The sequence below is a fragment of the Podarcis pityusensis genome (assembly GCF_964106645.2).
Source record: "Podarcis pityusensis genome assembly, chromosome: Z".
Lineage (NCBI taxonomy): Eukaryota > Metazoa > Chordata > Lepidosauria > Squamata > Lacertidae > Podarcis > Podarcis pityusensis.
Genome location: NC_138044.1, coordinates 19,174,323 through 19,235,270, shown reverse-complemented (window position 1 = coordinate 19,235,270; position 60,948 = coordinate 19,174,323). Strand labels below are relative to the sequence as shown.

The following is a 60,948-nucleotide window of genomic DNA, read 5'->3' as shown; positions in this document are numbered from 1 at the left end:
AGGAAGCAACAAAATCCAAGCAAATATGATCAGCATTATCTGATTATTCCAGATTTGCCAGGCTTGTGACAAGGGTTGTCTTGAAAATGATGTTCGGCTGCATTATATGCCAAAAAGGAATGCCAAATCATATGAAAAGTGTCTGGAGGTTTTAGTCCTCACTGAAATCTCAAATTATGTGTCATTTTCCCCCACCACAGCTCTGTTCTAGAGCAAGTAGTACCAAGTGTCCAGTGTAATATTTCCCATTGTTCCAACGGCTCTTTGAGGTACCCAGATGTCAGATAAGACCTGTTCTTTTGACACAGGCATCATAACTAATATTCGGTTACATTAATTTTGGACAACTATAGTTCAGGAATATTTATCATTCCCATCAATATTAAATCCCCCAAATCTTGCACACGTGTACGTCCCCACCATAAATTAGAATACCCACCAAGTTTATTGCATCCCCTCTGGCAATTAAGTGATATAGAAGAGAACATTTTGGACATTTTCAAAGAAGGGTGATGCCATCTGTATAGTAAGAACACCCACATCGATGGCTTGATCTCAGGCACCGTTGTGCCTGGCTAATCTTGGTGCTTGAGCCTGCTTCCTCAATCCCTGTAATCGTCTTCCCAAAGAAAACGTATTTATAGCCCACTCTGTTACTCAACCAGAGTCCCCTTAACTAATAGTCTAATAGGATTCTGGCCTCAAAAATAAGCACACACTTTACACCCCCAATGAATGGAGGAGGGACCACAATGGGGTTATAAAAAGCCCCGGTGCAATAGTCAGAAGCCTTCCAGGATTGGTGCAAAGAGGTGTGTGGACCTCGAGAGACTCTCCTAATTTCAGGTAAGGCATCTTGGATGGACCTTCTTTTTCTTTTACTCCAGTGACCAGCAGAGCTCAGAGGAATTTAGGGGGTGCCTCTCTCTGAGTACCAAAAGCTAAACTAGATGAATATATCTGGCACCAGAAAATTATTTTTTTAAAAAGTTTGATTGTTTCATTTTATATTGTCTATAAACAGAGAGAATAATTGTAACGATAGATGACAAATAAAAGATTAAATGGTAAAAGTTGAGAAAGGTAAAGGACCCCTGGACAGTTAAGTCCAGTCAAAGGCGACCATGGGGTGCGGTCCTCATCTCGCTTTTCAGCTGGCATATAGGCACCAGAAGGTGATTGATTGATTCCTTGACTGATAGATAGATAAATAGATAAATAGATGATTAATAGCTAGACTAGCTGACCAATAGACCAATAGATAGAAAGTGAGACAAATAGACAGATAGACGAACAGGTGATAGATAGACTGACAAGATAGATACATAGAATGTCTGTCAAATATGTATAGACAAACAGACATGCCTAACAGACAGTAGAGATAGATGATAGATAATGATAGATGATAGATGATAGATATAGATAGATAGATAGATAGATAGATAGATAGATAGATAGATAGATAGATGATAGATAGATGATAGATAGATAGATGATAGATAGATAGATGATAGATAGATAGATGATAGATAGATAGATAGATGATAGATAGATGATAGATAGATAGATAGATAGATAGATAGATAGATAGATATAGACTGACAGATAGATGATTGATTGGGAGACCGACAGACAGCCAGACAGCCAGACAAAGGCTTATGAAAGTTTCTTTGTGAAAAGAAAATGAAAGTTCATTTGCACCTGCAAGTAGCTGACATACTTTGGTCTATATTAAAGTTAGAAATATTTTTTTAAATCATTATTACTTTAGAGTTTTAAGGTTGATAGTATCCAAGCCCCTTGTGAGAGGGTAGGACTGCCTTCTATAAAATAATGCTCACTATACCATCAATAACCGCACTGTAAGCTATTCGTTTTTTCAGAGTTCGGAATTTCAGCGCAGACTACATTGAAATGGTCAATGGCAATGCACAGCTGCTTTGCCAGTGTTGAGGGATGTCTTTGTTGTAGCTGCATAAATGGGCCCCTCGTTGTGACACCTGCTAGTAGGCTCCCAGCTTGTTAGGATTGACCTGCTTAAAGAGCTGGGCTCATCCCTGTTAATCTTGCAGAAACTCTACTGATTAAAGATATATACTTACTCTTTAATTCCCAGGTTAAAGTTGGGCACCTCAAATACAGACACAACAGTCCATGTGAAAAGGATCTCAGGGTCTTAGCAGACTACAAACTTAGCATGTGCCAACCATGTGATGTAACCGTGCTAATGCAGTTCAAGGCTACATCAGCAGAACATTCCACACTTTGGCAGGAATAACCAAATGTGCAGCCAAATGTTAAGGGGCACCCCATAGGAAGAGATGAGTAAAGGATCTAGGGGTCTGAGTAGGCAGCAAGCTTAGCTTGAGGCAACAGTGTAGTGCAGCAGCAAAAAAAGCTAATGCCATTCTAGGCAGCATCAAGAAAAGTTGAGTGTCCAAATCAAGGGAAGTAATAGACCTGCTTTGCCTTGGTCAGACCTCACATGAAGACCTGTGTCCAGTTTTGGGCACCACAATTTAAGAAGGATATTGGCCAGCTAGAGGGTGTGCAAAGGAGGGTGACCAAGATGATCAAGGGTCTGGAAACCAAACCTTGTGAGGAACGGTGGAGGGAATTGAGTATGTTTGGCCTGGAGAAGAGAAGACGGAGAGGAGATATGATACTCACCTTCAAATATCTGAAGGGCTTTCACATGGAAGATGGAGCAAGCTTGTTTCCTTTTGGTCCAGAGGGAAGGACCCAAACCAATGGCTTCGAAGGACAAGAAAAGTGATTCCGGCTAAAACTTAGGAAGAACTTTCTGGTGGTAAGAACTTTTCAACAGTGGAATGAACAACCTCTGAAGGTGGCAGACTCTTCTTCACTGGAGATTTTAAAGCAGAGGTTGGATGACCATCTCTAAGGGATTATTGAGCTGTGATTCCTGCATTGCAGTGGGTTGAACTAGATGACCCTTGGGGTCCCTTCCAACTCTACATTTATATGATTCTATAACATAGGACTTTGCGGACAGGGAAGCAGGATGCAAGTGGAGGAGGCAAATCCCATTTTTTGTCCTGTGGCACTAAAAAGGCTAAGGGCAATCCTTCCTTTGCCATACAGCTAACTTAGCCTTTCAATTTCTTCCACAGTTCTGCTTCTGCTGCTTCTGCTACACTAATTGGATATGGCTGATGGGTCAAAGTAAGTCAACTTTTGCCTGCTAGATGTGAAAAGACCAAGCTCATTTGGGCTCATTTTCACCCCATCAGACTCACCTTGGACCCAGTAGGATGGTGGAGGGGGTGCCCCAACTTGGATCTCACCTATGTTTAGCTTTTCACCCAGGAGAAGATCCCAGGCTCAGTCCCTACCGGCATTTCCAGGTGGGGCTAGGAGAGACTACCCCCCCGAAGCCCTGAATTGCTCCTGCCAGTCAATGTAGACAACACTAAGGTACATGTAGCGATGGGTCTTACAGAAAGAAAGCAGCTTCTGATGTTGCTCTTTCAGTCAGGCCTTTTACACAGAGCCACAAGGACTGGAATCCTATGGCACTTTGAAGGAGAGGACTGTCGCTCAGTGGGAAAGAGAAACCCCAGGCAGGCCTAGGAAAATCCTTGGCCTGAAACTTTGGAGAGCCATTGTTGCCAGTCAGTGCAGACAATACTGAACCGGGTGGAGCAATAGTCTGAATCACTATAAGTCAGCTTCCCAGGGGCCCTTGCATGCAGAATGCCTGGAGGTTCAATCCCTGAAGGCATCTCCAGGGAGGGTTGGGATAGAGCCCTGCCTGAAACCCTGGAGAGGAGCTGCCGGTCAGTGTAGACAATAGTGAGCTAGATGGACCAACGGTGTAAGGCAGCGCCCTATGTTCTTTTTCCAAACAAAAAAACAACAACCATTAATTAATTATGCTATTCATCTTGAGCAAACATTTCTCAAGAAATCCCATGCAAACATACACACGCATACACGCTCAGAGTATGTATTTCGGCAGCCTCCAAACAAAAGCACCCTATTGCACTTGCTCACATTCTTCTGGCCACAGAACCTTAGGGTTGCAAGGACTCCAGAGGGCCGTCTAGTCCAACCTCTGTTTGCTAGGTTTCATTTAAAATCAGGCAGACAAAAATGGTGTTGCAGGGGGGTTGAGCTAGATGACCCCTTCGAACTCTATATTTCTAGGACTTCTAGAACTGTTGTTCTACCAAAGAAGTTGGTCTTCTGCTGTCTCCTTTCTGTTCATTAGCCTTAGCCTGAATATCTTGATTAGAGAAATATATACAGCACAGTACTTAATGGAATACTTTATTTTTTTAAAAAATGGTTTGAGTTCATTGCCTTCCCTATACTTTTGTTGGCAGAGTGTACAAGAAGACCTGCCCCAATGGAAAGGTAAGACCACAATGTAAATATGTATTATTTTATTCTTGCATTGCAGGGGGTTGGGTCTTTTCCAACCAGGGGTGCCGACTTGAATAAAATATTGTGGGGGCCCAGGTGAGCCCCACCCCACACTGCATAATCGATCATATGACACAGTGCCCACACACCATTTGAATGGGAATGCCCATCAACTTTGCGGGAGCCTGGCCCTCTCAAATATTTTATAGTGGGGGCTGACACCCCCATGGCCCCTAGGCGTTGGCTCCTATGCTTCCAACTCTCTGATTCACTGATTCTGAAATCGATGTGCCATAAACAAATGTTTGAGCTTTGGAAGTCTTGGTAGGGGCCCTCTTGGTAGCATCTCCACCCTCAGAGGCTGGGGGGGGGGGCCCTTCTCTGTGTAGCCCCTGAGTCCCCCTCCCCCCATCAGGCATCTTCATTGCACAGCTTCTGGAGGATGCTAAAGACACACTTCATTGCCGCTGGGGTGTATGTTTTTAGGACCTGCCTTATTTTGATGGCTGTAAGATGCCATAAGACTAAATTTGCTAGCAGATCAAACACTTTCCCCCCTCCTCCTGCCCATCTAGCTATCCATCTACCTGGGGAAAAGAGATTTTGTGGACCATGTGGATTCTGTGGAACCTGTCGGTGAGTGGTTTTCTTTCTATCCCCTTGAGTCATCTGGATTTCAGCTGGAAAGATGGTGGTGGTTGATGACATTGCCTGTCTACCTGATGACTTGCGGGGGCCATTAAGCTCCAGCTTGAGTACCCATCTGTCAGGGCTTTTTAAGCTGTGATTCCTGCATTGCAGGCATGTACATGGCCCTTGGTTCCCTTCCCAATCTACAATTCTATTGCCTGTAGATCATCGAATTCTTGCCTTGTACAAGGTTGGGCTAAGGGACATGGGGGGCGCTGTGGGTTAAACCACAGAGCCTAGGACTTGTCGATCAGAAGGTTGGCAGTTTGAATCCCCGCGACAGGGTGAGCTCCCATTGCTTGGTCCCTGCTCCTGCCAACCTAGCAGTTCGAAAGCACGTCAAAGTGCAAGTAGATAAATACGTACCACTCCGGCGGGAAGGTAAACAGTGTTTCCGTGCGCTGCTCTGGTTCGCCAGAAGCAGCTCCCTCGGCCAATAAAGCGAGATGAGTGCCACAACCCTAGAGTCAGCCACGACTGGACCTAATGGTCAGGGGTCTCTTTACCTTTACCTTTACAAGGTTGGGCTAGACAACCCCTGGGGTCCCTTCCAACTCTACAATTCTATGATTCTATGAGTCTACAATCTACCTCTCCCTCCTTGTTGATCCGATTCTCTTTTACATGTATTTGCAGATGGGATTGTCCTGGTTGACCCAGAGTACCTGAAAGACCGGAAAGGTAATTTTCTCATTGTCTTGTTTTTCCAGTTTTATTTGCTTGTGATGGAGACAAAAATTTTGTAACAATTTTCATTGCAAACACATGAATATTTGGGAGAGACTTTATCCCAGAAATCGCTGGCTTAATTCAAGGCAACTCTGCTCAGCCATGAAACCACCTCTTCCTCCCTCCCACGCTTATTGCCTCTGGTGCTATTTAGAAGCTTAAAGTGGGCAAAATGATACAACTATCAGGCTTGTTGTCTGCTGCTCCAGTAGGGAGGACCCAAATCAATAGCTTCAAGTGCCAGGAAAGGAGATTCCAACTAAACATCAGGAAAAGCTTTCTGACAGTAAGAGCCATTTGACAGTGGAACAGACTCCCCTGTATGGTAGTGGACTCTCCCTTCATTTGAGGTTTTAAACTGAGGTTGGATGCCCATTGGACGCCAGGGATTCTTGTAGCTCTGATTCCTGCATTGCATGAGGTTGGACTAGATGACTCTCGGGGTTCCTTCCAACTCTACAATTCTGTGGTTCTTCCTTTGTTAGATTGTATGGTTAATCTTCAAACGAAAACACACACACACATAGCACATTAGACCTGCTCCTGTACGAATCCTGTTCTAGATTTAATTTACAATCTGAATTCAGAAACGTTCTCCAAACTAACCATCATCTCTCTTCCCCCTGCCACTGCTGTCCTTTCTCAACTCCCATCTCCCCACGTCCTCCTTCTCTTTTCCTCTCCCCATCCTGCTGCCCCCTCCTCCACAGTGTATGTAACACTGACCTGTGCATTCCGCTATGGCCGCGACGACCTGGATGTTATTGGGCTCACCTTCCGGAAGGACATCTATGTCCTCACTGCCCAGATGTACCCCCCTGTGCCTGACCAGGCCCCCAAGACGCTTACTCCTTTGCAGGAAAAGCTGATGAAAAAGCTGGGGGAACATGCTTACCCCTTCACCTTTGAGGTACACCTTTGACGCATCTTCCTCTTCCCTGTGCAAGACCCCCATCTTTTCCCCCTCAATGGAGTCATTGTTTTTATATCCTAAAAACATGATTATATGTATACATAAATACATAAGAAGAGCACTGCTGGATCAGGCCATAAGAGTCCCACCTGGTCTATCAACCTGTTCTTACATTGGCCTCTTTTGGGAAATCAGCACTGCCTCTTAGGCTAACAAACCTCACCTCACAGGGTTGTTGTGAGAAAGGCGGAGAGCCATATATGCCAACATGGGTTGCTTGGGAGGAAAGGTGAATGTGGGAAGAGCCCTGCTGGGTCAGGCCAGGGGCCCAGCTAGACTCCAGCCTCCTCTTCTCACAGTGGCCAACCAGGTGCCCCAAAGGGAATACCTCAAGCAGGATTTGAGCACAAGAGCCCTCTCCCCTCCTAGGGTTTCCAGCAACTGGCATTCAGAAGCATTGCTGCCTCCAACTGTGGTGGCAGAGCAGAGCCATCGTGGCTAATTGCCATCAATAGCGCTCCATGAATTTGTCCAATCCAGGTTGGTGGCCATTGCTGTCACCTGCAGGAGGAAATTCCTTCCTTTAATCTGTCCTGAAACTTCCAACATTCAGCTTCATTGGATGCTCATGACGTCTAGCATTATGAGAGAGGGAGAAGAACTTTTCTCCATCCACTTTCTCCATGTCATGTACCAGTTTATAAACTTCAATTATGTCCCCTCTTACTTGCCTTTTCTCCAAACTGAAAGATCCCAAATGCTGCACCCTTTCCTCATAGGAGAGTCACTCCACCCTCTTGATAAGCTGAGTTACCCTCTTTTGCACCTTTTTAAACTCTACAACCTCCTTTTTGAGGAGAGGCAACCAGGGTTGTACACAGTATATTCCAAATGTGGACTGTAATCCTCATACTGCCTCCTGTCCTGGCCAGCCCAACAAGTCATTTGGGACAAGCAGCTCCAGAAGAAAAACTGCTTTTTAGAAAAGCGTAGACATTAAAAGGGAATAAAATATTATTTATTTTCTCTCTAGATGGCAACCAACCTCCCCTGTTCTGTCACTCTCCAGCCAGGACCAGATGATGCTGGAAAGGTGAGCTGTGTGCGAAAGCATCCAAGAAACCTGGAAAGCAAATGGAAATTAAAGCATATCTTAATTTAGCTGTGATACCTGCACTTCAGGGGGTTGAACTAGATGACCCTCAGGGATCCCTTCCAACAGTACGATCCTATGGTTCTATGAACCCTTTTCTATGAACCCCGATGGGATGGCTTTCTGTCCTCAAAACCACGAGCCTTTAAAGGCACTTCAGAACTTGGTTGTGTTTGTATCAAGAATTGCAATTAGTAGTCCAGAGGCATGACCCACCCTTAATCTCTAACCAACTTTCTTCTGCATTTTCTTCAGTCTTGTGGGGTCGACTTTGAGGTCAAAGGATTCTGTGCTGAAAACCTGGAGGAGAAAATTCATAAGAGGTAACCCCTCTAGTTTGCTCTTCAGCTGAAAATAAATTATTCAAAGAACAGAATGATTGGCTGGAGGGCCATTTAGCTGGGGGTTCCTGCATTGCAGGCAGCCAGATAAGAGGACCCTTGGTGTCCCTTTCAACATTGCAGTTCTATGATTCTAGGAAAAGGCTCTGAGATCCACTTATGTAAAACCAACAAGGAAAATAAGACAGTTTGCAATCTATTATTGCAATCTGTTATTATTATTCATTGCATTTATATCCCAAATTTTTCTCCAAGGAGCTCAAGGTTACGTCCGTAGTTCTCCTCCCCACTTTTTTGCTCACAACAACCCTATGAGGTAGATGAAGCTGAAAGACAGTGGCTGACTCCCAAGGTCACCCAGTGAGCTTCCTGGCCAAGTGGTGGGGGATTTGAACCCGGCTCTCCCAGGTACTTATCCAACACACTAACCACTCCACCACGCTGATTCTCTAGCAATATAGATTATATATATTTATATGTTTTATGGGCAGGGACGCGGGTGGTGCTGTGGGTTAAACCACAGAGCCTAGGACTTGCTGATCAAAAGGTCGGCGGTTCAAATCCCCGCGACTGGGTGAGCTCCCGTTGCTCGGTCCTTGCTCCTGCCAACCTAGCAGCTCGAAAGCATGTCAAAGTGCAAGTAGATAAATAGGTACTGCTCCGGCAGGAAGGTAAACGGCGTTTCCATGCACTGCTCCAGTTCGCCAGAAGCGGCTTAGTCATGCTGGCCACATGACCCGGAAGCTGTACACCGGCTCCCTCGGCCAATAAAGCGAGATGAGTGCCACAACCCTAGAGTCGGTCACGACTGGACCTAACGGTCAGGGGTCCCTTTACCTTTACCTTTTACATATGTTAGGAACCCTTGCTGGAAGCCACAGGAAGGGAGAATTGCTCTTGCACTTGGATCCTGTTTGGAGGCTTCCCACTGGGGCATCTGGTCAACCCCTGTGATGACAGGATACTGGGCCCCTTTTGGCCTGATCTTTGGCCTCTTCTTAATTTCTACTGAACTTGGAGGGAGGATTTCTGGAATTGATGAAAGCACCTGCCTCCCACTGGCTTCTTGGAAGAGCTGGATGCAATTTCTGCATTGCAGAGGGTTGGCTTAGGTGACCCTTGGAGTCTCTTCCAGCTCTGCAGTTCTATGGAAGAGGTAAATGCCTCTCTCAATAACACACGTCTTCTCTGTGCAGAAATTCGGTGAGGCTGGTGATTCGGAAGGTCCAGTTTGCACCTGCCCAGACAGGCCCAGCCCCAAAGTCGGAGACGACCAGGCAGTTCATGATGTCGGATAAGCCTTTGCACCTGGAGGCCTCTCTGGATAAGGAGGTGGGTGTTGCATGTTGGCCTTTTGAGGCATTCTCTCCCCTCCACCAAGTCTCTCTGCTCCGGAGTGCCCCATGCTTAGTGAGACATTATTGACCCTTTAAGTGAGCCAAAAATGTGAAGCAGCAGCAAAAACAAAACAAAACAAAACCAAAACTTAATGCAGTTCTAAGCTGCATCAACAGAAGTCTAAACCAAGGAATCAAGGGAAGTCATAGTACCTTCCACTTCTACAAGTCCATTGGTAACCACACCTTGATTTGCAGTCAGTTCATTTGGCCAAACATGTGGCCTTTCTGATCAATTTCATCATTTATTTATTTATTTCAGAAAAATTATACACCCCTGGGATGTTTTTTTAAAAACAACAACACACCCTTCAGAGCAGTTCATGAAAAAGATAAAACAATAAATCTTAATCAGTAAAAGCAACTCTGTAAAACATTCAGAAGATAAAACCAGCAATTAAATAAAAACAGATTAAAGCAGACATCAACATTCTAAACATGTGGACAGGCTTGCCTCTAAGCAAAACAGTTTTTAGCAGGTGCTGAAAAGGGTACAGTGAAGGATGCTTTCATGATGTCAACAGGCAGGGAGTTCCAGAGTTAAAGTGCTGCCACACTAAAAGACTAATGTCTTACAAATGAACAGGGATTAGGTGGCACCTCTAACGGTGCCATTTATGCAGATAGAAGCAGTTGAGTGGGCATATACATGTGGTAAAGCAGGCATCCCCAACCTTTGGCCCTCCAGATGTTTTGGACTACAATCCCCATCATCCCTGACCACTGGTCCTGTTAGCTAGGGATCATGGGAGTTGTAGGCCAAAACATCTGGAGGGCCACATGTTGGGGATGCCTGAGGTAAAGTGATATTGCAGGTAAATTGGTTCCATGCTGTTAAGGGCTTTGCACATTAATAGCAACACCTTGAACTTGGCCCCATAGCAAACAAGCAGCCAGTGCAGATCTCTGAGCACAGGGGTTATATTCTGACAAGGCCTTGCTCTCATAAGCAATTGTATTGCATCATTCCGCAGTGACTTTAGCAGTAATCCAGTCACTGCAAGATGTACCGGTAGTATGCAAAATGGCGCAGGAGATGGTTGCAGAAATAGTTGTGAGTCCAGGAAAAGATTGGGATTTCCTTCCCTTCTTTTTCTCCATCTTCAGCAACAACCCCCTGTCGTTTCAGATTTATTACCATGGTGATCCAATTGGCGTTAATGTCAACATTAACAACACCACCAACAAGATTGTGAAGAAGATCAAAATAACAGGTAAGGGCACCAATAGAACCCTGATTTGCAGGGGGTTGGAAGGGTCACCTTCCAACTCTACAATTCTATGATTCTATGTTATCACCTCAATAATTTCTTTTTCTCTCTCTGTTTAGTTGAGCAAGTCACAGATGTGGTTCTATATTCGCTGGACAAATACACCAAGGCTGTCTGTTCAGAGGAGTTCATGTAAGCACACAGATCTCTAACCAGACCAGTGTGTCTTTGCACAGATGCCTTCAACTTGTGCAAGGTCTTGGGTCTTCATGAGGAAAATCTGGATCAGTGCCCCCCCCCCAAAAAAATTGATGATGAGGCACAGAGGAAGTCAGTCTCTTCTTTTGTTTTAATTCTGCCCCAGGACCATTTTCACACCCATTGTGAAAATGCTAACTTCTCTCAGAAATGTCTGAGGAGTTCAACTTTTCCTGTGCTTAATTTGTGTACTTACACATGGATATGAGTCTAACACTTCACTCCACATAATGACGTTCCTTTTCGCTGGAGAGAGGGGTGGGGGTGGGAAGACAGATGAGCCTACCTTGCAAGAGGGTTGTACTAGAGCTGTGTGCAAAATGAGCTCTTGAAATTCTCTACCCTAATTATTATTATTTTTGTGGGGTGGTGGGGGGAGAGAAAAATTCTTCTACAACTTCTTGGGGATGGGTCTCCTTGTTCAGAATGTGGGATGGAAGGACACGCCAATTTCAATTTCCCCCAACTCTCATCTTTTTCAATCTGAAATCTGGCTTTCTGTATTTAAATACAGTGGTACCTTGGTTTAAGAACAGTCCTGTTTACGAACGATTCAGTTTACGAACTCCGCAAAACCAGAAGTAGTGTTGCAGTTTGCGAACTTTGCCTCACTCTAAGAATGGAATATGAATGGTGGAAGGGCACTGGCGGCGGGAGGCCTCATTGGGGAAAGCGTGCCTCTGTTTAAGAACGGATTCAGATTAAGAACGGACTTCCGGAAGGGATTAAGTTTGTAAACTGAGGTACCACTGTAACAACAAAAAATCCTTAGATGTGATTCCTCCATTCTCAGGGGTTGGACTAGATGAGCCTTAGGGATCCTTTCCAACTCTACAGTTCTATGATTCCATGATTCTAATATTTTTGAGGTGTGTGGTTTTAAATTGAGGCAAGGTGGGCTCCTTTAACCTCCTCCATTGCTGTCCTTCTGCAGGGAGAACGTGGCTGCCAACTCCACCTTCTCCAAAAAATACAGCATCACCCCCAGCTTGAACAACAACCGAGAGAAGCGGGGTCTGGCCCTGGATGGGAAGCTCAAGCATGAGGACACTAACCTGGCCTCCACCACCGTGTAAGTCTGGACCCTGGGGAGTATACTGGAGGCTGGAGAGGGTCAGGGAATTGAGAGAGAAACTGATTCCTTTTCTGTGTTGCCCATTCTCTGCAGTGTGAGGCTGTCACCAACCTTTTGGGGCCCAGAGAAACACTTGTGTGGTGGTTAGAATGCCTGACAAGGGCCTGGGAGAGACCGGAGTTCAAATCCTCACTTGGCCATGCAGCTCACTGGGCGTCCTTAGGGAGGAGCAGTCACTGCCTCTGAGCCCAGCTTCCCTCACAAGGTTGTTGGAGGGGGAATTAAATGAAAACGGGGAGAACTATGGCTGCCACCTTGAGTTCCTTAGAGAAAAAGGCAGAATAGAAATACAACAGATAAATAAATAAATACAAAATATTGGTCAAAAAAGGCTTCTTCCAAGCCACATTTTAGCAGACAGAGGGGCAGGGCCCTGAGACCACCTTGAAAGGCCTCTGCAGATGCACCGGTGGGTGCCACATTGACAAACCATGCTCTTGACGACCACCAACCTGCGCGGCTTCAAAAGAGGAGTGTACAAATTCATGGGAAAAGGGCTACTGATGTTACTAGCTACAATGGCTATGCTCTACCTCTATAGTTGGAGGAAGAATTTTTTCTGGATTCGAGTTGTGGGAAGCCACAGGAGGGGAGAGTTGCTCTTGTGCCCGGATCCTGCTTGTAGGTTTCCCATAGTGGGCATCTGTTCCCCACTGTGAGAAGGCAATGCTGGATTAGATGGGCCACTGGTCTGATCTTCCAGGCTCTTCTTATGTTCTGATATTCTTGTCGATGGTGACTCCTGTTTGAATGTCTCTTGTTTTTTCTCCCTTAGTCTGAGACCCGGGATGGACAAGGAGGTTCTCGGGATCCTGGTTTCCTACACAGTGAAAGTCAACCTGATGGTATCCAGAGGAGGGTGAGGATGTTTTCTATGGGAGGAACTATAATTTCTGGGTTATGTTGCCTTGTTATTCTGTCCTGCTCAGTCTTGGCCTAGCCTGGTCAGGGTGAATTTTTTTTGGAAATTATTTGATTTCCTCTTTCCCTTTGGGAATGTTGCATTTCTGAAGAGATATGAGGATGCACCCTATAAAGGACACATTTTATTGGCTCAACCCTGTAAGGAAAGGCTGCAGCATTTGGGGCTTACTAGTTTATAGATAATGTGAGTGAGAGGCAATATGATGTAAGTTTATAGAAATATGTCTAGCATGGAGAAAGCAGAGAGAGAGAAAGGTTTTTGTCCTTTTCTCAAAGCACCAGAACTCGTGGACATCCAGTGAAGCCAAATGCTGCAAGATTCAGGACAGACAAAATAAAGTTTTTCTTAGTTAAACTCCCACAGGAGGCAATGCTGGCCACCAACTTGGATGGCTTTAAAAGACGATTAGACAAATTCATGGCGGAAGAAAAGGGCTATTGATGGCTACTGGTCATAATGGCTATGCTCTTCCTCTACAGCTGGAAACAGCAATGCAGTGGCAGATCTTGGGGTCTCAAATTTCAGCAGTGCCCTGTACAATGCCTAAATTCAGTACCCCTCCCCTTTTCGCACTCCATCATAAATAATAGGTGTGGGACCCCTGAGGCTCTACACCCAGTGCAACCTAACCACCACTCACACTCCCTTAAATCTGCTTCTGCAGCAATGCTTCTGAATGTGAGTTGCTGGAAACCACAAGAGGGAAGAAGGCCCTTGTGTTCAGATCCTGTTTGCAGGTTGCTCATTTGGGCATCCGGTTGACCACTGCGAGAAGAGGATGCTCTTTTGTGTCTCTTGAAGTCTATATAGGTCCAAACAATAGGTCCAGGCTCTGCCTTTGGTCTGTGAGTTCACATGAAGCCCTAAGCGGTGGAAAACTGGAAGCCCAAGGGGCTCCCAACAGACCCTCTGAATTGGCCTGGGTGCCCTCACACTGGGATGGGAGGGATAGCCTTCCCAATGAAAGTTTCCACCTTTGTGCAGTCCTCCACCTTGAATCTCCTCTTCTCTTTGCAGCATCCTGGGTGATCTCACATCAAGGTAAGCCCCAATTTATTGACCATCGGCATCACCTCATCTGTGTGCCACTTTTCCACACTGTGCTCAAAGCGTCTCACAGCATACAAAACGAACAACAATAATTATAACGATTTAAGGGAGGGAAACGTATTATGAACAATTAGAAATAATCACAGTGTGAACAAATAGCTGTGATTCCTGCACTGCCGGGCATTGCACTGAATGTCCTTGGATGCCCCTAGAATTCTCTGATTCTAAGCTTCTGTTTGTTCTCTGAGGCGTCTCCCATTCAGTCCTCTGTCCTCATCTCTTTTTCAGCGATGTTGGTGTGGAGATGCCTGTGGTCCTGATGCATCCCAAACCTGATGATTGTGAGTAAAAGGCTTTGTGCAGGAGATTTGTGGGAGATATAAAACCATCCCCACGGCTTTGTCACCATTCAGAAAGACTTCTCTAAGAGTCTTTCTGAATGGAAGCGCTAAGGACCTATTCCCTGACCTTCCTCCTTCTCCCTAGAATTCTGTTAGGCAGGCTGTGTACACATGACCATCTTGAAACACAGCTGGGTTGTCCTTTTTCTTAATCCAGATTGAAGCTGGCTTTGGAGGCAACTGCATTAAAATGCATTATTTTTTATGAAACCACTGAATGGCTAATGTTGCGTGTGAACATCTGGGTTCCCTTCCAACTCTACAGTTCTATGATTCCCAGCCCAGCACACTGGTTGCTGAGTAAATGGAAGTGTGCACACAGCCACACATTTTGCACCCATTTCTATTTCAGGTTCTTTAGGAACAACAATAACAATGTGACTAATCAGTGTACACCTCTCTTTTTTTCTTCCCTCCCTCTGATGTGTGAATCGTCAACAGCTACACCAAGGTAAGGAAAAATTACGGTAAACATTCCAGGGAGTGCCTGTTCAAGAGATATGAAATATCCACGAGTTCTCATTTATGTGTGCCTGCAGTTCTTGACTACTGCTAAATGTATTTTGGCTGTGATTTCTGCATTGCAGTGGGTTGGAATAGATGATCCTTGGGGGGCCGTTCCAATGCCATGATTCTATGATTCAACCACTGGCGTGAATAGTTGCTGTCCTCCTTCTGCATGCACTGAACCTCAACTGACTGCACAAACTGCATTTCACTGCCACTGAAGTGTTCACTGTAAATTTGATGTCTCTGAAGATGCCCCAAGACACTTTCTTAGGCTTTGCATGTGGAGGATCTGAAAACTGATGGTTTGCTTTTTCCTTCTTTCCCCTCCCTCTTCTACCCTGCAAATGGCTCATCCTGGATATCTGCACTTACGTGTTCTGCTCTTCCAAGGAGGTAACTAGCTGTTCTTCTTTTCTTCTTTGTGGGGTCACTTAAAGCCAGATCCACCTGAAATGTCACCTCCTTCCCTAAAGACCCTCTTGGGTGCTGAAATCGGCAGAGGGGGCCTTCTTGATAGTTCCCTCCTCCATCAGAGATGGGGGAGTGGCCTGGCAGGTGGAGGGCCTTCTCTGTGGCAGCCCCTAAGTGAGAAACTCCCTCCCTACAGAGGCGCATCTGGCATCTTCATTGCACAGTTTCCAGAGGATGCTAGAGATGCACCTCTTTGCCTTAGCTCTTGACACTCAAGCTGCATATTTTTAGGACACTCCTTATATTGTTATTGGAAGTTGCTTTAAACACTTTTCAACAATGTGTTTTGATTTTAGGATTTTAGGATGGGCAATAAAATAAAAATATTAATATCTATCATTATTTATTATCAATATTAATATTCTTAACAATACTTTTTTATATTACTAAATACAATAATATATTAATAATAATATATAATAAAGTAATATAAACTAATAACAGCAACAACAAAAGCTGATTGAGAGAGCCTCTGGGGAACATTAGATGGGGGCTGAGGACCATAGGTGGAATAACAGATCACCACAATTGCAGGGGGCGGGGTGGACTAGATGGCCCTTGGAGGTACCTTCCAAGCTACAATTCTATGTCCTCAAAGGCAATGGGGGTGGGGAGACAAGGGCACCAACCTCTGCTCCCATTGGAAGCTTCACCTTTTTCTGGATGCAGCAATGCTTCTGCATCTCAGTTGCTGGAAACCACGGGGGTATCGTGGTGTCTGTGTGTGCTGAGATCCTGCTTGGTGGATTCCACCAAAGAGTTATCTGGTTGGCTACTTTGAGAACAGGTTGACTGGACTAAGATGGGTCATTGGCCTGATTCAGGAAGGCTCTTCCTACATTGTTTCATTCTCTCATTTCTTCCAGTGAGGAAGATATTGTGATCGAGGAATTTGCTCGCCAAAAGCTCAAAGGGGAGAAGGACGATGAGGAAGAGAAGGAAGAAGAAGACAAAGAGAGCTAAGGGCACGGCCCACCAGACCAGTGCAAGAAACCTTAGACAGCCTTCCCATGTGTCTTCCCCACCATCCCTGCAGAAACATGTTTTCTCTCTAGAGTACGTATTGCATTTGTGATGTGGTAGTTTTTGCTGAGCTTGCTGCTCTCACCTTTCAAAACAAAACCCCCAAACTGCTGTGGCACTGAGTCCTCAGTCTTGCTGCTCATCCACACTTTCGCTTGACCTGCATTTTGATCATGTCGTGTACTTGAAGTCCTTCTTTATGCAGGGCATAGTTAACCTGTGGAACTCTCTTCCACAGAAGGCAGTGATAGCCACTAACTTGGATGGCTTCAAAAGAGGATCGAACAAATTCATTGGGGGAGAATATGGCTGTTAATAACTACTAGCCATGACAACTATGCTCTGCCTCCACAGCTGGAGGCAGATATGGTTCTGAATACCAGTTGCCGGAAACCACAGGGCTCTTGTGCTTGGATCCTGCTTGCTGCTTTCCCATTGGGGAATCTGGTTGGCCACTGTGAGGACAGGATAGTGGACTAGGTCGGCCATTGGCCTGATCTAGCAGGCTGTTCTGATATTCTTCTGATGATATCATGTACCAGTTTATTCTCTCAGATCCAAGAGCTTTTTTCATCATTCTGGCCTTACAAAACCCCAAGCTGACCTGCTGAACCAGATCTTCTGTAGACAAGCTGAAGAGAAGCTTTGCTTAATTCAGCAACAATTGGGTTTTTGCAAGGCCCAGACTAACAAGGCCCATAATTAACTTTTACACAATTAAAGGATTCCTACATTGCATGGCTTTGGAGTAGATGACTCCTGGAGGTCCCTTTTAGCTCTACAATTCTCCTAGCCTATGATTCTACAATCAGAATGCAGGTCAAATGAAAGTGTAGCCAAGCCCTCAGACTGCCCTTGAAGGATGGAGGTTCCCGGTTTACCCATTGCAACTATTTGTTCTCTTTGTTTGTTTTTTTAAAACAATCAAGCAGTGTATAAATTTTGTGAAATTAAAATAAACACATAAATAAATAAGCTATGTGTGTGGACATGTTTCTTTGTTGTCTAGAGAGCAGGACTGAAACACGTGGGTTGAGATTGCAGCGGTGCCTGATTTTTGACTAAGTCAATCCTTCACAAATCACAACCACGAAAACATTTAACACTTTATCCTGGTACCCACACGATTTTTTTTAAGGAAACAAATTCTAAAGCACATGTAAAGTATCAAGACATTTGGGCCTCTCCCTAGAATTGATAGGAACTGTAGAGTTGGAAGGGTCCCCAAGGGTCATCCAATCCAACCCCCTGCACTGGAGGAATCACAGTGAAAAAATATCTGACCTGGGGCCATCCAACCTCTGCTTAAAAACCTGCAACGAAAGGGAGTCCACAACCTCCTGAGGTCATAGAGTCAAAGGACTGGAGGGTTGGAAGTGAGCTCTAAGATGGACTATATGGAATTGGCGGAAATGACTGGTAGAATCCGTGACCAGGGAGAAGAGTCGATGGAGGAAGACTGGAAGAAATTCAAAGACTATCTTCAGAAACATTGCAAAATTAAGGAATGTTAAAGGGATGTTGGACTGAAAGTAAGTGGTTTCCAGCTGCACAGGTTAAAGTTAATGATAGATTAAGATTAAAGATCAAGATTAAAGATGTTTAAAGAAATGGAAATTTGATACTAAAAGGGAAAATTTTATGATGGAAAATAATATGATATTAAGATCAAGGATTAGGTTTAAAAAAGTTGAAGTTATATATTTTAACATTTTATTAAATTAAAGATTGGGATTAAAAAAGCGGAAAAGAAACTGCTGGACAAATAATGTGGATTGGAATACAAAAGAGGGAGGTATGAGGAAGTCCAGAAAATAAGTAATTTAAAATTGGAAATGGAAAAGAGTTTGTTTTTAATTGTTATGCTTTTTGTTTTTTATTGTTGAGTTTTGTATTGTTTTTTGTGTGTGTGGTTTTTTTTTCTTTTGTTGTTTAAAACTTTAATAAAAATTATTTAAAAAAAAAAAAAAAGGAAGTGAGCTCTAAGAATAATCTAGCCCAATGTCCTGCAATTCATGGCTTTAACCAGCCTCTTTTGTTTCAGTCCACAATGGAGTTTTTTCTCTACTATACCAATAGTTCAGGAACTTTTACCATTTTGTAACTAAGCAACATTTTAACTGCCTGTGCAACTTTTTCTGACTACTGTATGGAAAAGCATCTGCTTCTGACTCTTTGCAAACTAAACCATTTTATGACTTACCAAATGTGTGGCCTCTTGTCTGCTAGGGTAGTGGAAAAGGCTGGAAAGAGCTTTTAAAAGGGGACATCCTGTATTTCCATGTTTTTCCTTGCTGCATGTTTTATGTTAGATCTCTGCTGGTGTTCACTCACCATCTGAGATCTTTTAAACTGGAGATGCCATGGGAGTTTGAACCCAGGACCTTTTGCATGCCAAGAAGCGACTCTGCCACTGAGCTGCAGAGGCCCTTCTTAAAAGGATTCATCCAGCAAATGCTGCCCCGTAATTCTGTATCCCCTCAGCCAACAACAACAACAACAACAATAATAGTAATAAGAAGAATTTTATTATTTATACCCCGCCCATCTGGCTGGCTTTCTTCAACCATTCTGGGCAGCTTACAGCATATCTAAATACATAATAAAAAAACACAATAAAAGCATCAAGCATTAAAAACCTCCCGATACAGGACTGCCTTCAGATGTAATTCTTTATCAGATTAAGGCTTTCTGGGAAATGATATATAATGAACTGAAAAAGGTATTTAAATATACCTTCCTGAAGAAACCAGAGGCCTTTCTCCTAGGCATAGTCGGTCAATTGGTGCCAAAGAAGGATAGAACTTTTTTTATGTATGCCACAAGAGCAGCAAGAATACTCATCGCAATGTACTGGAAGACACAAGATTTACCCACTCTGGAAGAATGGCAGATGAAGCTGATGGACTATATGGAATTGGCAGAAATGACTGGCAGAATCCGAGACTAGGGAGAAGAGTCGGTGGAAGAAGATTGGAAGAAGTTCAAAGATTATCTACAGAAATATTGTAAAATTAATGAATGTTAGAACGATGTTGGATAGAAATTAAGTGGTTTCCAGCTGTAATGCTTTAAGGGAATATGAAAAATGGGTTGTTAAGAGATAAAAATCTAAAGTTACTATTTTAAGACCAATGATTAGGATAAATAAAGAGGGTAAGGATTTGCTGAACCAACAAACTGAACTGGAATACAAAAAAGGGAGGTATGAGGAGGTCCGGGAAACAAGCTAAGGAAAAATAAGCAATAGAAAATCTGAGTGTTTTTAATCATTTTTATTTTGTCTTTTTTGTCTTTTTCATTTTTTATTGTAATATTTTAAAAATCCTAATAAATATCTTATAAAAAAAACAACAGATGTAATTCTTTATCTCCTTGATATCTGAAGGGAGAGCGTTACACAGGGAAGAAGGCCACTACTGAGAAGGCCCTACACCTGGTTTCCTGTAATTTTGCTTCTCGTGGTGAGTGAACCAGCAGGAGACCCTCAGAGGAGGACCTCAGTGTCAGGGCTGAACAATGGAGATGGAGAGGTTCCTGCAGGTATACTGGGCCGAGGCCACTTAGGGCTTTAAAGGTCAGCACCAACACCCAGGCCCTGGGGGGCAGGGTTGCAATGCTTCATTGCTCTCCACAACTACTGCTGGACTCCCTGGGTAAAGAGAAAGGCCTTCAGCACATCACGAGCAGTCAGCTAAGGATTTCAAAAGCTCTCAAATGTCCACTAGATGGCACCAGTCATCAGTTCTGCAGAGAGAGCTGGGTAACCCTAGCATATTTCCCTAGACTACAACAGAGATGGTGATCCAGGCAGGCTTGCTGGCTTTTTTTGCCCCTGGAAAGTAACAGGAGACATTGGTGGCGAGTCTTAGTCTACAGTGGTGCCTCGCAAGACGAAATTAATCCATTCCGCGAGTCTCTTCGTCTTGCGGTTTTTTCGTCTTGCGAAGCACGGCTTTTAGCGGCTTAGCGGCTATTAGCGACTTAGCGGCTATTAACGGCTTAGCGGCTATTAACGGCTTAGCGGCTTTAAGGAAAAGGAAACAAACTCGCAAGAACTCGCAAGACGTTTCGTCTTGCGAAGCAAGCCCATAGGGAAATTCGTCTTGCGGAACGACTCAAAAAACGGAAAACTCTTTCGTCTAGCGAGTTTTTCGTCTTGCAAGGCATCACTGTACTTTTCAGCAGGAAGGAGGCATTCTCAAAAGCAGAAGGGAATAAAGTGCTACAAGCCTAGTTTGTGTGTGCCAGATCTCTTTAATCCCTGGGTCCATCAAGTGCTAAAATTTAATCATACCAGATCAGCTTCCTGGCAAGGGTGATGACCTATGCCAGTGGTTTTCAGCCAGTGTGCCGTGGCACCATAGGGTACCTTGAATGATGGTCAGGGGTGCCGCAGGCAACACTGGTCTCTGTCCCTATTTCCTTCCCTCCCTCCTCTGATGACCTCTCATGTCTCTGCCTCCCAAAGGCTTGCACAGCTGTTTTGTTGCAGCAGCCCTGGCCACATGCTCCCCAGGAGAATGGTGCCTCTGGGGCTGGCCAGGGGTGCTTCCCAGGTCCCTGTGAGGAGGCACCTCTCTTTGGGGCAGGGGGCGCAGAGACCAGGGGCAGCAGCTGCGGCTGCCCAGAGGACTCCCAAGGAGAGGAGGCCGAGGGAACACTCCACAAGGGAGGGTGAGGGGCTGCCGGCTCTGCAGGCAAGGGGTGACATAATGGCTCCTGAGCCTCATAGCGGTGCTGCAGAAAGAATATAGTTGTCCAAGGGAGCTGTGGACTCAAAAAGGTTGAAAACCTCTGGCGACGTGTAAGAAGAACTAAAAAAGGGCTCTGCGAGAGATGGCAAATCTCCACCCCTGGCTGCTGACATTGGGAAAGGAAAGCGCTGGAACAGCCTCGGCAATTGACTGCCTAGCCCAGGGGTCAGCAACCTTTTTCAGCTGTGGGACAGTCCACTGTCCCTCAGACCATAAGGTGGGCTGGACTATATTTTGAAGGGGAAAAAATGAACGAATTCCTGTGCCCCACAAATAACCCAGAGATGCATTTTAAATAAAAGCACACATTCTACTCATGTAAAAACAAGCTGATTCCCGGAACGTCCGCAGGCCAGATTTAGAAGGTGTTTGGGCCGCATCCAGCCTCCGGGCCGTAGGTTGCCTACCCCTGTGGCCTAGCCTGTACTTGGATACCTGTAGTCAAGGAGAGACCAGCCTGCTTCCAAATAATTGGCTCCGTTGCTAAATTGTCCCAGGCCTCAATACATTGCAGTGTTGGACTGGAGATGTGTGAGAGCATGGCTACTGAGGCTGAAGGGAGCTGCAGTTTCACAGCAGCTAGAAGGCAGCAAGATCCCCCGTCAACAGTCTCTCTGCAATCCCACCAGGCTATGCAGGTGCTCAGGGACATGCTTCCCTGGGTGGCCAGGTGAAGCCAGGCCCCATCACTTGCAGGCAGAAACAGGACAGGCCACAGGCTCTTGTTGATGGAGCTGCACAGTAGCCCAGAAGGCAGACAGGCAAAATAGCAGGAAGTGTCTTGTTCTGAGAGGCTCAGGTCCAAGCAGCCTAGCCAGAAGAGAAGGGAGGATGAGAGCTCCCCAAAATCTATTTTCCAGGACCTGGTCCCATTCAACTGAAGGGACACTCTGCATGTGTGTATCCTCACCCCAAATATGGGATCACCCATTGGTCTCTGCTGAGAAAAGGGGTGCCACAAGCCCACAGAAGGCTGCTAACAAGGTGCACTTGAATACACTTTATTAACTTCTGTCTTTTCCTACAAAACCCGATTTTTAGCAAAAGTGATATGTTTTATTTTCCCCCACTACCCACCATACATTTTTTAAATATATTTTTTTAAATTGCTATTTATGTTACAAAAAGAGGAGGGGTTCTCTAGGGCTAATAGTACATGTCTATTTACAGGTCATCTACAGTGAAACAGCATTGCAGCACCTCAGCACAAGAACGTCCAAGGCACCTCCTCGGGTCCTGCCAAGGAAGAGCTAGCTCTGCAAGGCTTCCTCCAGCTTCCGCATGTTGATGGGGGGTATCTTGGCCACCTCAAAGAAGACCCTGTAAGGTAGTGAGAGAGAACTGTTAGGAGGCCGCACCTCACAGCAGTAGTTTCAACACTCAAAACTTGAAGTTCCAGCTTTAGAATTGAGAAGGAACTTCACCTTCCAAGTCTTTATTTTTACAGCCACATTTTTATGTTACTGAGCCAGCTCCAGTATTTCACAGCTTAGCTCACAGGCTATTTGAAAGACTGTATTCCCTCATATGAACCTGCCTGGGCTTTGAGATATTCGGGAGAGGCCCTTCTCTCCATCCCACCACCCTCCCAGGCACGCTTGGTGTGGGAGAGGGCCTTCTTGGTGGTGGCTGCTCCCAGACACCTCAGGGAGTTGTCTCCTGTCATGAGTGTGTAGTATGAATGTTAGGCCCAAAAGAAAATGGAGAATTCGCAGAGCATGATATGCCGGCAAGAGAAGCGAGAAACTAGTTTTATCAAAGAAGAATGTATGACGGTGGTGTTGTTTACTGAAAGCAAAAAGCCTCAAACAAAAACAGGGAGGAACTGGCAGTGGGCCATGGACATGAGATAACGGTCCGGAACATACTGTCTGCCTGCTCTGAAGTATGACTGAGAAGGGTTTTTTTGATGATGGTCCAGGAGAACAGGAGAAGAGCGGTGCAGACAACCCATGGACGGCAATGGGAAAGAAGACTATAAAAAGGACCCCTTTGCATGCCCTCAGTGTTGCTGGGACAATCGCTACAACCCAAAACCCACAGCTCTTGCGAAGGCATGAATAACCTAAATGAAGGGCCATGTGAGTATGGATGAATGTGTGTGTTTTTGAACCTCTTGGTACCAGGATATTCATGTATGCTTGATTATATGAAATAAACGTTACATGAAAGGTGTGTAAACCCTGATCTGGTCTCCAACGTGTTTTATTGAAAGTCCTATAGTCACTTGTCTCTCCAGATTTTAAAAGAACAAAGTCACCACAGTTTTGTGACACTCCCTCCCTAGAGAAGCCAGACTGGCTCCCTCCTTGCTCTCCTTCTACTGGCAGGTGAAGACTTCTTTGTTCCAACAGGCTTTGGGGAACTCACTGCTTTTAAGGAAAGGGCGTACATATTTTATACATCTATATAGTTTTAATCCTATTATTGTTTAGTTGTTTTCTAACAATTCCCCCTAAACACACACCTCCATGTTTTTAGCTTCTTCTTTTTTTAAGCTGCAAGATGCCTTGAGGCCCTCTCAGAAAAGGTGACGTGTACAATAACAATATTTCTACAACCTGCCTTTTCCAAGCCCATCCTCCTTCCTCCAACAGTTCTCCATCCTTGGAGACAAGGCAAAAGTGGGATAATGGCCCTGGTTGCCAGCACTGAGAGTAGCCAAGTAAGGATTCTCCTTAAGCACAGATTTTTTTTGCACCTCAGGGGGCAGAAAGAAAAAGCCCTACCGGTGGGAGTACTTGCTGTACACAGTATTGAGTCGTTCATCGTGCTTGTAGGTCAGCATGAAGTTGAGTTTCTTCACCAGAGGGTAAAGCTCTTTATCTTTGTAGCCACTGTAACGTTCTAAGGTGGGACCCTGTTGAGAGAGAGTGAATGAGTAAGGGGCCTCTTTGCCCTACCCTGATATGCCTGAGGATTCACACAACCGGAGGCTCCTCTAGCAGCTTTCTGACTTGGTTCTGGCTGCCCCACCCAAAGGGAGCCCTGCTTCGAGGGCCTCAGCCTCTTTGCCAGGTTCAGGAGCCACCAGCTGCAAGGCCCTGCCCTCCCTGCCACTGCTCCAAGGCCACCCACTCACCCAGCCCCCGAGCTCTTTCATCCTGAGTGCCAAAAAGAGGCAGGCGGAAGCCAGCTGAGAGGCGCTTTCCTGTACGAAGTCATAATCCTGTAGGGTGAGCTCGCAGATGAAGCGAGCCAGTGTCAGAGTCTCCATGTTGACCTGTGCGCACTGCAGAGATGGAGAGTGAGAAAGGAGGAAGCCATTGTGAGAAGAGGTCACAGCAGTCCATAACTGTCAAGCGTCCCTTATTTGGCAGGATAGTCCCTTATCCCAGCGCCATGTCCTGCTGCTGTCCCTTACAGATGAGGCTTTGTTTGGCTGCTGGCTGGGCTTTCTGCCTCTGGCTTGGAGGGGCTCAGAAGCTGAACATACCTGTGCCCGGAAAATACCTTATTTTGGCTGCTGATCCCTTATTTTTGAGGTTGCTGGTCCCTTATTTTCAAATCTGTAAGTTGACAGCTATGCAGCAGTCTGCATCAAAGAGTCTGCAGTGGTCAGAAGGGACTATCAAATGTGCCTTTGGTAGCTGTCACTGTTATGAGTCATGAAACAGGAAACTGCCTTATGCTGACCCTCAATCTAACACAGTGCTTACAGTGTACTGCTTACACTTACCCTACCAGATGCTAGCGGGAATTGAACCTGGGAACCTCTGCATGCAAAGCAGACACTCCACCACTGAGCTATGGCCTTTATAGCCTAGATTCACAGCAACCTGTGGGGCTTGGCCAACCCTTCATGTGCCCCCAACTAGGAGGCTGCCTGAGGTGGATCTCTCCAGCCTGTGCGCCGGAGGAACAAGACCTGCCAGCTGTAGCAGCCACAGAAGCCCAGTTCCTTTCCCTCGCAGATTCTAGCACCCTGATCAAAGACAGAAAGAAACCACCCAAGACAAACTAAGGCCATCATTATTATTTAAACTTGTCACTTTATTTTTACTTTTTAAAGAAAAGTAACTCAAAGTGACTTACCTTAAAACCAGCGTGAAGCCAACAAAACCTAAAACCCACTAATATTTTTTAAAAGGAGGGACTAAAACATCCCACCCATGGAAGGAGGGGTGATTCACCAAGGAGGCCTCAGAAGGCAGCATGGCAGACGCCATGGCAGCAGGCAGCTCCTGAAGCCAGCCAGAACCTACAACGCTACCTGGCTGGCTCCTGGGCTGCTGGAACTGTTGCTGCCAGCACCGACACCGGAGACGAACCGGGGGTGCCCAGAGCAAACCGCAGTCCCCCCCCCCAGCGACCTTGACCGAGCTGGAACCAAGAGCACCTGACCATCTGGAGCTCCGAGGTCACTGGACCTTGGAGCCAGCGCGGAAACAGGAGGGGAAGGAGAGAAATGAGCCCAGGCCCCACCACTTCTGCCTCCACCGACACCAGTGTGGAAACCGGGGGCACCCGGCGCGCCTACCGAGGGAGCCACAGCCTCCCTCCTCCCCAACAACCCAGCGGAGCTCCAAGGCTGGAGGGACCTCAGAGCCAAAGCAACAAAGGGTGGGGAGGAGGAGGAAGGGAGAGAGGAGCCCCGACCTTGCTACCACCACCACCGCCACCGAAGAAGAGGAGGAGAGGGAGGAGAGAGCCGGGAAGGCAAGGGAGGCCGTGAAGGAACACGCGGCTGAACCCAGGCCCGACTGAAGCCTATCTCCCAGGTGGCTGGTGCACTAAGAACAGGCAGGGAGCCAGAGGGAAACCACGTAAAGAGAGCGCTGCGTGGTCACCACCTTCCCGCTGAGAAAGGAAAAAATACCGTTTCTTAAAAAACACTATCATCACTTTTTAAAATCTATTTTCAAATATTTTTAATTCCCCCCTTACTATTCTCTCTCTCTCTCTCTCTCCTTTAAAAGACAACCCCCCTTTTCCTCCCCCGCTTTTTCCACCTCTCAATTTTTATTTTTACATTTATTTTTTAAAAAAACTTTATCTTTATTTCTACCTCAAACCCTTCCTTTAAAGATTAAAAATGGTGGTGCCCAGAAGACAGCCCTGATCCATCGCAGGCCGCTCCCTGGGATCGCCACTCCAACCCCTCTCTGATTTATTTTATTGATAATCTGCCCCTCTCTGATTTATTTTTCTCTATTTTCTGCATTTCGTTTTTATTTTTGTCTCACTTTCTATTTTCCACCCTCATTTCTATTTTTTGAAAAAAAGGGGTGCAGAATTTTTTTAGTCCCTTTTAATTCTTAAACCTGGACCTACTCAAAAATAGTCTCCATCCCAAAATCTCTGAAAGACAGCCTCAAAGTAGAATTATATCGCCCAATCTCATTAATAAACTAAGACTGCAAGATATTCACATCAATCTTGGGCAACCGCCTAAAAATCTTCCTACACAAGTTAATAGCTGCAGACCAGACAGGCTTTGTCCCTGGTTGCAATATAACAGACCCCATCAGGAAATTACTGAACCTGATTGAACACAGCAAGGCAACTAAACTCCCACTGACAGTTATGTCCCTTGACATCCTCAAAGCTTTTGATTGCTTAGACTTACCTAACTTAACTAACATGAAGTTTGGCCCCAACTTCCTACAAATCCTCAAACAGATATACGCCCAAGCCTCAGCAAAATGCAGGACTAACAATATGGACTCTAATACTACAGTGGTATCTCAGGTTAAGTACTTAATTTGTTCCGGAGGTCCGTTCTTAACCTGAAACTGTTCTTAACCTGAAGCACAACTTTAGCTAATGGGGCCTCCTGCTGCCGCCGCGCTGCCGGAGCACGATTTCTGTTCTCATCCTGAAGCAAGGTTCTTAACCTGAAGCACTATTTCTGGGTTAGCGGAGTCTGTAACCTGAAGCATATGTAACCTGAAGCATATGTAACCCGAGGTACCACTGTATAGCAATCCAAAGAGGCACAAAACAAGGATGCCCATGGTCTCCCTTCTTATTTATCCTGGCCCTGGAACCTTTAGTAATCTGAATCTGAGCAGCCACAGGCATCAAGGGAGTGGAAATAAAAGGCAGAATCTATAAATTAGGGCTCTTCGCAGATGACCTAATGGTCATAACACCAGACGCCATAAGCACAGCAACATCCCTAATCAGGAACTCAACACATTTGCAACAGTATCGGGCCTACAGGTAAATTTTGTCAGAAGTCAGAATCTATGTGCTTCAATACCCCTCCTCACACCCAAAAAGAACTCACCAACGCCACCAAGATAAAACCACACCAAGTTCAGAGGCCTTGGGGTACAAATAACCAGAAACCTCGATAAATTATACCTCCACAACTACAAGCCCTTGTGGCAACAATTAACAAAGAGCTAAAGAGATGGAACAACATGAACTTCACCCACTCAGACAAAATAGCCATGATCAAAATGATCACTCTCCCAAAACTAACCAACCTATTCCAAACCCTCCCAATCTGGATTCCCCCAACCCAACTCCGCAAATGGCAGACGAAAACTACACTCATTTATATTCTCACATAAAAAACCAAGAATAAGCCCCAAATAACTGCACCTCCCCTCCTCAGAAGGATGGAGAAACCCCAACATAGAAGCATATTACACTGCCAACCAAGTACGCCATATAACCCCATATATACCAGAAGATGAGACTAGAAGATGGATACACCTAGAGAGGGACACAATTGAAAATGCCTGCACCACAGCATACCCACTCCTCCCAAACAAACTAAGGAAAATTCCCACAACACTTAACAGGTACACACAGACCAGGCTCAAAGCATAGAAAGCAGAAATAGGCAAACTATCCCCAACCCCATCCCCACTAATTCCCCTGGTACGCCACCCATTATTCCACCTGCAGCACAAAACCTCCAGATAAAAACCTGGCAAACCAAAGGCTTATATCGCTTAATAGACTTCTATAAAAATAACAAACCTTTGTCAACACAAGAAATACAGGACAAACTTGAAGACACCCAAATGCCCTGGTTAACACACCACCAATTACATGTCCTCTTAAACAATCCAGTAGTAAAATCAGCAGCAACTAGGCCCCTGACAACCTTCGGAAACCTCCTCCCCTAACAACAAAGGGACACGGCAAAGGGATGGTATCCGCAATACAATGAGAAAATACTACTCCAAAATCCCATTAATTCCCCATACGCAATTAAAAAACAATGAGAGGACGACATAGGCTATGAGATTAACCCCATCCAGTGGAGCAGAATATGGTCTAACCCCCCCCCCCAATTAAATCCGTATCAACGAAAAGGAAAGAACTCACTCTGAAACTCACGCACAGGTGGTACCTTACACCAAGAAAACTAGCGCTAATATGCCCAGAAACCTCACCTAAGTGCTGGTGAGGGTGCACCTCCACAGGCACATACCTCCACATGTGGTGGGAATGCCCCCAAATCCAACTATTCTGGACAACAGCCATACAAGACATATGTAAGATAGCTAAGCAAGTATTAGAAATCATCCCAGAATTGGCCCTACTAAACATCTTCCAAGACAATAATGCCCATTTACACCCCAAAGAACTCATAACCCACCTACTTTCAGCAGCCAAAAACACCATAACCAGACACTGGAGAGACCTGTCAGGAGTAAGCACGGACCAATGGTACCAAATAGTATGGGAAACAGCCCTACTAGAAAAATTAACCAATAAACTGAAACTGACACGGGGACAAACAGAAGAAGACGCCTTTACCCCGGTATGGCTCCCCTTTAACACATACACAGCCCAACAAGACGACAAAAATCCACCAACAGCATACAAATCAATATGGCTAACCTGATCCAAAACACCTACCCACTCACACATGAAAACGAAGATCACCACAGCCAATCACAAATCAACAACCATTCCCTAGGCCAGGGGTCTGCAACCCGCGGCTCCGGAGCCGCATGTGGCTCTTTTACACCTTTGCCGCGGCTCCGGGGCGGATACTAGCGAGGGGAGGAGGCGCATTGTGTGCCCCGACACTCCCCACTGTGGCGGGCGCTGTACTGGCTGTGACGTCGCATGGGGGCGGTGCGTGCGTTAGTCACGCACCGTCCCAACGTCATCTTCCCGCCCGCTACATTGTAAGGGGCATGTACGCTGGTCACTGCATTGAAAGGGGGCATGTACGCTGGTCACTGTTTCGAAGGGGAATGAAGAACACACACACACAAAAAGGTAACTTGTTAATTTAACGTTTATTTCTATGAGGAGGAGTAATTCTGAGGGGTCAAACAAAGAAATAATAAAAAAGTGACAAAATAGTTATTTTTATAATGAGGAGTTTTGCGGCTCCCAGTTTTTTTTCCTTCGGAAACGGGTCCAAGTGGCTCTTTTTGTCTTAAAGGTTGCAGACCCCTGCCCTAGGCCAACCCCAACTTCTTTCACAACCAAGGGAACACAAGCGAATAGCAGAGAACATGCACAAGCGAAGCTGACACAAACCCACACACATACATTAAGTATAGTGGTACCTCGGGTTAAGTACTTAATTCATTCCAGAGGTCCGTACTTAACCTGAAACTGTTCTTAACCTGAAGCACCACTTTAGCTAATGGGGCCTCCTGCTGCCGCCGCGCTGCCGGAGCACGATTTCTGTTCTCATCCTGAAGCAAGGTTCTTAACCTGAAGCACTATTTCTGGGTTAGCGGAATCTGTAACCTGAAGCTTATGTAACCTGAAGCATATGTAACCCGAGGTACCACTATAAAATAGAAACATCGCCACCCGACCCCACCCCCACTCGCCTTTCCCCCCTCCACCTCCTTCTCTTTTCTTCCTAACACTAATGTCTCAACAAATGAAATTGATCGGTAAAAATGTTACTTGGAAAAGAAAAAAGGAGAGACACTGTTCATACTTTTGTAACCAAGAATTTTTAAAATAAAAATACATTGAGAAAACTATCTATCATCTATCTATCTATCTATCTATCTATCTATCTATCTATCTATCTATCTCAAAGGAGGACTCAGATCATTCAAATCCAAATGGGATCCTAACAGCAAATACACCTTTTGTGTCAGTCGCTGTTATGAGCCTCATAGAGGAAGCTGCCTTACGAGCCAGACCATTGGTCTATCTAGCTCAGTACTACCTGCACTGACTGGCAACAGCTCTCCTGGGCTTCAGGCAGGGGACATTCATACCTCTACCAGGAGATGCCACTGGGGATTGAACCTAGGATCTTCTGATGATGGCCTAGCCGAAAAGAAAAGGCCCAGGTAACGTTTCACAAACACAGGGGCCAAACCCGAGGGTTGCTACTGACCTTGGCATATTGCCGGAGGAAGCGGTAAGCAATGGGGATGTTGATGTCATACTTGAGAGCTATCAAGATACTCTTTTCAGTGCAGAGGAACACCTTCCTATCGTATGCATCATCACAGATGTACAGAAAGTCATCCACACAGGGTGGGCAGCGCTCCTGCAGGGAAGGGAGAGAGAGGAAGGATTGGGTGGGGAAGGGGTGGTTCCTGCTACATCCTTTAAACAATCATTAAAAAACAGCTAAACATTGATAGAACTACACACACACACACACACACACACACACACACTCAAAAATATATATTAAAACTCTACAAAAAACCAACACAGTGCCAGTCTTTTCCTTAAAAGCAGTCAGTTCCCCAAAGCTTGTTGGAACAAGGTCTTCACCTGCCTGTGGAAGGACAGCAAGGAAGGAGCCAGTCTGGCTTCTCTAGGGAGAGAGTTTCTAAGTTGTCTGAGAGGAGCCACCACCAAGAAGGCCCCATCCCGCATCCCCAATACGGGCTAGCTGATGTTTCCAAGCACTTTTCAAAGGCATCCCTACAGTGGGCATGCTACAGTAGTTCAGAAGGGAGGTGACTAAGGCATGCATCATGGTGGCTTGCTGCTTGGGCTAACCTCAAACTTGGAGGCAATGAGGATGGCTGTGGAGCCAATGAGCTGCAGTCTGTCTCGCATGGTGGTCTCTTTCGCCAAAAAGTGGTCCAATAGCTTGACCGCCAGGTAAAGTGTCTCATGATTGAGCTCAAAGTTCTCCTGAAGAGGGAGGCAAAATAAGCCAGGTTACACATTGCTCAAAGACTTCCTAACCCTAACTGAAGTCCTAAAGGACAGAAACTTGAGGGCTGTGTTATTTTTAAAGGCAAGCTGGTCCTGCCAGGATGTTAAGAGTCAAAAAACAAAAGCAGGCAGCTGGTCTATACCCAGCATGGCTCTTGGGCAGAAAAGGGTTTCTTTCCGTTTGGGCCCCCTGTATGTAGTAGCAGCAGCAGCAGCAGCTCTGCCCCTGAGCTGCCACCCCCTGTATAGTATTTCCCACCAGGAACAGGATTTGAACTTGCTCTCACCTTCTGCTCCACATTGCAGTGCTCCAATCCAATGACCAAGAACTTCAGGGTCAATGGGCAATGTTGCAGGAAGAGTGCCAGAGGATGCACTAGCTCCCATCCTACACTGCAGCTGTGGACAATTCCCTCCATGGAAAATCACTGAGTCCCAAACAGACCTTTTGCTATTTCCTTCATTGCTAACAGTCCACCTACAGCTTTCTTCCTTGCCCAACTAGGCTCAGTCATAAGCAGGGGGACATGAATTGTGCCGCTTGGATGGGTGGATGGATGCCACCTACATAGGCAGCATTGCAGGGGGTTGGACTAATAATAATTTATTATTTACACCCCGCCCATCTGGCTGAGTTTCCCCAGCCACTCTGGGTGGCTCCCAATCGAGTGTTAAAAACAACACGGCATTAAATATTAAAAACTTCCCTAAACTATGACTAGAGGGCTCTTGGAGAACCCTTCCAACTCTACCATTCTGACGCCCACCTGCACTTCCACCATCCAGTCCACCAAGATGGCCCGCATTTCTGTGGTGATGTCAGGCTGATCCTTCATGTAGTCTGGGAGCAAGTACCTCTCCTGCAAAGGAGGGAATAGGTGAGAAGGAGCTGTGCCAGCAAGGTGCCCCTGCCCACCCCCAGCAGCCACCCAAAACTTCCACAGGGATGAGGACTACCAAAGAACAGCCCTTGTTCTAGGACCAAGCAAAAGGCCAAAGCAATTGGCACATGGGTGGTGCCAGAATTTGCACCGACTATGGCTTCTTTTTGGATTCACAGAAACTGGAATTACGTAGAGGCACACTGCCTTTGAAGGTATAACCCCCCAATATTGGCAATTTCAACTCACACACACCCTGGTCAGCTTCCTTTGCTCCAGGGGGCTGAGGTGTGGAGTAAAGGAAGCACACCCACCACCCCAGAGCTCATCCCCACACTACCTCACGTTCCCGCATGTACATAAAGATGTCCAAGGCATATTCACAGTTGGCGTAAGGGTCGCCCAGCTGGCCATTGTTGTCGACTGGCACGACCTGCACATCAAAGTATGAGTGTATAAATATAGATACAGAGAGAGGGGGAGAGAAACACATTCCAGGCCTCAAACTGCTTTATTTTCTACTTAGAGGAAATAAAACCAGCTTCAGAGAACTTAGTTCAGCTCTACCCTTTGGATGTACACAGGAGCTCTACTCCTGAGCTACAGCCCTTCATCAGTCTTCCCCCCTAAGTGCTCATAGCAGTGTGGGACTGGTGGGCTTCTAATTGCAGTAACTTGCAGCTGGGTCTGTAGACATGGGCTTAAATGCAGGGGAAGTCCACGGGCTCTGGATGCAGGCAGAACTGCACAGAGGTGTGGAGTGCACAGAGCCACAAGGCCCATTGCATGACCTTTGTTATGTGACAAGCTTCTGAGCAGATGCCTAAAGCCATCCAGCAGACAGGAAAGGATAGCAGCTAAGGGGAAGAGCATCTGCCTGGCATGCATATGGTCCCAGGTTCAATCCCTAATGGCATCTCAGAATAGGGCTGTGAATGTCCCCTGCCTGAAACCTACGAAAGCTGCTGCCAGTCAGTGTAGAAAATACTGAGCTGAATGGACCAATGGTTGGTTTGACTCATTATAAGGCAACTTCCTGTGTTCTGATGTAGATCCATCAATGTCTGCAAGCCATGAAAGCTGCAGAGGTGGACTTCCTGGTTTCCGCAAAATGGCAACTGGACTGAGAATCTGATGGCCCCGCCAGATTTGGCTTCATAGAGCGAGGGGAAGAGCGCGAGGGTGACGCACCTCCCTCCAAAACCCCAAGAGGAGCATTGGGGTGCCTCGGGGTCCTGCAGCCTCACGGAGGCCCCGCAGATTGCCTGTTCTCTGCCTCTGTCCCAAAAGGAACGGAGAGTTGGGGGGGGGGGGAAGCCAAAGGAGCCGACGGGCTAAGCACTAGCGCAGCTCTATGGAATGCAAAACCACAGAATCCAGCCACAAGCTGCCAACATTCCAGACACTGAACTGCTTGGAAGGTGAAGAAAAATTGATTAATTTGGACAATCTAGCAAAAAACTGGAAGTGAAAAAAATAAGTCCGCTCCCATTACTGGTGCTATGGGCACGAAATATATGCAAGTGAAGTGTGGATGAAACTCATTTTGGAAGATAACTAATGAATTATTAGAACTAAAAGAATGCATGTTGCTTTTGCTTACATCAATCTCAAAGATTGGACTTATCCTCTAAACCTACGCTATCTTTGGTAAAGAAGTCTTTGAGCCCTCAGAGTGTTGAAGACATCTAACCTAACAGAATAACTGTGGATTTGTTTAAGAAAATAAAAAAGGACTGTAATATTCATTGCAAATACTGGCCTGAATTAATTTTTAGAATGAATCAGTTTTATGTATATTGGTAGTTCAAAACTATTTTGATATGAATGGATATTAAGAAGGAGATTGTTGAATCTGCTAAAATTCATTTTTGTGACTAAAGTGGAAGGCGGGGGGAGGAGGCTGAATGTACTGGGCTATTTTACTGAATCTAGTTAAATGGCCTTGACAAAGTACTGACAAAGTTAAAAGAATACTGTCCTTGGTGGGAAAGAACTTTTTGTTTTGGAATTTAATCTCGGAAAGGAAGCTGGGATAAGGGGAAAGAACTCACCCCGCCCCCCTCTTGAACCAGAAATGCCAGAAGCAAAAATTTCAATGCTGAAACTAAACAGCGTAGTTGACTTGCTTTTAGAATTTAAGAATTTAGGCAGCTTTTCAAGTTTGGGAGAATACTAAATTACTGTCAGAGGCTGTGGGACAACTTAGAGAGGTGAATGCACAAACTATTAAGGTTGGAAAGGCTGGGGTGCGAGGTTTGAAGAAAATACAAGGGAAAGTAAGGTTGGTCTATAATAAAAATGATACCTTGTGTGAATTGATTTGGGAAGTTTTGAAGGTGATGGAGATGAAGCAGGAAAGGCCGGTAAAGCGCATGAGAGGCTACCATATGTGGTGGCAATGTAAAATTATTAAGAAAGCCTGGGATGTGATATATAAGGATTTGAAGAAAATGTTGAAAATGATTTTTGTTAAAATTGAAGCTGTGATTCTGGAAGCTACAGGACTTAATGGATTTACCATGCAAAAGACATTGTTCCTGCATCTGAGAACATTAATTGAATTAAAACAGCCAGTTGGAGTTCCTGAACCCTTTTCAAAGGCAGCCCCATATAGAGTGTTACAGTAGACCAGAAGGGATATAGCTAAGGCATGTGTCACTGTGGCCAAATCAGACTTCTCCAGGAATGGGCGCAGCTGGTGCACTAGTGCAAATGCACTCCTGTCCACCCCGGACACTTGAGTCTTGGAGCACTCCCAAAGTGCAAGCCTGCATCTTCAGGGGGAGTGTGACCCCATCCAGGACAAGCTGAACCCCTATTCCCTGTTCTGCTTTCTGACTGACCAAGAGACCTCTGTCCTGAGTTTTAAGTTCCTGTTCTCAGTGGTCAACCAGTTGCCCTAAAGGCAGGACCAACCAGTTGCCCTCAGGCAGAACCAAAGCACAAGAGCAACACTCTCCCCTCCTGCAATTTCCAGAAGCTGGTATTTGGAAGTCTTGCTGCCTCCAGCCATGGACACAGAGCACAGCCATTGTGGCTAGTTGCCATTGATCAAGACACACCTCCATTGTCTCAGAGCAAGTGGGGTTCAGTGCCGACGCCATTTGATCCACTGATGTCAGGGAATGGTCTATCTCCTCTTCTTCGTCCTGAATCGCACCCTTCTTAGCAAATTGGTCAGAGTTTGGTGGTGCTTCCTCAGAGGCAGCTTTGCTTAGAGACCTGAAAGGGGACACAGGGATAGTTCAGAGTTGTAATGGGACATTAGGACTGCTTGGCTGGGGTGGAATGCCTCACCCCAAGCACCTCAGTTAACCACAAGGGACAGGCATGACTCCCAGTATTAAAAGAGCCTTCTGCATGGGCAGTGAGTGCTCTAACCACTGATCCATTCCTTACCTGGATAGGATAATGATTCCAACTGAGAAAATAGAGAGATTGTGGGGGATGGGAAATGAAACCCCAATATTTGTAGGCATCTGTGATAGAACAGGGAGGAAAGCTACTATATATTCTTCAGTAAACATAGACCAGCCTAGCAGAGGCAGAGAGAAGCCTCTCCTAAGCAGGTGGTACATGCAGCCATCAATGTGATGCATTCCCCTTGTTAGAGAGAGGCAAAAAGCCACTGAAACGCGAGAGGCTGGTGTCACAGTCTGGTTCGACGCCTGGCTAGGTGCCACTAGCTCCAGACCACTTAGTAGGGTTTTTTGTGCTTTCATGATCTCAGAAGTGGTGGGAGGGGAGATGGGGGCACCCCAACCCAACATGTGCTCAACCTCTCACTTTTTCACGACGTGTCCGTCGCTCTCTGTGACTTGCGGCAGAGCTGCTATCTCTGAGGCTTTCTTGGCCACCTCCTTCTTCCCTTGCTTCTGTAATGACGTGTGGGCCTGCAGGGGAGAGGCAGAGAGGCCGTTACCTGCACACATCCACTTTGATGGAGGCTGCAACCTCCTGGTTTTAGAAAGGCTGCCCCACATCTAATTCATTCTTAGCCCTGGACAACAGTAGGAAAGGATCCATTCTTCCCAGACAAGTTAAGAGGGGTGGAGAGGCAGGCAGGTTGCTAATGGCACCGTCACAACACAGGCAGTGGGTCACCCCAACCCTACCCCCAGGAAAAAGAGTACATACTTACATTGGTCATATCCCCAAATGCAGGACGCTTTCGGCAAGCCCCGAGGGGTTGGGGTCGCTTTGCCAGAGAGCTCAGCTCCTAAGATAAAGAGAGGTTAGCCAAAACAGGCCTGTGTTCAACAAGGGCCCTCACTTGAACTGCCTCAAACCACCCCTTCCCCTAAACCCAAAGCCTTGTCCTTGCAGACACAGACCAGGCAGGCAGGGCTGTGCCTGGAACAGAGCTAAGGGTATCAGTAGAAGGGCATCATTCCTGTGTTCCTAAGCAGATGCCCCCATAAAGTCCACAAGCCAGGCTTTGAGCCAAGAGCCTTCCCCTGCTGCCCACCAGTGGTACACTGCCTCTGAACATGGAGGTTCTACCTATCCCTTCATAACTCACAACCACTCCATGAACTTGCTTGATACTTTTTAGACCTCTGAGGTTTCCCCTCTCAACACATGGATAGCCAGCAATATGAGAATGGTTAGTGTCAGATTGGGACCAGGGTCTAGATCCTGCCTCTCAGGCTATCCTACCCTACAGGGTTGTTGTGGGGATTAAATGAGGAAGGAGAGAACCATGGACGCCACCTAGCACTCCTTGGAGAAAAATGTGAGACAGAGATGCAATTAAAACACACACACACACACACACACACACACACTGCAGAAATGGCCCAGAAGGGTGCTGCCCAGGAGCAGTCCCAGACAGACATCGCTTGACACAGCAACCTGCCCTCAAGCAAGAGGTTGGGGTGGTAGGATGTTCATCACAGGCAGAGCACCTCAGCATGGGGTGTGGGGAGAGTGGATGACGAGGCCTCTCTCCCCCTAAACTCACCTGCTCCGCTTCGGCATTATCCGCACCCGCAGTTGCTCCGTCCACTTGGGACGGCACGAAGTTGCGCGGACGTGGCATCTTCCCAACTAGAAGCCAATCTCTCCAAAGAAACCTGGGGATGCGGAAGAGTGGAGGTTGAAATGCTAACATCTTGGAGGGCAACACCCCAGAGGGGACTTCCTGCCGCCGCCGCCCCCCCCCCCCCGGTCCAGGAGCGCAGTGCCCAGCAAGGCTAGTTTTGCCCCACGGGCGCAAGGACGAGGAACAGCGGCTGAGCGACTGCTTGGCTTACAGGGCAGGGGAGTCCCGAGAGGAAAGACCTGGTAACAGCTGGGCACCCTGAAACAATGCGTGGTCAAGAAGGACGCTGAAGAGTTCAAGGGGGTTTGGCCGCAGAGCCGCAAGGGCTAGGCGTGCCTTGGGCATCCAGAGACGGCAGCGGTGGGGGCGGACTCATATCCAACTCCCAGGGTGAAAGTTGGACGGGGATCCTTGCCCCCGTAGGAATCCAGCGGGGAAAGGCTTACCTCCCGGGGGACCCAAACCAGAACACTTGGTTACGTACCTGCTTTTGCTTTTTTTGCTGCTGCTTCGCTTCTTCCACTGTACAAAAATGCGTTTTTAAACATACGACGTGGGTGGAATGGCGGCCTCCGATTGGCCCCCACAGCAGCCAATCTGAGAGCCGAAAATGCCCGCGGACGTTATCCAGAGTGGGCGGGGCGTACAGGATTATTTTAGAATTTTTTAAAAATCCGGCTCTGGCAACCAATAGGAACGAGCGGAGCTTCGTCTTCGTGGGGCGGGGATGAATGGAAACGGGGCGGGTGTGAGCTCCGCTTTCTTCCTCACTCCCTGATTGGCTGTAGGGAAGTCAGGAGCAATTTCACCTTAAAGGGATAGCGGCACGGAATTTGACGGAGAGCGAGTTTGCTCAGAGTAAGCGGGATAGGGGATCGGGGGTCAGGCGGGACAGGGCAGGGTCGAAATTATGCTTTCTGTCACCCAGGTCAAAGACCCAGTTTGGCACCCCACCCCTCCCCGGATGCGTGTTTGCGTACATATACATACAAACAAACGAACACCTTCCCCAACACATTTATTCATAAAGGGCATAAAAAGCAGGCAATATATAATTTGAATACAAAGGAATCCTAAGAAGTATTATGACTGTATGACCAAAGGGAAAATGAGCATCTCTTCCAGTAAAAGCAAATTGTTTGTCAAAAGTAGAACTGCCATGTGCAGCAATTGTCTATCTGTGGTCAGGTTTTTAATTGGATTTATTTGGTCACAGGATCATTAAAAGACTGTATTTACATAAGGTCATCCAAGACCCTCTGGTTTGCTTTTAAAATGTTTTCGCTCGCCTCTTTGAGGCTTTTTTCCATCCACCCCTTGTGCAAACCCTTTCAATGAGTTTTGACGTGTAAATTACTCCCGAGTAAGCTTCAAAAAGATTCATTTCAATTTTATTTTTGTTTTATTACGAATTTTAGGAAATGATAATTTTGTAGTCATTTTAGGTTCCATGTAAGGTGAAAGAGGGACGCGGGTGGCGCTGTGGGTTAAACCACAGAGCCTAGGACTTGCCAATCAGAATGCTGGCCACATGACCCAGAAGCTGTACGCCGGCTCCCATGTCCAATAAAGCGAGATGAGCGCCACAACCCCAGAGTCGGCCACGACTGGATGTAATAGTCAGGGGTCCTTTACCTTTCAGGTGAAATAAATGCTTTTTGCGAGTCTAAAGTAGAAAGTGCCCTTCCATTACAATCCTAATGCAGCCAGGCTGAAAAGAGCTTGCGAGGCAACTGCCTCGGGCAGGAAAAATGCTCACACACCCCTTACTTTTCTGTGTGTAGATCATGTTTTACAGTGGTACCTAGGATTAAGAACTTAATTTGTTCCGTTGGTCCGTTCTTAACCTGAAACTGTTCTTAACCTGAGGTACCACTTTAGCTAATGGGGCCTCCTGCTGCCACCGCACCGCCACCGCACGATTTCTGTTCTCATCCTGAAGCAAAGTTCTTAACCTGAGGTACTATTTCTGGGTTAGCGGAGTCTGTAACCTGAAGCGTCTGTAACCTGAAGTGTAACCTGGGGTACCACTGTATCTGTAAAATGACTCAGCCTTAGTATTTAAAACACATTCAAAGTTCTGAAGGGATCATAGAATCATAGAATTGTGGAAGGGATCCCAAGGATCATCTAGTTTAGCTGATTCTCTTCCTCAGCTTCCCGCCCCTCCATCGTCCCTCCAGAATTTCTTTCTCACATATTAGGTTGTGTGGCTCGTGGCAGGCCAGGCCCTGTGGTAAGTGCCCACTCTTGTGGTGTGGCGCCCCCTCTTCCCCCCTAACTATGCCTCTGAGGCTGAGAGCCTCCATGGTGCCCTTCTGGAGGCTTCACCCAGGGCAGAAACCCTGGCTAGACACCCCACCCCATCCCAGCTATGGCTCTGCAGAATGAGCCATGGTGTTTTCCCATTTGGATGTTTTTCCAGGAGAAAGTTGACAGAAAAAGCATTTCTCCCTATTTCTTAACACTGGAATTTGGGGACATCCAATGAAATGGAATGTTGGAAGATTCAGGACAGATCAAAGGAAGGACTTCTTTATGCAGTGCAGTGTTAAACTGTGAAACTTGCTTCCACAGGAGGCAATGACGGCCGCTAACTTGGATGGCTTGAAAAGAGCATTGGAAAAATACATGGAGGAGAGGAACTCTTTTTAATAGCTTCTAGATATCATGGTAAGTGTGTGTGTGTGTGTGTGTGTGTGTGTGTGTGTGCGCCCCTCCGACCAGCAACCACTGCCAAATAAAGCTGACTAGTGCACCTGTTCCTTTAAGTTTTAAATAGCAAATACAGTCATACCTCATGTTATGTCTGCTTCATGTTATGTTGTTTCAGGTTACGTCCCGCAGCGACCCGGAAGTACCGGAAAGGGTTACTTCCGGGTTTCGCCACTTGCGCATGCGCAGAAGCGCAAAATGACGTCACACGCATGCGCAGAAGCGGCGAATCGCAACCTATGCGTGCGCAGACGTGCCGCTGCGGGTTGCGCTCTTTTCATGTTGCGAACGGGCCTCCAGAACGGATCCCGTTCGCAACCAGAGGTACCGCTGTATAATGGGTAGAGGGTGAATCAGGACCACAACCCAGGAGTGGCTAAATCATTTCTCCTCCTGCTGATTCCCCAAAGAAAATTGATCTCCTGAGGCTATTCCTGGACACAGCACCCCTCCCTCCACTGCACCCAGTCCAAAAGCCCCTCCCCCAGACCTCTTATTTACATTTTTAATCTGAGACACCTTAGTTGCAAGTACTGTATGCAATTAACTTCATGTGCAGATTTGCCCTTTACAAGGAGCTACAAGCCCAGTGATAAGTTTCAATCAATCTATCAGTTTATTACAGTCATAGACCAGCAATGATGAGATTCCTGACACCGCAGCTCTACAGTCCTGAGGTTGCATGTTTTCTTTCCTGGCTGATTTATGTAGCAGTGGCCTGGTCCACGCTTCTGTCACTGGAGAAGCATGACTAAGGAAATACTGTATTGTAAACACAGTGAGAGGGATGACAAGGGCATCCCTCTCACTGTGTTTAAAACTCACTGTGGATGGCAATGTGACTTAGAATCATAAAATTGGAAGGTACCACCAAAGGTCATCCAGGCCAACCCCCTGCAGGAATCACAGGGAAAATCCATCACAGATGGCCAGCCTGTAAAAGATATACATTTAATGTGCATGAAGTGCTCTGTTTGTGTGCATTGTGTATGAAACTTAGTGCAGCTTTGTACTTGCAGAATGTCTGGTTGTTTTTTTTAAAATAATTTTTATTAAGGTTTCAATCAAAAATTAAACAACAACAACGAAAAAGAAACATAAAAAAAGATACACAAATACATAATACAAATCTCAGAAAAAAAATTTAAAAAAAACACAAAAAGCAAGAATCAACAGTAAAAAGACAAAAAAAAAAACATAACAATTAAAAACAATATCTCTTTTCCATTTCCGTTTTGAGTTTACTTATTTTCTGGACTTCCTCATACCTCCCTCTTTTGTATTCCAATTCAAATTGTTTGTCCAGCAATTTCTTTTCCACTTTTTTAATCCCAATCTTTAATTTTAATATAATATAATATATAACTTCAACTTCTTTAAACCTAATCTTTGATCTTAATGTAATATAATCTTGAAATTTTACCTCTTAATTACCAAATTTCCATTTCCTTAAACATCTTTAATCCTAATCCTTAATCTTAGTCTATCATTAACTTTAACCTGTACAGCTGGAAACCACTTATTTTCAGTCCAACATCACTCTAACATTCTTTAATTTTGCAATGTTTCTGAAGATAATCTTTGAATTTCTTCCAATCTTCCTCCACCAACTCTTCTCCCTGGTCACGGATTCTGCCAGTCATTTCCGCCAGTTCCATATAGTCCATCAGTTTCATCTGCCATTCCTCCAGCGTGGGAAGTTCTTGTGTCTTCCAATACTTTGCGATGAGTATTCTTGCTGCTGTTGTTGCATACATAAAGAAAGTTCTATCCTTTTTTAACACCATTTGGCCGACTATGCCCAGGAGAAAGGCCTCTGGTTTCTTAGGGAAGGTATATTTAAATACCTTTTTTAATTCATTATATATCATTTCCCAGAAAGCCTTAATCTTTGGGCACGTCCACCAAAGGTGAAAAAATGTACCTTCAGTTTCTTTACATTTCCAACATTTATTATCGGGCAAATGATAGATTTTTGCAAGCTTGACTGGGGTTATGTACCACCTGTAAATCATTTTCATAATATTCTCTCTTAAGGCATTACATGCCGTAAATTTCATACCTGTGGTCCACAACTGTTCCCAGTCAGCAAACATAATGTTATGTCCAACGTCCTGTGCCCATTTAATCATAGCCGATTTTACCGTTTCATCCTGAGTATTCCATTTCAGCAGCAAGTTATACATTCTTGACAAATTCTTAGTTTTGGGTTCTAACAATTCTGTTTCTAATTTTGATCTTTCCACCTGGAAGCCAATTTTCTTGTCCAATTTAAATACCTCCATTATCTGATAATAATGAAGCCAGTCTCGCACTTTGTTTTTTAATTTTTCAAAACTCTGCAATTTCAGTCTATCTCCGTCTTGTTCCAAAATTTCCCAATATTTCGGCCATTTGACCTCCATATTGACCTTTCTCAAGGCTTTCGCTTCCATTGGTGACAGCCACCTTGGGGTTTTGTTTTCTAGCAAATCCTTATATCTTATCCAAACGTTAAATAGCGCTTTCCTGACAATGTGGTTTCTAAATGCTTTATGTGCTTTGACCTTATCATACCACAAATATGCATGCCATCCATGCAGAATGTCTGTTTTGCAGGGAGCTGTATCAAGTGCAAAGGAAGTGGAGAAAGATAGTTGTGGAGCTTAAAGCTGTAACAAGAGTGGGATATTTGTTTCTGTGCTACTGATGTTAAATTGATGGCTTATCCCTGGTAGTCGAAAGCAGAAACATTTATATCAACAATTACATCTGTGGGTGGCTAAAAACTTGATGACTTAAAGAAGAAACATGAATCCCTTTGAATATGCTTGGTAGTGAAAGATTCTGAGTGTTTCTTTTCTTTTCTTTTTATATTTCATTCTCATTCCCGTACTTCTACCTGCTAACTTACTCTGATAAAGACTCTGGGCATATTGCCAGTACAAGAGGTTTGGGCACTCTTCCAGCATGTATATCAATCTACCACAATTCTGTTTTAATGAATTATTTTCATGGTTTTAATAGATTTTTATGTGTATACATTCAGTTTTAATTATACAGATGTCTAATTGTTTTTTTAATTATTCCCCTCCCCCACATTTTTAGCTTTCTTATTTTTATCTGTAAGCCCTGTCAGGGAAAAAGGTGGGGTATGTATGAACAAACAAACAAACAAACAAACAAACAAACAAACAAATAAATAAATAAATAAGAAAATAAATAAATGTTCTGTTTCCAGTCTGAAAGCTTGTTTTCATGCTTCCTTGCAATGTGACATTTTCCAAAGTCCCTTGTATTTATACACCCCAATTGTGGCATCACTTCCTGGGTGTGCGATGCTGGTACAGTGCCCACATTTAAAGAGGAACACATCAGAATTGTAAAAATAAACCTGGCTGCCCTTGTTCACTAGGCATGATCCCAGGGAGGGAGAAAATCAAGAGTGGAAGCTGTTCTGGCATCGTCCTTCCTGAGGGTTAAAAAGTAAACTCAGAAGTGCAGGATACAGAGGACTCGCTGTTTGTAGCTCAGCTTCTGGAAGGGATTCCGTGCAAATGAGTAAACACCTCTTTCTGTAGCCTGTTTTAAGCAACCACACATGGAATGGAATAGCTTGCTGATGCTGGAACTTGGAACATAGCAGGGAGCTTTGCTGTAACACACCAACCTTGCCATTGGTCCATCTTGCTTCATAGGTCTCCTCCCCTGATTACGGCAATAGCCCATGAAGATTTCAGGCAGGTGGTATTCTCAGCCCTGCCTGGAGATGCTGCCGGGGCGGAACCTGGGACCTTCTGCATGCAAAGCAGGTGTTCTGCCCCTGAGCTACATAGGCCCTTTCCCAGGCCCACTGAGATTGCTCTCAAGGGAAGGATGGCAGCATACAACACACAGACCTCCTCCTAGCCTCGGAGTTGCAGGAGATCGCCAGGGCAACCCCATCTCTGCTGCACCTAGGTTGGCAGGAGGGCTGGGTGCCAGAGGGCAGTGGTGTCACTTGGACTGTCGCGAGTGCAGATGCAGAAGGCTGGTGGTGACAATGATTTGCCCCTGCTGGATCAGCCCCTCTTACTCCAGTGTGTCATTCATTGGCAGAGCCAGGGGCCAGGCAGCAAAGCCATAGGGGTGTCTTTGCTAGTGGAGCCATGGGAGGGGTTGATCCCACAACGCCTTGGGCCAAGTGCCCCCATGCCCTTCAGCTCATCCTCCTCCCTTTCCACAAGTCTGCAGCAAGCACATCGTTGTGAAGATCCCTGCTCTTGCCAGGCCTCGTCTGCTGATCTGGATTTGTCCAGGAGCCCAATGGGCAGATGACACTGGCAAAGGCAGTCCTGATGGCTTGGTGGGCTTGGCACCTTCCCCGTCCCCCCCTGCTTCTGAGAAGGAGGAGCGTAGGCATCTACTCTGCCCTTGGCATTGGACAGAAGTCCCCCCTCCGGGGACAGGGGGCGGCAGTGAGAAGAGCTTAGCTGAAAATCTGATTAAAGCAGGAGTTTGAGGGCACTTCCTCTACTTTCCTTTTTTAACTCCAGCCCTTAAACTTTCTTCTTCGCCTCGGAGAGGGGAATGGCAAGCATTTGGATTAAGGGATTGCAGGGCTGTCTGCTTTAATTACAGCTGCCACCCGTGACTCTGGCGTCCTCTGCTGAACTCTTGCACAGAGTAGAAGGAAAAGGCCAGGTTTCCAAGGGTAAGTTAATGCGTGAGCCTGTTTCCTTGGTGCACCCATGTCTCCAGGCCCAGGGCTTACACATGACCAGGGGCACGGGAGCAGCTTTTCAACCGTGTATCGAGCATAACTGTCAAGTCCTTTCCCTGGGGGAGCTTAAAGCCGCCTTCTCTCTTGTTCAGGTGAGCTGAGCAAAGAGGCTCGAGGAGGCTGGATCAATGGCGTAGCGTGGGTTGTCAGCACCCGGGGCAAGGCAAGTAATTTGCGCCCCCTAACCTGTGGATTTTAGTAGGGGCAGAGAGCTGCGAGTGCGATAGCCCCCCCCAGATGTTGCGCCCGGTGCGGCCAGCCCCCCCTACACCCCCCAGGCTACGCCACTGGGCTGGATGGTCAGGATTTGTACCAGGGTGTGCAGGAGATCACAGCCCTCCAGGGTCAAGCCTGGAAGTCCCCCAGAAACTCTGAAGTTGAGAGCAGGGAAGTGCAGAGGGAAGGGAAGAAGGAAGAAGGCTTCTCTGCTCCAATGCTACTCACTCTTTGTCCTCCTGTCAACTCATACCCAGTCACCAAATTCTAAGCACAACAAACACACACCCATTATCAAAGATGGTGAAGTTTCCTCCTTTGCTGCTGTCCAGACCCCCTGAAGCTTGAGAGTCTGTGCGGAAGCTGTGTCTGCCCAGCTCCTGTCAAAGCTGCCCACCTGGACCACCTTGTGCTGCTCTGTGCACTTTTGTCTCTACTGTTGCTCTTTGTGGGCCTTACCTCTTCTGCCTCTTCTGTCCCACTTCTGCCTGCAGGTAAGCAGGCCCCCACGGTGCCCACCAGCAAAAATAGGCAATTTGGTACCAAATGCATCTCTCATTGCCCTCACCTCGACCAGCTCTTTTAACACATTCTTGGTGGAGAGAAATAAGGGCAAACGGAAGTGTGAAATATGCTTTATGAACAGCCTCCAGTAACTGAAAGTGGGGTGGGGAAGCTTTTTGCTAGGAGCTTCCTGATAAAAACAGCATCTTCCTGTCCCAGCTTTTGGGGAGCTGCAGTAACTGAGTCTCTCCACTGGGTGGCACCCTATGCCCACATTGGCTGCAAGAGCTTTTCAGGTGAAAATGTGTGTGTGGTTTTCAATGGTGCCTTAAACGAGGTTCTCTCTCTCCCTGCTCCCCACATCTCCACCCCACTGCTACCCAAACTCTCACACTACCCACCATTACTCCTTCTTCCATATCCTGGCAGGGTCTGGTTCTTGTTTTTCTCTGGAGAAACAGCAGCCAGCTTGACCAAGGGATCAGGGATGCTTGCTTCTGCTTCTGCTGCAACATCTGGAGGGTTATTGTGTTGCAGTAAGAAGAAACAAAGCAATCTGAAGCTGATGTTCAGCAGGGTTTTTAGGCAGAGGAAGGGCTGGTGTTGCCTTCCCAGAGTGAGATGCAATTACAGGGTGCTCAGGTAGCAGGCCACAGAGACGCCCCCCATGCCCTGACACATGCCTCTTTCAGGGAACCCCCAACTTTGTGCTGTTTGGCCCAGCTCTGCCCTGAGAGCTAAGAGTTGCACACAGTCTGAACTCCTGGAATTAAACTGAAAGCTTTGTGGACACTCTGTAGGTCAAGCCGACAACTCCCGCCCTCCTTGACCATGCTGGCTGATGGGGGCTGGAGTGCCCCTAAAGCGCCTTGTCTTCCAGAGAGGCACAGCCCCTGCTCCCCACAACTGGTGGGGCTGATGCAGCCCATCCCGAGTGGGTGTTCAGCATGGCCCATGTGTGCTTCCTCCTCCTCCTCCTCCAGAGAGAGAAGGGGTTGTCTCAACTAAAGATAAGGGCCTGCTACTCTTTTCTGATCGGAGGCATCACTGCCCATTTAATGACACTCAATGACGTCTGATTTCCCAGATAAAAACGTATTTGTTTATAACGGGGCTCAGGGATCAAAGCTCAGGGATCAAAGCAGAGCTGTGTTGGCTTTTGCCCTTCCTGTTGCTGGGGAGGGGAAGAGAAGGTGCCCCCTCTCACTCAGGGATCCTTTGGTTGTGTTCCCTTGAACAGTGGCAACGTGGTTGGAGCCACCCTAGGCAGCAGCTGCTTGGACTCTGCTCCTTGCTTGGAGCGGAGTGGGGAACGTGTAGAAGACCCAGAAGAGAGATGTTTAACTTGTCTGGTGTGCCACCTTGGGATTCTCCTGGATCCTCAACTGTTCCTGCAATCCCAGACAATGACCCCCATTCCAGACACTCCAGGCCAGTCTAGTGCAAAGTTCCTTGATGGAAGGGAGAGCAGGGAAGGAGAGCAGAGCAGAGAGAGAGAGAGAGAGAGAGAGAGAGAGAGAGAGAGAGATCAAGAGAGAGAGAGATCTAAAAGGCTATTCTTAGCTTAGCAGCCCAGGTGGGTGAATGTCGCCAGGTAGCTTTTGCCGCTGCCCCCTTCCTTCCACCCACCCCACCTCTTATGAGATGTTTCTGCTCTTCCACTTCATTGATCACAGCCCCTCTCTCAGCACCATCCTGTTCCCTTTTGGCATGGCTAATATTTGGCTCCAGGGACTCCAGCCAAAACACTCTGATGGGCTGATGCTGTCTATTTCCCAAAGTGGAGGGGGTGACGGTGGGCCAGAAAACAGCCCTTTCCCTCTCAGAGAGACACTCTCAGGAAGTGACCAGGGCCTTCTTGGACTCTGTTATCAGCCTGGCTCCAAGGAGGACTTGGGTGGCTAAGAGAGCACTGAGCACCACCCAGTCTTTCCCTGTGCTTGTTTTTTGCCTTCTGCTCAGGCTTGGAGTGATCCTGACTGGTGCCCAGGACTTGTCACACAAGAGCACATTCCCATCATTGCAGAGGAATGGTGAAGCCTCCAGAGCACCAGTGATGCTGCTGCATGTGGGCGACCTTCCCACTGGCTGGAATATTTACATAGAATCATAGTTGTAAGGGACCCTGAGGATAATCTAGAGGATCATCTTTCCTGCTTTCTCAGAAAGTCAGAAAGGGCTGTAGCTTCCTGGCAAGCGTGAACCTCTGCTGCCTGTCATTTCAGGCCACCCTGAGTTAGTTGGCCTGTTGGTCTGACTCAGGAGAAGGCAGCTCCCTTCCCACTTCTGCCTGCAAAGGAATCTGACCTCAGCACAAGCCATGGGGCAGCCTTCTCCATACAGCACCTGAAGGTAGCAGGCCAGTGCTCAGGGTGAAGGCCAGGCAGGGTGGCACCTGCAGCTGCACCTGCTCAATTCCCATCAGCACCTGCCACTTCAGTCTGCCTGATGGGAGGCGTGGCCCTTTGTTGTAAGGGAGACAGAGGAGGGATGTCTTCCATGCCTTACACTCCCTAAGGGAGCATCTTGGCCACTGTTGTCTCTGCTTCAGGCAACATGGGCCACAAAGCCCCCTGGAGCCAGCTTTCAAGTCCCTGCTTAGCCATGGAACTCGCGGAGGGGGGGGCACCTTAGTCCCATCACTCTCTGAGATATACTCAGAGTCACAAAGTGATTTCATGCTCTTTATTCAGCTCATAGTGGTGAGGAGGAATGAATAGAAGTCCCCTCACAGTATCTGCTTTATATACATTATTTACACAATGGGCTGCACATGATTGGCTAATTCCAGAATTCTACTGTAAGCCAATCAGGTTGTGGATTCACTTCTATCTGGAGCAGGATTGGGTGTCCTGCCAACCAATCATACTGCTGCATTGTTCTAGGACCAATCAGACTGCTGCATTCTGAATCCTATTGTTCTAGGACCAATCAGACTGCTGCATTTTGGATCCTATTGTTCTAGGACCAATCAGACTGCTGCAGTTTGGATCCTATTCAACTCAGTACATAACACTCTCTTTCGTGTGAGACTGAAACACAAGCAATGAACATAAGAACGTAAGAAGAGCCTGCTTATCAGGCCAACGGCCCATTGGAGCACAGGAGCCCTCTCCCCTCCTGTGGTTTCCAGCAACTGGAATTCAGAAGCATTACTTGTCCCATCCTCTTAAAGTAAGGTTATCAGATTTTTTCAATGAATCCGGGGACACTTTTCAACTTCAATGGATTTTGTATGGGGACTGATTTGTAAATCCGTGGACTGTCCCCAGGAAATGGGGATGTCTGGTAACCTTATTTTAAAGCCATCCACACTGATGACCCTCACTGCCTCCTGTGGGAGGCAGTTCCATAGGTTAACTAAGAAGGACTTTCTTTTCTCTGTCTTGCATCTTCCAGCACTCAGCTTCCCTGGAGGCCAACCAGTCCTAGTGTTAGGATATAGGAAGAGGTCAAGGGCAGCAAGTGACCCACCAACAACCACTTTCAAGCTGTCTCCCCTCTTGCCTCTTCCGGGAGCAGTGGAGGGGGAGGTCCCAGTCTTGCATAGGTCTATGCATTGGGGCAGGGCCTTGCCCTCTGCCCCAGTGGGATTCAAGCACCTTGGTTTCTGTTTACTCTGTTATGCCCCTATTATCTGGGGCATTCCGGAGGCAGCTTTGACTGTTATCAAGGTTGGTGCGGGAGTCATGGCAGTGAACTTCATGCCCCCTCACCTCCTTGCGTTATTTTATGGTTGGGAATCTTTGAAATCTGCCGACTCCTTCTGTGTGTCATTAGGAAGCCTGGAAGGGAGAGGCCTTTGGGAAGTGGCTGGCTGCCTGGCATAGAGGGGTCACACAGTTCATGGCAGTGCCAGGCAATTGTTGCAAACTGCCTGCCCCCCGCCTGCTTCCTTTTGCAGCCAGTGTGCACAATGGTTCATAAAAAGCAATGAATTTAAGTAGAATACTAGTAGCCGCAACAGATAATACCAGCGCAATGCAACATTTGATAGTTTGCCAATTAGCAGTTCATTGTAAAGCATATCATACATTCAAAGCACATGGCTTTCCCCCAAAGAATTCAGGGAACTGTGATGTACTGCTCAGTGCTGCAATTCCCAGCACCCTGAACAAACCACAGTTCCCAGAATTCTCTGGGGGGAAGCTGTTTGCTTTGAGTGTATGGCGCATGCACCATCCGCTGCACTTCTTGACAAGTCTGACCACCGTTAAGTTTACTGATGATTTTATCTGCTGCTCTAGACCTTGGCAAGGCTTATTACTAAATGCCAGAGGCATAAGCTAGAGGCTGGCAAAACTGGCAACTGGTGGTGGTGGTGGGAAACGCAGACCCAAAAATCACCGTTGGAGATTGACTGGGAGAGATCCTGCAACAACTGGCAGGAGAGGAGAGAAGAGAAAGTGCTTTCAGGATATGAGTCTATCCTGCTGGGAGATCTGAGAGTAAACCCTATTAAACTCCATGGGGCTTCTTTCTGCGTAGGCTTGCAGAGGATTGCGTTGTTGGCATTGCTGATGCAACGCTTTACAAGCCTTGCCCAATATATAGGTCGAGGTGCACAGGGGCAGGTTGTTACTTTGCAAGTATTTTGGACTGATGCTCACTGGAAAACTTGCTTTCAGAAAATAAACCGCACCCCAAAATAGTTCAGTTAGCAAAGGACTCTGCTTGTGCGCCAGTCTACAAGGCTTGCCAGATTTTCAAGTACTTGGGCCACCTAAACTGTAGTAATTTCTAATGCGGCTACTGTGGTAAAGGTCCCCCCCCCGATGGGGGGCACCGATACCCCTCTTTGCCAAGGACGCAAAGGACTCCAGGAACACCTCTGCCAGTTAGTGTAGGCAGTACTAAGTTTGATGTACTAAGAGTTTGACATTCCCTGTCCCAGGTGGCAGGGGTGGGGGTGGAATGCAATGAGCTCTGGCATAGGTGCCAACTCCATGGGGCCCTGGTCCATTTGGCTCCCCAATAAAATATTTAGGGATGCTGACCCTCAGTATTTTCTGCAAATTGATGCCTCCCTCCCTTCCTTCCTTGGGCAGCCACCTCCCCTCCCCCCAGCAAGCCACTGCCCTCTTTTCCTGGCTTGTCCTCCTCCAATATTTTGTTCAAATTGGCACCTATGAGCTCTGAGCAGCTGGCTAGCCTTGCACCCATGCTCTTCCTTGGGAGATTCCAGGAGGTCCCAGGAGGCTTGGTTTTCATGCACCTCCCTACCAAATTGGGCCCTGAATGTGTGTGTGTGTGTGTGTGTGTGTGTGTTCAGTTCTGAACTCTACCCCCTCCTGCCGCCACCCAAAGACTCAAGTCCCCCCTGGGCCCCCCTTCGTGTCCTGGTTTTTGCTCCCTCCTCTTGCCCCATTGATTCAGTGCTGCCTGTCTTGACACTGGTGCTTCTTTGAAGCCAACGGACCAGGGCTCTCTGGCCCAACCACAAGGACTGGCACTTTTGCTGCCCCAAATCAGAAGCACCCAATCAGCTAGTCTCTCTCCTGTCAGGTTCTTTATTGTGGAGCCAGCCCCTCTGCCAAGGCCACACTGCACCCACCCGCGGATGAGAGGCACAGCTCTTCAAAGGCAGAAGCCAAATGGACACCATGAGATCTTGCTATGAGCACACTGTGGTCCTCTTCAAAATACTCCAACAAGGGAGACATTCTTCCCACTTCATGGGCAGCCTGGTCTAGCCACGATGGGCTGTGATATGTGTCGGAGAACAGCTGCTAAGCACTGCAAGGGTAGCCTCAACCCCATACACTGTGTGACCTGGTATTTGGTTTTCTGTTGCGCCATCATTAGTCCCGGGTGAACTTCCCCTGGTTCCTGAAGTCAGCAGCCATGCAGGTCCCAAGAGGCACAACATTTCCCTCCCCCACAACTTTCCAAGTTCCCTAGGTATCCCTCAGGTACAGTGTCCTCTGCAGGGGCATCCAAGACCCCACAGATCCACATACATTTGGGAGACGGCCACTGAGTTTTTGGCAGGTGCCGTACCCATGTCTTCATTTGCTCCACGTTCAGCACCAGCAACTTGATGCTTCAGAGATGTGGACTATGGACACCTTGCTTGGTTCTTCAGGGTGCAGAGAGGCTTTTCCCAAAGAAGATTCAGCTCTGAGTTCCTCAAAGAGGCTGCAACTATCAGGCCGTTTGCAAGCTGCACCCATGAGAAGTGCCTCTGGTGAGTTTGGGAGGAAATAGGTCCTTAAGAAAGAAGCTGTGTCCAGGGAAGAACAGCAAGGGTGGGAAAGATGAGCCCAACTGCCTGCCTCCTTACCTGGCTGGTCCATCCAAGCGGGCAACAGGATCCTTGCCCAGGGGCTCCCAGGAAGGTGTGCAGCACCCCAGCACCCTTAGACGTAACCTGTCAGGTTATAAGCGTTGAACTCACTCTTAGCCTTTGGAGAGGTGGCTGGCACTGGTTGGCTCCTGGCCACCATGGTTCGAGAACGGTAAGGGCTGTAATAGGCAGCATGTGGGTCTCGGGGTGGGCAAGAAGCGCAGAGGATGAAGCCCCCAATGATAGACACCAGGGAGGAGAGGACACCCAGGTACAGGGACTCCCCAAGCTCAAACTTCATGCTGTCAGGAACGATGGGGTTGTAGAAGTCACGGAGCACCACGTGGATGTTCCACACCACAGGGATAAAGCAGAGGAGCCCCCCGAGGACAAAGGCTACCCCACCTGCCACCGCCACCTTGTCCTTGGCCGGGGAGCCTTGCGAGAAGATGGTGCACCTCATCCCCACCACGCAGATGATGGAGGCCAGCAAGGAGACAGCGATGGAGGAGGACATCATCGCCTGGGCTGCCTGGATGTCAGTGGGCAGGTTGAGCAGCGAGCTGTAGACGTCACACTGAGTGATGCCTGTGCTGTAAGTGGCGCACTCCATCCAGAGGCCTTTGGAGAAGCCGACCGCCGTGACGATGCTGGAGCCGATGTAGGAGCTGGTCCTCCAGCTGGGCAGCAGGGTGGCCACGAAGGCACACAGCAAGCCCAAGAGCCCCAGGGCATAGCCCACCAGCTGGAGGCCCACAGAGACCATTTCGTCTCCCTCTCTTGCTGGGAGCTGCCTTTTCTGTGCCTGCCTGGCCTTTGGTGAGAGACTGGCGTTGGCTGCTGTCTCGTCTGCTGCTGGGGCTGCCAGGAGGTCCGTGTCTGCTGGTCTTCTTGTGGGGGAGAAAAGGTTATCTAGGAGGGAGGGAGGGAGGAAACCACATTTGGTTAATGATTGACTGGTAGCTTCTGAGAAATGCCAAACGCCCTTTTGATCCCTGTTATTGGTAGAAATCACATTTGGAAAACCCCAATAATACTAATAATAAGGAGGGTGAAGGGAGAGAGAACAGCAGCCAGCTATGATGGTTCTTAAAAGTAAGAGATGCAGATAATGGGAGAGGGGTGGGGTCTCACAGAACCCTCCCCACCCTGCCATTTCTGCTTTACCCGGGCTGCTGGGTCAGCATCTGACAACAGAAGGGGGTGGGATGGGGGACAAGTGGTGGGGAAGCAGAGAATGCTAACCAGCCTGTGAGGAGGAATTGCTCCCTTCTGCGCCTGTTCAAGAAGCCCCATTTTGACACTGCTGCCTTCTTTCCCAAGAAGAGCCCTGCTGTAGCTGGATCAAGCAAAAGCGAGCCCATATAGTCCAGCATCATGTTCTGACAGTTGCCAACCAGATGCCCCAATGAGAAGCCCCTGCACAGGAGCTGAGCAGAGCAGCTGCACTCTGCTCATATGTGCTCCCCAGCAACTGGTCTCTGACACTGGAGGGAGAAGGTAGCCATTGTGGCTCGCAGCCACTGATAGTCATGTTGCCTGCTTCTCCTCACGGGAGATAAAGTTTTGTGCTCAGGTTCCAGACCTTCTTCATTTTATTTTCAGCCATTGTTGCATCAATGGAGTTTCATTAGGCAAAGGCAGTCGATTTTGGGGGGGCAGGTGGGCTGAGGGGCTTTGCTGACTGCAGGGTGGGAGGGGGAGTTTTGCTGCTCCACTGCTGACATGTTGCCCTCCCCAAATCTGCTGTTTGCATTTCAGTGGGGTTTTCCACTTGGCACCAGTGGAGGCTTCCTAACAGCTCCGGTGGGTATGTTTAGTCCAGACCATCAGGTGAACTCAGGGAGCTCCCTAATAATGTAACTCAGACCATCCAGATTCTAGGATAGTCAGCCAGCAGTGACCAACACCCTGCCAACCTGATGTTTTGAACTATGACTCTGATCAAGTCAGGATGGCCCAAAGGAGAGGGGAGCTGAGAATTGTAGCATCATGCTGGCAGACAGGGGTCTTTCCCAGCCCCACCTGGGGACTGAACCTGGGACCTTCTGTATACAGAGTAGCACTGGCCCCAAGGTGGCTCAGCTATTTACAGAGCAAAAAGAAATGTGCACAGCAGGTCATTGCCTTCACACAGTAAACATCACGCTTAGTTTGCTCCTGAGAACTGCAGTATTGGTGGGGTTGGCATTGTATGGAACACTGTGGCAAATGCACTGTTTTCTAGGGTACCAAAACAACAGAAACATGAATTTTCATGGTGGTACGTAAGAATCTAAGAGGAGCCCTGTGAAGTCAGATGCACTAATGGGAAGTCCACAAGCAGGGCATGAGGTGTTTCTGATCATGAAGGCATACCCTCCAAGTGTCCCGATTCTCCAGGGACAGTCCTGGAATTGCAGACGCCACCCTAGTTTTTTATTTGATCCCAGAATGTTCCAGTTTTCCTTTCCCCCACCACCCCTCTACGTCACAGAGAACGAAAGTGGTGGAGTGATCTGGAACACACACACACACACCACTTTTGGAAACAGGAACACCCCCCCCCACCGTGTGTAGGTGCAAAGCAGACTCTTGCTTATACTGAAAATAAAATACCTGCACAAAATTAAGGAAATGGTGAAGCTGGCATATGAAATCCTTCCTATAATTTTGAAGGAAAATGTAACCAATCCACTTTTAATGCTTCTGATGGATTAAAAAATATATATGCTACTCTTAATGTAGTTTCATTAACTTTTTCTGGGCATCAGCCTCTCCCCGCACCAACCATTCTCTGAAGCCACGTTCTAGTTTGGGGCCTCACAGGGCTCCAGCTTTTGTCACAGAAATCCTCTTAGACTCCTAGCCTCCCCCCCCCTTCTCTCTCTCTCTCTCTCTCTCTCTCTCTCTCTCTCTCTCTTTCATGCCTACCCCCCTTCCCCCCCCCAGCTTTCCTTGCCTGCCTCTTCAGGTCTGGGGGTTGAGCAACGGGAAAATGTCTGCAGGGCTCAGCCCCCTTGGAGCTTTGCCCTTCCTAAGGGACAGATTTATCTCTTTTTCGCCACACTTTCTCCAGGCTGCCCTGGCCTGCTACAGGTGACTCACATGATAGCTGCTTCCAGGTATCTGAAGGGTTATCAGTCATGCAGGTGACAGGTCAGCATCCTCTTTCTTCTGTTGCCCCAGAGGGCAAGGGCAGAACCAGTGGGAAGGAAATGGCAGGGGAGCAGATTTCAGCAGAATGTTTGGAGAAACTTTTTAGCACCAAGTGCTGTGCTGGGACGGAGGCTGCCTGTCTCAGAGACGCTAAGCTCTTCTTTCTGCTGCAAGCATTTTAGCAGGGCTCCCGTGGCTGCCTGACAGGGATGCTGTAGCTGCACTGAGCAGGTGGAGCGTGGAAATACATTAGATGGCCTCTAAAGGACCTTCCAACTTATAAATAAAGGTTCAAACTGCCTGGCTGGATCAGACCGGTTTCTGCCTTGTTCAGCATCCAACCATGGTGTTTTTGGGAAGCCCACAATTGGTGGGCATGAAGGCAAGCCAGTGGCTAGCCACCATGCCTAATAACCTCATCCTCCCCCTTCCCTCACCAAGTCATTGTTCTAACTCCCTTTAGGAGGCATCTGAGCCACAGCCCATCACCATGTCTCAGGGCAGCAGCCACTCTCATTGCTGGGCACCTGAGGAAGTGAGATTCTCCTCGTTGGCACAGACAGGATCCCTGTAGGCCAGAGGGTGGCCCAGGAGGAAGAGGAGAAATGAGAGCTATTTCTGGAGGGTCCCTCATAGCCCCTGCCTCCAACTCACTTGAGGACTTCAGTGGAGTGAGGAATGAGGAATAAGGAAGTGGGGGGGGGGTGTCGGGTCTTGGGGGAGACAGACAAGGAGGTGGGCGAGGTGGGCAACACATGGCTCTGGGAGACTTACCAAGGGAGCACCAGAGCTTCAGCCCCCAAGACGCCTGGGTGCCCACAGTCAGACATCGGCTGTGGCAGCTGAGGAAGGGTGCCTCGGTGGATGAGGGAGGAGAGGGCTGGGCCCAGAGGGTTAAGGGCTGCCTGATTGTTCACTGCTGCTTTGCCAAATCCATCTGCAAATCGTTGCCTGGGTCAGAGGCTTAGTCCAGATCAGAATTAAACCCTTTAAGGGCTATAAAAATCGAGGAGCCACCAGACCTCCCCTCCCCTTCCCATAACTTGTGTTTAGCTGCAGTGAATTTTCCTAGACTTCCTGGGGGACGGGAAAGAGGAGGCATCATCTAACTTTCTTTGTGAAAAGACAGGCATGAACAGCCCATGATCAGGGGAAGGGGCCCCTCCGTTGTTGGGTTGAGTTGTTGGGTTTGAGTACAGTGCCCATAGCTGTTAAATCTCCAGGAACAGGGAGTGATGTTTGTTATTTACAGAGGGGGTTCTTGCTCTGTGCCAGTAGAGTGGGCCCAGCATTCTGGGAGGAGAATTCACAGAGGGGGAGCAATTTTCCCTGCTTTCATTCTTCTTAGGCTAGTGAAGGAGCCAAGAGATGTGCATCTTTGTTCCCAAAAGGCAGAGTCCATTTTCTTCCAGACGTGAAGGGAGGAGGGAAGCCAGAGAGAAAGAGTTGGAAAGACAGTGTTCTGTGTATCACATTGTTATGTACTGAGTTGAATAGCATCCAAACTGCAGCAGTCTGATTGGTCCTAGAACAATAGGATCCAAATTGCAGCAGTCTGATTGGTCCTAGAACAATAGGATTCAGAATGCAGCAGTCTGATTGATCCTAGAACAATGCAGCAGTATGATTGGTTGGCAGGAACCACCCAATCATGCTCCAGATATAAGTGAATCCATAACCTGATTGGCTTACAGTAGAATTCCAGAATTAGCCAATCATGTGCAGCCCATTGTGTAAATAATGTATATAAAGCAGATACTTTGAGGAGACTTTCATTCATTCCTCCTCACCACTATGAGCTGAATAAAGAGCATGAAATCACTTTGCGACTCTGAGTATATTTCACACAAGTTGCCACATTTGCCTCGCCAGAAATTGGCAGCCTGGCAGGGAATCTAGCAATTCTAAAGTAACAGTCAGGAACAGCTGTGGAAAGGTTGCACAAGTGTTTTCATGGTTCTTTGACCATGGGCTGTGAACAGTTGTCTCTGGAGGTGTCTTTGAGGTTCTTTGGAGCCAGGTAGAAGTTCCACATTGTCAGTGTCAGGAAATTTGACCTGCAACTGTGTGTGCAGCCAGTGGTGTCAAGACTTGAGGGGGATAGCTCAGAGCCAGTGGATTCTGAGCCATATCACTCTGGTATTGGAAGTTTGCTATATATTTCTCAATAGAGTAGACCAGATTAAGTTACTCTGTTAGAATCTTGAGTAGGGTTTGTAAGTAGTAGCCTGGAGGGGGGCTGACACAAGTTTTTGTTATTTGTAGTTATTGTTTTAAGAGGTCATCCTCAAGACCAGAGAAGCTGAAGTGCTTTGTACTGTATATAGTGACTGGTCCAACTTGCCTGACTGGGAGTCAGTGTCTAGTATGGCATTTCAGTTTGGCAATTCCTTGGTGTGGTACAAGTTCAGGGAGCAAACTGATTATTGCTGGTGTGTAACCAAATCTCTAGGGACTTGGGTGGCGCTGTGGGTTAAACCACAGAGCCTAGGACTTGCCGATCAGAAGGTCGGTGGTTCGAATCCCCATGACGGAGTGAGCTTCCGTTACTCGGTCCCTGCTCCTGCCAACCTAGCAGTTCAAAAGCACGTCAAAGTGCAAGTAGATAAATAGGTACCGCTCCGGCGGGAAGGTAAACAGCGTTTCCGTGTGCTGCTCTGGTTCACCAGAAGCAGCTTAGTCATGCTGGCCACATGACCCAGAAGCTGTACACTGGCTCCCTCGGCCAATAAAGCGAGATGAGTGCCGCAACCCCAGCGTCGGCCACGACTGGACCTAATGGTCAGTGGTCCCTTTACCTTTACCTTTAACCAAATCTCTTAATTTTTCCAGAGACATGCTCAATTGATTAAAATGTTGGGGTTTGCAGTGCATGATGTGTACATGGTCATGGTTCCTACTGTTTCGGTAAAAATGAGAGGGGGTGTTGGATATTCTCTCTGTGCGTGAGAGAATCATTTGTTCCAGAAATCATAGAATCATAGAGTTGGAAGAGACCACAAGGGCCATCGAGTCCAACCCCCTGCCAAGCAGGAAACACCATCAGAGCACTCCTGACATATGGTTGTCAAGCCTCTGCTTAAAGACCTCCAAAGAAGGAGACTCCACCACACTCCTTGGCAGCAAATTCCACTGTCGAACAGCTCTTACTGTCAGGAAGTTATTCCTAATGTTTAGGTGGAATCTTCTTTCTTGTAGTTTGGATCCATTGCTCCGTGTCCGCTTCTCTGGAGCAGCAGAAAACAACCTTTCTCCCTCCTCTATGTGACATCCTTTTATATATTTGAACATGGCTATCATATCACCCCTTAACCTCCTCTTCTCCAGGCTAAACATGCCCAGCTCCCTTAGCCGTTCCTCATAAGGCATCGTTTCCAGGCCTTTGACCATTTTGGTTGCCCTCCTCTGGACACGTTCCAGTTTGTCAGTGTCCTTCTTAAACTGTGGTGCCCAGAACTGGACACAGTACTCCAGGTGAGGTCTGACCAGAGCAGAATACAGTGGCACTATTACTTCCCTTGATCTAAGATGCTATACTCCTATTGATGCAGCCCAGAATTGCATTGGCTTTTTTAGCTGCCGCGTCACACTGTTGGCTCATGTCAAGTTTGTGGTCAACCAAGACTCCTAGATCCTTTTCACATGTACTGCTCTCAAGCCAGGTGTCACCCATCTTGTCTTTGTGCCTCTCATTTTTTTTGCCCAAGTGCAATACTTTACATTTCTCCCTGTTAAAATTCATCTTGTTTGTTTTGGCCCAGTTCTCTAATCTGTCAAGGTCGTTTTGAAGTGTGATCCTGTCCTCTGGGGTGTTAGCCACCCCTCCCAGTGGAGAAGAAGTTTCAAGAAGCAGCAGAAGGCTGATATTGTTTTGTCTATGCAAGGACGTTTTCTGTGGGAACTGTTCTCTGGACATGCGCAGTGTGACAGGAAGTACTGATGACGGTTCTGTGTAACTTGTAACTTGTTGTGAATCTCATGCTTGCATCTTGCAGGAAGCAGAGAGAGAGTCTTGGACTCTTGTTGGATTCTAAGCATGCCTTGACCACAGCATTGATGAATGTCTGTATATACTGTATTTGCTACCAATATGCTTTTATGGCTGTCAAGTAAACTTCTACAGTTGACTGAATCTTGATGGCATCCATGAGTGTTTATTGCCTACTGTGTATACCTTCAGCTGCGAAGATGCTTCCATGGAAGGAGCTGCGTTGAGATGTAATTGTGCTCAGTATGAATACTGGCACACACACGCAGCGAAAGTGATACTGGACCCAATCCTTCTAAATCATCCATCAGAGGTTGATGGATTGATCCAACACATTGTAGGTTCATAATTTTGCTCATTTCTGTAAATGCCCTTTCCCAAAGTGGCTGTACTGATTCACATGTCCACCATATGTGGAAAGTCATGCCAATTGCCTTGCACCCTCTCCAGCATGCTGAGGATGCTTTGTCTATATAGCTGAATCCAGAAACTCCAAGTGCCCCTATTTTCCAGGGACGTCCCTGATTTACAGAAGCTGTGCCAGTTTCCGATTTGATCCCAGAATGTCCTGCTTTTCCTTAAAGGTAAAGGTAAAGGGACCCCTGACCATTAGGTCCAGTCGTGATCGACTCTGGGGTTGCGGCGCTCATCTTGCTTTATTGGCCGAGGGAGCCGGTGTACAGCTTCCAGGTCATGTGGCCAGCATGACTAAGCCGCTTCTGGCGAACCAGAGCAGCACACGGAAACGCCGTTTACCTTCCCGCCAGAGCGGTACCTATTTATCTACTTGCACTTTGATGTGCTTTTGAACTGCTAGGTTGGCAGGAGCAGGGACCGAGAAACGGGAGCTCACCCAGTCACAGGGATTCGAACCGCCGACCTTCTGATCAGCAAGTCCTAGGCTCTGTGGTTTAACCCACAGCGCCGCCTGCTTTTCCTTAGGATATCCCTATTTTCATCGGGGAAATGTTGGAGGGTATGAAGTTATCCAATTCCCAAGCCATCTGAAGGCAGCCCTGTATAGTAAAGTTTTTTGGGTTTTTTTAATGTTTAATGTTTTATTATGTGTTATATAGGGACGCGGGTGGCGCTGTGCGTAAAACCTCAGCGCCTAGGACTTGCCGATCGTCAGGTCTGCAGTTCGAATCCCCGCGGTGGGGTGTGCTCCCGTCGTTCGGTCCCAGCGCCTGCCAACCTAGCAGTTCGAAAGCACCCCCGGGTGCAAGTAGATAAATAGGGACCGCTTACTAGCGGGAAGGTAAACGGCGTTTCCATGTGCTGCGCTGGCTCGCCAGATGCAGCTTGTCACGCTGGCCACATGACCCGGAAGTGTCTTTGGACAGCGCTGGGCCCCGGCCTCTTAAGTGAGATGGGCGCACAACCCTAGAGTCGGACACGACTGGCCCATATGGGCAGGGGTACCTTTACCTTTACCTATGTGTTATATATGTTGGAAGCCACTCAGAGTAGGTGGGTATAAATAGTAACGTTGTTGATGATGATGATGATGATGATGATGAAGAAGAATAGGACGTCCTTATTTTTATCAGAGAAATCTTGGAGGGCATGTGAGTCTTAGAGGTGTTAGATGCCACCTACATATTAAATTGAAATCGTTTTCTCTAATGTGGGTTGATGTTGAAGAGGGTGGGGTTGTTGCTATGTTGTTCCAGTTTGTTTCTTCAATTTCTATACCTAGGCAGAGCCGTAGCTAGGTGATCTTGCACTCCTGGCAGAACCATCCAGATTGCGCCCCCAGCCACAGACAAGTTAGCTCTTCTTTCCATCTCTCCTCCAACCCCCTTCCTCCACTCATTCAATTCACCCTCTATTTAAAACCTTTTCTTATGAGGCAATTATCAATATTTTCATTATTTATGGACATATTTTAGCCGATTTTGCTTTTTTTTTTTAAATGATATTTATTCCAAGTTTAAAGTTACAAAAGAAGAAAAACAAAACAGTACAAAATACAAAGAAAAATTTAACCATAACCATAACAGAGCATAGA

The 60,948-nt window shown here is 47.1% G+C and overlaps 3 protein-coding genes and 1 long non-coding RNA gene across 5 annotated transcripts; 2 read left to right on the top strand and 2 right to left on the bottom strand.

Annotated features, from left to right (window-relative positions):
* The first annotated feature begins 228 nt into the window (after positions 1 to 228).
* Positions 229 to 17,573, top strand: ARR3 (arrestin 3). Of its 2 annotated transcripts, none has more exons than XR_013981408.1 (16): positions 229 to 846; positions 3,135 to 3,186; positions 4,350 to 4,380; positions 4,965 to 5,025; positions 5,716 to 5,760; positions 6,519 to 6,718; positions 7,755 to 7,814; positions 8,130 to 8,197; positions 9,412 to 9,547; positions 10,742 to 10,826; positions 10,943 to 11,015; positions 12,016 to 12,153; positions 12,992 to 13,075; positions 14,159 to 14,182; positions 14,480 to 15,495; positions 16,440 to 17,573. XR_013981408.1 is itself a non-coding variant. In XM_080989932.1 (16 exons), the coding sequence occupies exons 2-16, from the start codon at positions 3,170 to 3,172 to the stop codon at positions 16,534 to 16,536; spliced, it is 1,176 nt and encodes a 391-aa protein (XP_080846058.1). In that variant the 5' UTR covers positions 229 to 846; positions 3,135 to 3,169; the 3' UTR covers positions 16,537 to 17,573. The 2 variants fall into 2 exon arrangements, 1 of the variants encoding a protein (XP_080846058.1); XM_080989932.1 differs by having other exon boundaries at positions 14,480 to 14,536.
* Positions 17,574 to 22,338: 4,765 nt separating this feature from the next.
* Positions 22,339 to 37,941, bottom strand: CCNB3 (cyclin B3). The gene is made up of 12 exons (XM_080989897.1): positions 37,834 to 37,941; positions 37,269 to 37,380; positions 36,447 to 36,524; positions 36,092 to 36,198; positions 35,368 to 35,527; positions 32,643 to 32,735; positions 32,189 to 32,281; positions 31,260 to 31,397; positions 30,640 to 30,795; positions 24,436 to 24,585; positions 24,083 to 24,213; positions 22,339 to 22,673 (listed from the first exon to the last, which is right to left on the bottom strand). The coding sequence occupies exons 2-12, from the start codon at positions 37,344 to 37,346 to the stop codon at positions 22,604 to 22,606; spliced, it is 1,254 nt and encodes a 417-aa protein (XP_080846023.1). The 5' UTR covers positions 37,347 to 37,380; positions 37,834 to 37,941; the 3' UTR covers positions 22,339 to 22,603.
* Positions 37,942 to 38,087: 146 nt separating this feature from the next.
* Positions 38,088 to 43,175, top strand: LOC308468068. The gene is made up of 3 exons (XR_013981438.1): positions 38,088 to 38,207; positions 39,927 to 40,022; positions 42,663 to 43,175. It is a non-coding gene; the product is annotated as an uncharacterized lncRNA (long non-coding RNA).
* Positions 43,176 to 51,015: 7,840 nt separating this feature from the next.
* On the bottom strand, positions 51,016 to 52,709 carry CLDN2 (claudin 2). Its single transcript, XM_080989963.1, has one exon. It carries the CDS (start codon positions 52,575 to 52,577, stop codon positions 51,885 to 51,887), a length of 693 nt encoding a protein of 230 aa, XP_080846089.1. The 5' UTR covers positions 52,578 to 52,709; the 3' UTR covers positions 51,016 to 51,884.
* Positions 52,710 to 60,948: the final 8,239 nt, after the last annotated feature.

What these genes read in the sequence shown, in the direction of transcription:
- ARR3 (XM_080989932.1), top strand. An exon ending in GTACCTGAAAGACCGGAAAG is followed by an intron (nt 5,761 to 6,518) that starts GTAATTTTCTCA and finishes CCTCCTCCACAG; the next exon opens with TGTATGTAACACTGACCTGT. An exon ending in GAAGAAGATCAAAATAACAG is followed by an intron (nt 10,827 to 10,942) that starts GTAAGGGCACCA and finishes CTCTCTGTTTAG; the next exon opens with TTGAGCAAGTCACAGATGTG.
- CCNB3 (XM_080989897.1), bottom strand. Translation starts at nt 37,346, where the DNA reads ATGCCACGTCCGCGCAACTTCGTGCCGTCCCAAGTGGACGGAGCAACT. An exon ending in TCATTGCCTCCAAGTTTGAG is followed by an intron (nt 30,796 to 31,259) that starts GTTAGCCCAAGC and finishes CCTTCCCTGCAG; the next exon opens with GAGCGCTGCCCACCCTGTGT. An exon ending in TGAAAGAGCTCGGGGGCTGG is followed by an intron (nt 24,214 to 24,435) that starts GTGAGTGGGTGG and finishes CTCTCTCAACAG; the next exon opens with GGTCCCACCTTAGAACGTTA.
- CLDN2 (XM_080989963.1), bottom strand. Translation starts at nt 52,577, where the DNA reads ATGGTCTCTGTGGGCCTCCAGCTGGTGGGCTATGCCCTGGGGCTCTTG.